Consider the following 72,089-nt stretch of genomic DNA (forward strand, 5'->3'; position numbering starts at 1 on the left):
AAGGGAACATGAATTAGTCTCCCGTGCAGCGGCACGGACCCGGCCTGGATGACCATCAGCAGGTCGGGGCCATCAGAGGGAGCAGGGTGCGGCGGTGGCATTCCATTGTAGGATGGTGACGGCTGCAAAGTCACGTCGCTAATTGCAGTGCGGGCAGGCACAGCAGGAGGGGCGAAGGAGCGGCAATAGATTATAGAAGGCCGTGACCGGGGCCCAGGAGAGGCATGAGTCTGGGGCCCAGAAGGGGCAAGGGCCTAGGGGCAGCATGGGCCAGCCCAAACTGGTATATGTGTGCGCTCAGTCCGTGCAGCACAGCTGGTCTCCAGTCGTCTGGGATAATCCTTGCCACTGGACCAAGACCGAGCTCTGCCAAGCCAGTGTGGTGACTGGTGTGCAAAATCCAAACACAGGCAGGTTCCACCCTTCAAGATGTAGCTCGGGATCTGGAATACTCGGTCCTTCATTAAAACACCTGTGAACTCATTCCTTTTTGGCGTGGAAGCAAATCATCCTCGCTTCCAGGGACTGCCTGTGATGATGATGATGGTTGTGGAGAAATGAAATATTGGACACCCGGTGTTTGAAACAATACTGAGACAGAACACTAATCTCCAGCTCAGGGACAGGGTTATTGGAGCAGCAGGAACAAAGTCTCAGTGCCAGAATGAACATGGTTCAGTGCCCAATGGGAGGCCAGTAGTTCCTGTCCCAGTCACTTAAGTAGTCTTGGGTATTTACCCAGCATTCCCCGCAATGGAGAATGTGCCGACCCCAGACTTCATGGGACCAGTGCGCACGCGCGAGAACTGGCTGTATTTGGAGCATGCGCGGTGCGTGTAATGGCGGAGCGGCTGTGGTGAAATGTGCTCCGTAAAACAGCTCACTTTTAGCGGGGCGGAGGTGAGTAATGGACCAGCGGGGAGTCGGGGAGGCTTCATAAACACCTGGTGCCTTCCGGAAGCCCGGAATAATAACCGGAATATCGGCGCCTGCAGCCTCGAGGCTTTCTCCCGGTCATAGGCCCCGGGTAACGGCGGCCATCTTTGTACAGGAAGGCAGAGTCTGTTCTCCGCCATCTTTGTTCAGTGAGCAGCAAAGCGCATGCGCGGCCATCTTGGTAAAGTAACAGCTGAGTTATATTCTGACACCTCGGATTTCTCACCATCTCCTAAAGGCGCTGCTCAGTGCTCAGCTTCTGGTTACATCCCAGACAATTGTAACAGGAAAGCCCCAGAGCTGTTCACTCCCAGGGTTAGAGTCCCCAGGTACAGTCCCAGGGTTAGAGTCCCCAGGTACAGTCCCAGGGTTAGAGTCCCCATGTTCAGTCCCAGGGTTAGAGTCCCCAGGTACAGTCCCAGGGTTAGAGTCCCCAGGTACAGTCCCAGGGTTAGAGTCCCCAGGTACAGTCCCAGGGTTAGAGTCCCCATGTACAGTCCCAGGGTTAGAGTCCCCAGGTACAGTCCCAGGGTTTGAGTCCCCAGGTACAGTCCCAGGGTTAGAGTCCCCAGGTACAGTCCCAGGGTTAGAGTCCCCAGGTACAGTCCCAGGGTTAGAGTCCCCATGTTCAGTCCCAGGGTTAGAGTCCCCAGGTACAGTCCCAGGGTTAGAGTCCCCAGGTACAGTCCCAGGGTTAGAGTCCCCATGTACAGTCCCAGGGTTAGAATCCCCATGTTCAGTCCCAGGGTTAGAGTCCCCGGGTACAGTCCCTGGGTTAGAGTCCCCATGTTCAGTCCCAGTGTTAGAATCCCATGTACAGTCCCAGGTTTAGAGTCCCCATGTACAGTCCCAGGGTTAGAGTCCCCATGTACAGTCCCAGGGTTAGAGTCCCCATGTACAGTCCCAGGGTTAGAGTCCCCATGTACAGTCCCAGGGTTAGAGTCCCCATGTACAGTCCCAGGGTTAGAGTCCCCATGTACAGTCCCAGGGTTAGAGTCCCCATATACAGTCACAGGGTTATTATCTCATAAGAACATAATAACCTAAGAAATAGGAGCAGGAGTGGATCATTTGGCCCCTGGATCCTGCTCTGCCATTCAATAAGATGATGGCTGATCTGATCATGGACTCAACTCCACTTCCCTGCCCGCTCCCCATCACCCTTTAATCCCTTATCGCTCAAAAACCTGTCTATCTCTGCCTTAATTACATTCAATGACCAAGCGTCCACAGCTCTCGGGCAGAGAATTCCACAGATTTACAACTATCTGAGCGAATAAATTTCTCCTCATCTCAGTTTTAAATGGGTGGCCCCTTATTCTGAGACTATGCACCCTAGTTTTAGTTTACCCTGAGTGGAAATATCCTCTCTGGATCCACCTTGTCCAGTCCCCTCGTTATATGTTTCAATAAGATCACCTCTCATTCTTTTGAACTCCAATGTGTATCGGCCCACCCTAATCAACCTATCCTCATAAGACAATCCCCTCATCGCCAGAATTAACCTCTGAACAGCCTCCAATTCAAGTATATCCTTCCTTAAATACAGAGACCAAACTGCATGCAGTATTCTGGGTGTGGTCTCACCAAAACCCTGTACAATTGTAGCAGGACTTCTCTGCTTTATCCCCCTTGCAATAAAGGCCAATGTTCCATTCGCCTTCCTGATTACTTGCCGTACCTGCGCATTAACTTTTTGTGTTTTATGCACAAACATCCTCAGGTCTCTCTGTCCTGTAGCACTTTGCAATTTTTCTCCATTTAAATTATAATTTGCTTTTCTATTATTTCTGCCAAAGTGGATAACCTCACATTTTCCCATATTATACTACATCTGACAAATCTTTGCCCACTCATTTCGCCTGTCTATATCCCTTTGCAGATTTTTCGTGTTCTCGATTTGCTTTCCCCCCCATCTTTGTATCATCGGCAAACTTGGCTCTATTACACTCGGTGCCTTCTTCCAAGTCATTAATATAGATTGTAAATAGTTGAGGAACGAGCACCGATACCTGAGGCACCCCACTAGTCACCATTTGCCAACCGGAAAAAGACCCATTTATCCTGACTCTCTGTTTTCTGTTAGTTAACCTATCCTCTATCCATGCTAATATACTGCCCCCAACACCATGAGGTTTATCTTGTGCAGTAATCTCTTATATGGCACCTTATCAAATGCCTTCTGGAAATCCAAATACACCACATCCACTGGTTCCGCCTTATCTATTCTGCTTCTTACATCATCAAAGGACTCCAGCAAATTTGTCAAACATGATTTCCCTTTCATAAAGCGATACTGACTCTGCTGGATTGAATCATGCTTTTCCAAATGTTTCGCGACTGCTTCCTTAATAATGGTCTCCAGCATTTTTTCAATGACAGATGTTAGGCCAACTGGTCTATAGTTTCCTGCTTTTTGTCTGCCTCCTTTTTTAAATAGAGGCATTACATTTTTGGTTTCCAATCTGTTGGGACCAACCCAGAATCCAGGGAATTTTGGTAGATTACAACTAATGTGTCCACCATCTTTGCAGCCACTTCTCTTAAGACCTTACGATGTAAGCCATCAGGGCAAGGTGACTTGTCTGCCTTTAGTCCCATTATTTTACCGAGTTCTACTTCATAATGAATAGTGATTGTATTAAGTTCCTGCCTCATGAAAGCCCCTTGATTATCCACTTCGGTATTACTCTCAGTGACCGAGTGTTTTACTCTAATTAAACTGATCTCAGTTTGTTTCTGTTAGATATTAACTCCTGCACGGTCCCAGCAAACACTCCCACTCCCTCATCCCTCCGATGTTGCTGCAGGATAGCTTTGTGAAGATGGGCTCATGGAGAGAAACACCCTGCACGGAATGATCTCAAATTGAGCATCTCCAAGGGACAAAGCTCCCAGCTTTAATCATTCTCTGTCCTTTCCCCCCAAGCCCAGTTCCTTTGCTCAGATTCTGATAAAAGTAAATTGGGAAAAGTGCACTTTGATTTTAACAGGCTGAATTATTGCAGAGAGCTGCGCATGCGCGGTTCAGCCCCACCCCCTGTGTCAATTCCCAGTGAGCAGAAGAGCACATGCACCCTCCCCTCCCCCAGCACTGCCTGCAATCACCATTCACTCAGTGAGCGGAAGAAGATGGTTTAAAACAGCCAGGAATGGTGACACAGTAGCCCCGGGGTAAGGCAGCGAGCAGCAGCCTCCTGACAGCAGCACAACGCATTGGGAGCGTGTCCGCAGATGGGCTCAGAGATCGGCATTGAGTCCGGGGGAAACAGCCTGACAGTGAGGATGTGGGGAGTTTCACAAGGTCATCTATTGCAGGCAACAGGAGAGGAGTGTGGGAGAAGATATTTTAAAGACGGGTTATATTGTTTCGGTGAGCTGAGTTCACCAAAACCGTGTTGCTGGTGATTGAGAGCTACATTGTTGCTCCCTCAGGTACATCATATTCTCTCCTGCATCCATATCTTAGAACTAATAATGTTCTCGTATTATTATTCTCACAGCAAAATTATTCAACCAGCCAGAACAAATGTGATCTTTCCTCCACCCAGAACACAAGGAACAGTGCAGGCAGCTCCTTCTCACACACAGTAAGTAGATTATCACTCACAGAGCACAGACACACAGAACTGGCCTCAAGTCTATTGTCACAGACAGCAGAAGCTGTCAGTCCCACAGTGATCCGAAGTGGCAGAGATACATTGTGAATCTTACAGCCACATGGAGCAGTAGAATCAGATGCTGTTTCACCATTGAAACAGATCACCCTGACATTAAACACCCACACTCACTTGCCAGAAACTGGCAGGTAGAGAATAAAAGACAATCATCTATCAGAAAAAATGTCAAACAGATAGTATAAACCACATTAGCATATCAGAAGCTGATGGGTACAGAGCAAAAGCCATATTCATGTTTCAGAATCTGACAGATTCAGTATTTAAACCCACCGAACATACCAGAAGATGACAGGTGCAGAATAAACCCCACATTCCCGTACCACAGACTGACAGATACAGTTTACAACACACACCCACATATATGAAAGTGACAGTAACAGAATAAAATCCCCACTTGCATACCAGAGAGTGACAGGTAAAGAGCTCTCTTTCATTCCAGAAACTGACAGGTACAAACGAAAGCCCACTCGCAATTAAACAGAAACTGGCAGTTATAGAGTAAGGCCCACAATCACATATCAGAACTTGACGGGTACAGAATAAAACCTAGACTCCCATAACAGAAATGGAGATACAGAGAAAGGCCCACACTCACATCGCAGACACAGATAGAAACAGAGTGAAACTCAGACTCATTTACCAGAGACCGACAGATTCAGCATAAACACTCACCTCCATAACACAAATTGACAGTTAGAAAGTAAAACCAATACTATAAGAGATTGGGGGTACACAGTAAAACAATACTAACATACTGGAGAATGACGGGTATGCAGTAGAGCTCACATTCACATCACAGAGATGGACAGATACAGCACAAAATACACACTCACTCACCAAAAATGGAAAGATACATTGAAACATTGAAAATAGGTGCAGGAGCAGGCCATTCGGCCCTTCTAGCCTGCACCACCATTCTATATGATCATGGCTCATCATGCAACTTCAGTACCCCACTCCCGCTTTCTCTCCATACCCCCTGAGCCCCTTAGCCGTAAGGGCCACATCTAACTCCCTCTTGAATAAATCCAACAAACAGTACTCCACAACTTTCTGTGGTAGAGAACTTCACAGGTTTACCACTCTGGGTGAAAAAGTTTCTCCTCATTTCAGTCCGATAAGGCTTACCCCTTATCCTTAGACTGTGACCCCTGATTCTGGACTTCCCCAACATCAGGAACATTCTTCCTGCCTCTAACCTGTCCAGTTCCGTCATAATTTTATATGTTGCTATGAGATCCCCTCTCATTCTTCTAAATTCCAGTGAGTGTAAGCCTAGCCGATCCAGTCTTTCTTCATATGTCAGTACTGCCATCCCGGGAATTAGTCTGGTGAACCTTCGCTGCAGTCCCTCAATAGCAAGCACGTTCTTCCTCAGATTAAGAGACCAAAACTGCACACAATACTCAAGGTGTGGTCTCAGCAAGGCCCTGTACAATTGCAGTAAGACTTCCCTGCTCGTATACTCAAATCGCCTTGCTATGAAGGCCAGCATGCCAGTTGCTTTCTTTACTGCCTGCTGGACCTGCATGTCTACCTTCAGTGACTGATGTACCATGACACCCAGGTCTCTTTGCACCTCCCATTTTACTAATCTGTCACCATTCAGATAATCTGCCTTCCTGTTTTTGCACCCAAAGTGAATAATCTCACATTTATCCACATTATACTGCATCTGCCATGCAATTGCCCATTCACCTAACCTGTCCAAGTCACCCTGCAGCCTTTTAGCATCCGACTCACAGCTCACACTGCCACCCAGCTTAGTATCATCTGCAAATTTGTAGATATTACGTTAAATTCCCTCATCTAAATAATTAATGGATGTTGTAAATTACTGAGATCCCAGCACTGAACCTTCCGGCACCCCACTAGTCAATGCCTGCCATTCTGAAAAGGACACGTTTATTCCCACTCTTTGCTTCCTGTCTGCCAAGCAGTTCTCCCTCCACATCAATACATTACCCCCAATACTATGTACCTTAATTTTGCACACCAATCTCTTGTGTGGGACGTTGTCAAAAGCCTTTTTTAATTCCAAATGCACCACATCCACTGGTTCTCCCTTATCCACTCTACTAGTTACATCCACAAAAAACTCAAGAAGATTTGTCAAGCATGATTTCCCTTTCATAAATCCATGCTGACTTGGACCGATCCTGTCACTGCTTTCCAAATGCTATGCTATTACATCTTTAATAATTGATTCCAGCATTTTCCCCACCACCGATGTCAGGCTAACCGGTCTATAATTCCCTGTTTTCTCTCTCCCTCATTTTTTAAAAAGTGGGTTTACATTAGCTACCCTCCAATCCATAGGTACTGATCCAGAATCTATCGAATGTTGGAAAATGACCACCAATGCATCTACTATTTCTAGGGCCACTTCTTTAACTACTCTGGGACGCAGACTATCAGACCCTGGGGATTTATCGGCCTTCAGTCCCATCAGTTTCCCTACAACCATTTCCTGACTAATAAGGATTTCCCTCAGTTCATCTTTCCCGTTAGACCCTCGGTCCCCTAGTATTTTCGGCAGGTTATTCGTGTCTTCCTTAGTGAAGACAGAACCAAAGCATTTGTTCAATTGGTCTGCCATTTACTTGTTCCCCATTATAAATTCACCTGATTCTGACTGCAAGGGGCCGACATTAGATTTCACTAATCTTTTTCTCTTCACATATCTATAGAAGCTTTTGCAGTCAGTTTTTTATGTTCCCTGCAAGCTTATTCTCATATTCTATTTTCCCCCTCCTTATTACACCCTTAGTCCTCCTCTGCTGAATTCTAAATTGCTCCCAGTCCTCAGGTTTGCTGCTTTTTCAGGCCAATTTATGTGCCACTGCCCCTAATTTCCTTGGTTAGCCACGGTTGAGCCACCTTTCATGTTTTATTTTTACGCCAGACAGGGATGTATAATAGTTTTAATTCATCCATGTGATCTTTAAATGTCTGCCATTGCCTATCCACCATCAACCCTTTAAGTATTATTCGCCTGTTTATCCCAGCCAAATCACGTCTCATACCATCGAAGTTTCCTTCAAGTTCAGGACCCTAGTCTCTGAGTTAACTGTGTCGCTCTCCATCTTAATGAAGAATTCTACCATATTATGGTCACTCTTCCCTATGGGGCCACGCACGACTAATTGCTAATTAATCCTCTCTCGTTACACAAGACCCAGTCTAGGATGGCCGGCTCTCTAGTTGGTTCCTCGACATATTGGTCTAGAAAACCATCCCTTATACACTCCAGGAAATCCTCCTCTACAATATTGCTACCGGTTTGGTTCGCCCAATCAATATGTAGGTAAAAGTCACCTATGGTAACTGCTGTACTCTTATTGCACGCCTCCCTAATTTCCTTTTTGATGCCATCCCCAACCTCCCTACTACTGTTAGTTGGGTTTGTTTACAGACCACCAAACGTTTTCTGCCCTTTGTTGTTTCGCAGCTCGACCCATACAGATTCCACATTATCCCAGCCAATGTCCTTCCTTACTATTGCATTAACCTCCTCTTTAACCATTAACTCTACCCCACCTCCTTTTCTTTCTTCAATATTGAATACCCCTGCATATTATGTTCCCAGCCTTGGTTACCCTGGAGCCATGTCTCTGTAATCCCAATTACATCATATCCATTAACAGCTATATGTGCAGTTAATTTGTCCACCTTATTACCAATGATCCTCACTTTGAGACTCAGAGCCTTCAGGCTTGTTTTTTTAACACTCTTTATCCTTTTAGAATTATGTAGTAATGTGGCCCTTTTTGATACAGAATGAAACCCACAGGCAATTACCAGAAATTGACAGGAACAGGATAAAATCCACGCTCTCGTATCAGAAACTAACATACAGAGTAAAATCCTCATCCACATACCAGAGATGGACAGATATGAGTAAAATCCACACTCCCATACGAGACTACATTAAAAAATAAGAACATAAAAAATAGGAGCAAGAGCAGGCCATACGGCCCCTCGAGCCTGCTCCACCATTTAATACGATCATGGCTGATCCGATCATGGACTCGGGTCCACTTTCCTGCCCACTCCCCATAACCCCTTATTCCCTTATCGGTTAAGACACTGTCTATCTCTGTCTTAAATATATTCCATGTCCCAGATTCCACAGCTCTCTTGAGGCAGCGAATTCCACAGATTTACAACTCTCAGAGAAGAAATTCCTCCTCATCTCAGTTTTAAATGGAGGGCCCCTTATTCTAAGATTATGGCCCCTATTTCTCGTCTCCCCGATCAGTGAAAACATCCTCTCTGCTACCACCTTGTCAAACCCCCTAATTATCTTATACGTTTCGATAAATCACCTCTCATTCGTTCTTCTGAATTCAATGAGTAGAGGCCCAACCTCCTCAACCTTTTCTCATAAGTCAACCCCCTCATCTCCGGAAACAACTCAGTGGACTTTCTCTCAACTTCCTGCAAACAAGTGTATCCTTTCATAAATATGGAAACCAAAACTGCATGCAGTATTCCAGGTGTGGCCTCACCAATACCCTGTGTAACTGTAGCAAGACTTCCCTGCTTTTATACTCCAGCCCCTTTGCAATAAAGGCCAAGATTGCATTGGCCTTCCTGATCACTTGCTGCACCTGCATACTAACCTTTTGTGTTTCATGCACAAGTACCCCCAGGTCCCGCTGTACTGCGGCACTTTGCAATCTCTCTCCATTTAAATAATAACTTGCTCTTTGATTTTTTTCTGCCATAATGCATGACCTCACACTTTCCAACATTATACTCCATCTGCCAAATTTTTGCCCACTCACTTAGCCTGTCTATGTCCTTTTACAGATTATTTGTGTCCTCCTCACACGTTGCTTTTCCTCCCATCTTCATATCGTCAGCAAACTTGGCTACGTTAAAGTCGGTCCCTTCTTCCAAGTCGTTAATATAGATTGTTAATAGCTGGGGTCCCAGCACTGATCCCTGCGGCACCCCACTAGTCACTGATTGCCAACCCAAGAATGAACCATTTACCCCAACTCTCTGTTGTCTGTTAGTTAGCCAATCCTCTATCCATGCTAATATATTACCCCCAGCCCCGTGAACTTTTATCTTGTGCAGTAACCTTTTATGTGGCATATTGTCAAATGTCTTCTGGGAATCCAAATACAAAAGACCCACTTTATCCACCCTGTTCATTACATGCTCAAAGAATTCCAGCAAATTTGTCAAACTTAACTTCCCCTTCATAAATCCATGCTGACTCTGCCTGACCGAATTATGCTTTTCCAAATGTCGTGCTATTGATTCTTTAAAAATGAACTCTTCAACATTTTCCCAACCACAGATGTTAGGCTAACTGGTCTATAGTTTCCTGCTTTTTGTCTGCCTCCTTTTTAACCGAGTGCGGCTCTCAGTCCCCAGGCAACACCGAGTGCGGCTCCCGGGCCCCGGGCAAAACTGAGTGCGGCTCTCTGGCCCCGGGCAGCACCGAGTGCGGCTCTCAGTCACCGGGCAACACCAAGTGCGGCTCCCGGGCCCCGGGCAACACCGAATGCGGCTCTCAGTCCCCGGGCAACACCGAGTGTGGCTCTCAGTCCCCGGGCAACACCGAGTGCGGCTCTCAGTCCCCGGACAACACCGAGTGTGGCTCTCAGTCCCCGGGCAACACCGAGTGCGCCTCCCGAGCCCCGGGCAACACTGAGTGCGGCTCTCGGGCCCCGGGCAGCACCGAGTTCGGCTCTCAGTCACCGGGCAACACCGAGTGCGGCTCCCGGGCCCCGGGCAACACCGAATGCGGCTCTCAGTCCCCGGGCAACACCGAGTGTGGCTCTCATTCCCCGGGCAACACCGAGTGCGGCTCTCAGTCCCCGGACAACACCGAGTGTGGCTCTCGGTCCCCGGGCAACACCGAGTGTGGCTCTCAGTCCCCGGGCAACACCGAATGCGGCTCTCAGTCCCCGGACAACACCGAGTGTGGCTCTCAGTCCCCGGGCAACACCGAGTGCGGCTCTCAGTCCCCGGGCAACACCGAGTGCGGCTCCCGGGCCCCGGGCAACACCGAGTGTGGCTCTCATTCCTCGGGCAACACCGAGTGTGGCTCTCAGTCCCCGGACAACACCGAGTGTGGCTCTCAGTCCCCGGGCAACACCGAGTGTGGCTCTCAGTCCCCGGACAACACCGAGTGTGGCTCTCAGTCCCCGGGCAACACCGAGTGAGGCTCTCGGTCCCTGGACAACACCGAGTGCGGCTCTCGGTCCCCGGGCAATGCCAAGCGCGGCTCTCGGGCCCCGAGTCAGAGCCACCGGGCCCGGCCCCAGCAACCCCCGGGGGCAGCACCTCCCCCACACCAGGCAAACAACAACATACAGCAGGCCCAGCAATTCCCAGCCGCTCTGTATCAGGGTGGGCGCTGGATGTGGAAGTCATTCACTGGCCTCCTGTGTGGGTCTATTTGTTACATCAGTTTGAGCTGGATGGAGAGCGGGGAGAAGCTGCTGGGTATCACCCCCAGTAATTCTGGGCCCAGTGGGAACAACAATTTCCCATGTGGGCCTGTCGAGGGAGTGTGTTCCCTTCCCTGAATGACAACAGTGACCCAGATGTGTTTTTACGACAATCCGGCAGCTTTCATGGTCACTTTTTTCTAGTGCCGGCCCCACAAATGAACAGATTCATTAAGCTCAATTTCACAACCTGCCTTTGTGTTTTTGTGGGTTCTCTCTCACACTCACTTTTTCCTGTTTAAAATTCACTTTACAGGGTGTTAAAAGGGAAGGATTTGTAGACTGGAAGCTCAAACCAAACATCACCTCAAGATCTGACGGTCACTCAATATATCGGGACTGGAATATCATCAGCTTTTGACCATGGAAGCAGAAGGCACCGTTCACAGTGGGGAGAAACGGTACACGTGCTCTGTGTGTGGACAAGGCTTCAGTCAATCATCCAAACTGGAGAGACACAAGTGCAGTCACACTGGGGAGAAACCAATTAAATGTGGGGATTGTGGGAAACGTTTCAACTGCCCGTCCCAGCTGGAAACACATCGACGAGTTCACACTGGGGAGAGGCCGTTCACCTGCTCCGACTGTGGGAAGGGATTCATTCAGTCATCCGACCTGCTGAAACACCAGCGAGTTCACACTGGGGAGAGGCCGTTCACCTGCTCCGACTGTGGGAAGGGATTCACTGCATCATCCCACCTGCTGATACACCAGCGAGTTCACACTGGGGAGAGGCCGTTCACCTGCTCCGAGTGTGGGAAGAGATTCACTGCATCATCCAGCCTGCTGATACACCAGGGAGTTCACACTGGGGAGAGGCCATTCACCTGCTCCGAGTGTGGGAAGAGATTCACTGCATCATCCAGCCTGCTGATACACCAGGGAGTTCACACTGGGGAGAGGCCGTTCACCTGCTCTGACTGTGGGAAGGAATTCGCTGTATCATCCAGCCTGCTGATACACCAGGGAGTTCACACTGGGGAGAGGCCATTCACCTGCTCTGACTGTGGGAAGGAATTCGCTGTATCATCCAGCCTGCTGATACACCAGGGAGTTCACACTGGGGAGAGGCCATTCACCTGCTCCGAGTGTGGGAAGAGATTCACTGCATCATCCAGCCTGCTGATACACCAGCGAGTTCACACTGGGGAGAGGCCGTTCACCTGCTCTGACTGTGGGAAGGAATTCACTGCATCATCCCACCTGCTGAAACACCAGCGACTTCACACTGGGGAGAGACCTTTTAAATGTTCTGAGTGTGGGAAGGGATTTACTCGGTTATCCCACCTGCTGATACACCAGCGAGTTCACTCTGGGGAGAGGCCGTTCACCTGCTCTGAGTGTGGGAAGGGATTCTCTCTGTCAGGCAACCTGCTGAGACACCAGCGAGTTCACAAGTGACTGCAGGGGTTGGATTCTGTTGTTATTGCGGCTGGTAATCACATCCTGGACTAAATTGTGTTAATTCTGATAGTTGGGGTTTATAAATCCTGTAACGCTGATGTTAATAACTCCTGTAACTGGATTGGAGTTTAATATTTGGGATATAGACACACAAATTAGTGTTGCTTTCAACACATTGCTGTGGATTTTTGTCTTTACCACCTGAGTGTTTCGCATCACCTGATTGGAGCTGAGAAAGGACATTCTGTGGAGAGGATTTTACAGGGGGAACAGAACTTCAGCCTGGACACAGTCCTTCAGGGCCACACAGAGATCACCTCATTCTTTTGAACTCCAATGTGTCTAGGTCCAACCTAATCAATCTATCGTCATAAGTCAACCCCCTCATCTCTGGAATCAACTCTGGAATCTGCAGCAGACATGAGCAAGGACTTGAGGCTTATTAAATGACACATATTTCATTACAGACAAGGTTAGACTGGGAAAAATGTTCAGTTAGAACATGAGAACATAATAAATAGGAGCTGGAGTAGGCCATTTGACCCCTCGGGTCTGCTCCGCAATTCAATAAGATCATGGCTTATCTGATCATGGACTCAGTTCCACTTCCCTGCCCACTCCCCATAATCCTGTACTCCCTTAATCGCTCAAAGATCTGTCTATGTTTCCGCCTGAAATATATTCAAAGACCCAGCCTCCACAGCTCACCTGGGCAGAGAATTCCACAGATTTACAACCCGCAGAGAAGAAATTCCTCATCTCAGTTTTAATTGGGTGGTCCCTTATTCTAAGACTATGTCTCCTTCTTTTAGTTTCCCCTATGAGGGGAAATATCCTCTCAGCATCCACCTTGTCGAACCCCCTTATTATCTTATGTTTCGATAAAATCATCTCTCATTCTTCTGCACTCCAATGTGTTTAGGCCCAATCTACTCAACCTATTTTCATAAGTCAATCCCCTCATCTCCAGAATCAACCGAGTGAACCATATTCGAACAGCCTCCAATGCAGATATATCCTTTTTGTAAATATGGAGACCAAAATACAGAGTCTTTTACAGGCAAAATGCCAATCAAACCAGCAACACACTGGCACCTTAACAGTGTGTCATTGGCCTATAGGCGTTTCTTTAATAGATTTGCTGAGTGGATATAAAGTTAAACCAGGTTTGCAGGCGTGATGCTCTATTCACATATTGAAGGTAGAAGAGATGCTGTGGGGCACATGCTAAGTCCAGTAGCTGAAAGTGATTAACAGACTGGGTTTTGTGTTTAGTGATTCCAGGCGTGTTACCAATACCAGCAAAATCGAGGCCCATGGAATAACGGGGACAGTGGCAGCATGGATATGAAAGTGGGTAAGTGACACACACAGAGTCGTGGTGAATGGTTGTTTTTCAGACTGGAGGAAGTGGTGTTCCCCAGGGGTCGGTATTGGGTCCACTGCTTTTTTTGATCTATATTAATGACCTATGTACAGGGCACAATTTCCAAATCTACAGCTCACACAAAACTTGGAAGTACAGTGCACCGTGAGGAGGTAGTGACAGACTTCGAACCCCCTTATTATCTTATGTTTCGATAAAATCACCTCTCATTCTTCTGCACTCCAATGTGTTTAGGCCCACTAGCTTCCACTCTAAAAATGAGTCCTTTGGTGGCTGAACAGCCCACCCATTACACCAGCGTGTCTATGTGGCAGATGAAATTTAACGTAGAAATGTTCAAAAGTGATACATCTTTGTCGGAAGAAAGAGGAGAGAAAATATAAGCTAAAGGGTACAATTGTAAAGGGGTGCGTGAACAGAGAGACCCAGGAGTATGTGTGCACCAATCACTGAGGGTGGCAGTGCTGGTTGAGAAAGTGGTTACAAAGACTTACGGGATCCTATTTTTCATGAATAGAGGTATAGAGTACAGAAGTGTGGATATTATGTTGAACCTGCATAAAACTCTGGTTCGGCCTCAACTGGAGTATTGTGTGCAGTTCTGGGTCGTCATCATCATCATAGGCAGTCCCTCGAATTGAGGAAGACATGCTTCCACTCTAAAAATGAGTCCTTTGGTGGCTGAACAGTCCAATACGAGAGCCACAGTCCCTGTCACAGGTGGGAGAGATAGTCGTTGAGGGAAGGGGTGGGTGGGACAGGTTTGCCGCATGCCCTTTTTGATGCCACGGTTGATTTCTGCATGCTCTCGGCGATGAGACTCGAGGTGCTCAGCGCCCTCCCGGATGCTCTTCCTCCACTTAGGGCGGTCTTTAGCCAGGGACTCCCAGGTGTATCAGGGAGGCTTTGATGGTGTCCTTGTAACATTTCATCAGCCACACCTTTGGCTCGTTTGCTGTGAAGGAGTTCTGAGTAGAGTGCTTGCTTTGGGAGTCTCGTGTCTGGCATGCGAACAGTGTGGCCTGCCCAGCGGAGCTGATCAAATGTGGTCAGTGCTTCAATGCTGCAGATGTTGGCCTGGTCGATGACGCTAACGTTTGTGTGTCTGTCCTCCCAGGTAATTTGTATGATCTTGCGGAGACATCGTTATTGGTATTTCTCCAGCAACTTGAGGTGTCTACTGTACATAGTCCATGTCTCTCAGCCATACAGGAGGGTGGGTATTACAACAGCCCTGTAGACCATGTGCTTGGTTGTAGATTTGAGGACGTGGTCTTCAAAGACACTTTTCCTCAAGCGGCCGAAGGCTGCACTGGAGGCGGTGTTGAATCCTGTCGTCAATGTCTGCTCTTGCTGACAAGAGGTTCCTGAGGTATGGGAAATGGTTCACACTGTCCAGGGCCGTGCCATGGATTTTGATGACTACGGGGGGTGGGTGAAGTGGGGAGTGCTATGTGGCGAGGACAGGCTGGTGGAGGACCTTTCTCTTATGGATGTTTAGTGTAAAGCCTATGCTTTCGTAACGTCAGTAAATACGTCGACTATGATTTGAAGTTCAGCCTCTATATGTGCGCAGACACAGGTATTATCCGCGTACGGTAGCTCAACGACAGAGATTGAGGTGGTCTTGGACCTGGCCTGGAGACGACGAAGGTTGAACAGGTTCCCACTGGTTCTGCAGTATAGTTCCACTCCAGCGGGGAGCTTGTTGACTGAACTGGAGCAATTCTGGCTACCACATTTTAGTAAGCATGCGAAGGCCTTTTAAGAGATTGCAGAAAAGATTTACGAGAATGAATCCAGGGATGAGGGACTTCAATTACGTGGATAGTCTGGAGAAGTTGAGGTTGTTCTCAGAACAGAGAAGATTGAGAGGAGATTTGACAGAGGTGTTCAAAATCATTAGAGGTCTGGTCAGAGTAGCTGGAGTGGGATTAGCAGAAGCTCTTGCAGATAGCCAACATAGGCTCGACGGGCAAATGGCCTCCTTCCATTTTGTAACCAGTCTCTGATTCTATGAAGAAGAAAAATGTGTTGCCCAGGATGCTCCATCTCCCGGGCACTGGGACCCAGTTGGGAACAGAGACTCTGAAGCCCCGCCCACTCTCTGATCCTGAACGAAGATGGCCACGCATGCGCCCTGATCCCGCCCTGTGCAAGATGGCGGCCAGTGACACCGCTCACCCGGGGCCTGTCACCACGGGGCCTGTGGGCTCTAATTCGGGGCCTGAGATTTATTCTGTATCTAAGCCGTGCTGTACCTGCTCTGGTAGTGTTAAATAGGACAGTGTAGATGAAGCATTTTAATACATACGTAAAATGACGGACAGGTAAAGACCATCTGGTCCATCAAGCCTGTCCCACACAATTGCGATATATCACAGCGTATACACTCCACTCCACCCGAATCCATGTGATCTCCTGGGAGAGGCAAAAATACAGATTTAAAATAAACCTAGGACAATTTGGGAAAATAAAATCTGGGAAATTCCTCTCCAACCCAAGTGATGGAAACTAGTCCAGGAGATCACTCTGGCCATGAAACTCCCTGCAGTACCTGCCTTCTGTAAGTGTTAATCTCCGCCGCAGCCAGAAACAAATCCAGCTTTTACTTGAAGGAATTCAATGAGTCTGTATCCACCACATGAGAGGGCAGCTTGTTCCAGAGGTCTACTGTTCTCTGGGAAAAGAACCACCTCCTGATGTCTAACCTAGATCTAGCCTTGTACAACTGAAATTTGTGTCCCCTGGTCCTGCCTAACCTATTTAATTGACATAAACAGTCAGCTGGAACACTCTCTTTCACTTTCATTATCTTATAAACCGCAATCATATCGCCCTAAGTCTACGCTGCTCTAAGGTAAAGAGTCCCAACTCTTTTAACCCATCTTGATAACTAAGATCCTTTAGACTTGGAATTAGTCGAGTGACCCTTTCCAGAACCTCAATATCACCCAGCATGCGAGGAGACTAAAACTGGACAGAGTATTCCAAGTGTGGCCTGACTAAGGTCTTGTACTCGGACAAAACAGTACTCCTCGTCTTATACTGAATTGTCCTATGGATACACCCCAGCACCCTATTTGCTCTAACTGTCGCTGCACTGCATTGCTCGTGTACCTTTAAGGGTGTATTCACTAGAATGTCTAAATCTCTTTCTATCTCCACCATCTTTAATGCCTTTCCCTGGAGGGTGTATGAATGTTGAGCATTTGCCCTGCCCACATGCATAACACTGAACTTATCTAAGTTATACATCATTTTCCAGTTGTTAGTGTTAGTTTTTATCAGAAGAATCACTCAACACTCAGAGTCGGTTCCAACGCCAGTGCGGCCTTTAATTACGCCAGCGGGGAGGAAATCACAAGACTGAGTCCAGGCTTCTCTCCGCTGAACAAAGGGTTTCATGGATCTTTATAGGTTTTACAACAGTTTACTACAGTTACATACAACAGTTTACTACAGTTACATTAGACCAATAGCGTTAGTCTCTAAACGTAAAGTGGCTCATGTGTTGCGAAGGGGTGTGTTGCTAGGGATGACTCATGTGTCTTGTAACATGGCCTGGGCTTCTCTTATCTTACTGTCCTTGGATGCTGGAATTGGGTAGCCTCCTTATCCCCATCCAGCTACAGAGCCGTATTGTTACTAGAACATTTGGTCCTGAGGTATGCTGATTAGAGACACCTGCAGAGCTTGCATGCTGGTCCTGTGTGTGGGAAACAACAAGTATCAGTCTCCAGGAATGCAGTCTATTTCAGCTAACAGAAATCCCTTGAGGCTTCACTGGTTACCATTTTATGGTACAAGTTACATGTTACATATTTAATTCTAACCTTATCCTACAGGTGCTGTTGCCCGAGGGTGCCTAATACCTACAACACAGTCATGAGGCCAGTGTCCCAACACTTCAACATCTGCCTGCATCAGACGAGCCACTTCTACAGTTCGAGCACTCGCACAGATCTTGGTATCATTTCAAAATTGTGCCCCAACCCCAAAATCCAGATCATTAATAAAAATAGGGAAAAGCAATGGTCCCAACACTGATCCCTGCAGGACACCACTGGTGACTGGTCTCCAAACAGATCCAAATCCATCAAAAACTGCTCTTTACCTACATCCTGCCGGCCAGTTCTGTATCCACTTCAATATATTTCACTAATACCAGAGACTCCGATCTTCGAGAAGCCTCTTGTGCGATACCTTATCAAAAGGTTTTTGGAAATCTATGCAGACAATGTCTACTGGGCTTCCCTCATCCACCAACATTGTAACTTCTTCAAAAAATACAATTAGAGTTGTGAGACATGAACTCTTTATGAAGCCATGTTGGCTTTCCCTAATATGTCCCTCCCTATCCAAGTATTCATACATTGCATCCCTTATGATTCTTTCAAGCATCTTACCTATTACTGATATTAAACTGATGGGCCTATAGTTACCCAGGTCTGCCTTGTCACATTGTTTTAAAAATGGGGACTACTTTAGCCTCCTTCCTATCTGTAAGGCCCATTCCAGAGTGCAGTGAGCTATTAAACATACAGGCCAGGGGCTCACACAGCACATGTCCCATCTCCCGGAGGGGCTCACACAGCACATATCCCATCTCCCGGAGGACCCTCACACAGCACATGTCCCATCTCCCAGAGGACCCTCACACAGCACATGTCCCATCTCCCGGAGGGGCTCACACAGCACATGTCCCATCTCCCGGAGGACCCTCACACAGCACATGTTCCATCTCCCGGAGGGGCTCACACAGCACATGTCCCATCTCCCAGAGGACCCTCACACATCACATGTCCCATCTCCCGGAGGGGCTCACACAGCACATGTCCCATCTCCCGGAGGGGCTCACACAGCACATGTCCCATCTCCCGGAGGACCCTCACACAGCACATGTCCCACCTCCCGGAGGACCCTCACACAGCACATGTCCCATCTCCCGGAGGGGCTCACACAGCACATGTCCCATCTCCCGGAGGACCCTCACACAGCACATGTCCCATCTCCCGGAGGACCCTCACACAGCACATGTCCATCTCCCGGAGGACCCTCACACAGCACATGTTCCATCTCCCGGAGGACCCTCACACAACACATGTCCCATCTCCCGGAGGACCCTCACACAACACATGTCCATCTCCCGGAGGGGCTCACACAGCACATGTCAAATCTCCTGGAGGGGCTCACACAGCACATGTCCCATCTCCCGGAGGGGCTCACACAGCACATGTCCCATCTCCTGGAGGGGCTCACACAGCACATGTCCATCTCCCGGAGAACCCTCACACAGCACATGTCCCATCTCCCGGAGGACCCTCACTCAGCACATGTCCTATCTCCCTAAGGACCCTCAGACAGCACATGTCCCATCTCCCGGAGGACCCTCACACAGCACATGTCCCATCTCCCGGAGGGGCTTACACAGCACATGTCCCATCTCCCGGAGGGGCTCACACAGCACATGTCCCATCTTCCGGAGGACCCTCACACAGCACATCTCCCATCTCCCGGAGGATCCTCACACAGCACATGTCCCATCTCCCGGAGGGTTTCACAGAGCACATGTCCCATCTCCCGGAGGGGCTCACACAGCACATGTCCCATCTCCCGGAGGACCCTCACACAGCACATGACCCATCTCCCGGAGGGGCTCACACAGCACATGTCTCATCTCCCGGAGAACCCTCACACAGCACACGTCCCATCTCCCGGAGGATCCTCACACAGCACATGTCCCATCTCCCGGAGGACCCTCACACAGCACACGTCACATCTCCCGGAGGACCCTCACACAGCACATGTCCCATCTCCCGGTGGACCCTCACACAGCACATGTCCCATCTCCCGGAGGGGCTCACACAGCACATGTCCCATTTCCCGGAGGATCCTCACACAGCACATGTCCCATCTCCCGGAGGACCCTCACACAACACAAGTCCCATCTCCCGGAGGACCCTCACACAGCACATGTCCCATCTCCCGGAGGATCCTCACACAGCACATGTCCTATCTCCCGGAGGACCCTCACACAGCACATGTCCCATCTCCCGGAGGATCCTCACACAGCACATGTCCTATCTCCCGGAGGATCCTCACACAGCACATGTCCCATCTCCCGGAGGATCCTCACACAGCACATGTCCTATCTCCCGGAGGGGCTCACACAGCACATGTCCTATCTCCCGGAGGATCCTCACACAGCACATGTCCTATCTCCCGGAGGACCCTCACACAGCACATGTCCTATCTCCCGGATGATCCTCATACAGCACATGTCCCATCTCCTGGAGGACCCTCACACAGCACATGTCCCATCTCCCGGAGGATCCTCACACAGCACATGTCCCATCTCCCGGAGGACCCTCACACAGCACATGTCCTATCTCCCGGAGGATCCTCACACAGCACATGTCCTATCTCCCGGAGGACCCTCACACAGCACATGTCCCATCTCCCGGATGATCCTCATACAGCACATGTCCCATCTCCTGGAGGACCCTCACACAGCACATGTCCCATCTCCCGGAGGATCCTCACACAGCACATGTCCCATCTCCCGGAGGACCCTCACACAACACAAGTCCCATCTCCCGGAGGAGCTCACACAGCACATGTCCCATCTCCCGGAGGACCCTCACACAGCACATGTCCCATCTCCCGGAGGACCCTCGCACAGCACATGTCCCATCTCTCGGAGGGGCTCACACAGCACCTGTCCCATCTCCCGGAGAACCCTCACACAGCACATGTCCCATGTCCCGGAGGCCTTCGGCTGGCTACTCTATGTATTTTTAAGTTCTTACTTTTTTTCTAAAGCAATATTCTTATCTATGTTAATGTTACTGAGGAAAACTAGTGTTATTAAATTCTAATATTTTTGCATGATCTTCAAGGGTGAAGACTCATCAAAGTGCTGGTTAATATTTCCGCCATACTCAGTGAGTCCTTTGTAACCGGTCCTTGAACACCCTTCAGTGGCCCAACACAGTCTTTGATAGTTCTCTGACTCTTTACATAAATAAAAAAGGCTCTTCCCATGACTGCCACAGTTGCCTACAATTCTTTTTTCCAAATAACCTTTTTGCTGATCGAATAGCCGCTTCCGTTTTCATTGTATTCAACGCTATTTATTTGTGTGTTAAATTTCTTTAATTTATAGAGACATTTCTGTTTACATGTTATTTGTCTTTGTACAGAGCCAGTCAGCCACCTTGGCTTTTACTTACCACATTTCCATCTTTAGATTTTGGCTTTTCCACATTTTAATTCTGAAATACGTTCCATTTGTATTCAACATCGGTCACATCACCACCAAGTCGGGTTGGCCAATTTACCTGTTGCAAGTCCTCTGCCATTTTGGAGAAGTTTGCCCTTCTGAAATGCGGTGCGAGTTGCAGGTTCTCAGTCACTTTGGTTCTCCTGGCCAATTGGGACCCTACAATGTGATTACTGTTGCCCAGATGTTCCCCCACACGGAGACCTGATAGGAGGTCAGGCTCACTACTAAACACCACATCCAATATATAATTTTCCCAAGTTACTTCATTAACATGTTGAGTCAGGAAACATTCCTGTATATTTTCAATAAATAAGAACAGAAGAAATAGGAGCAGGAGTAGGCCATAAGGCCTCTTGAACCTGCTCCTCCGTTCAATAAGATCATGGCTGATCCGATCATGGACTCAGCTCCACTTCCCTGCCCGCTCCCCATAACCCCTTAACCCCTTATCGTTTAAATAAATTTAAGACAGAAATAGACAGTTTCTTAATGTCCTAACTTCCACAGCTCTCTGAGGCAACGAATTCCACAGATTCACAACCCTTTGAGAGCAGAAATTTCTCGTCATCTCAGTTCTAAATGGGCGGCCCCTTATTCTAAGATCAAGCCATCTAGTTATAGTCTCCCCCATCAGTGGAAACATCTTCTCTGCATCCACCTTGTCCAGTCCTGTCATAATCTTATATGTTTCTACAAGATCAAATCTCATTCATAGAACCATAGAAAATCGGTGCAGGAGTAGGCGATTCGGTCCTTCGAGACTGCACTACCATTCAGTCAGATCATGGCTGATCACTCCCTCAGTACCCCTTTCCTGCTTTCTCTCCATACCCCTTGATCCCTTTAGCCGTAAGGGCCATATCTAACTCCCTCTTGAATATATCCAATGAACTGGCATCAATAACTGTCTGTGGCAGGGAATTCCACAGGTTAACAACTCACTGAGTGAAGAAGTTTCTCCTCATCTCAGTCCTAAATGGCCTACCCCTTATCCTAAGACTTTGTCCCCTGGTTCTGGACTTCCCCAATATAGTGAACATTCTATCCTGTCCTGTCAGAATCTTTTATGTTTCTATGAGATCCCCTCTCATCCTTCTAAATTCCAATTTATAAAGGCCCAGGTTATCCAGTCTCTCCTCATATGTCAGTCCTGCCATCCCGGCAATCAGTCTGGTGAATCTTCGTTGCACTCCCACAATAGCAAGCACACCCTTCCTCAGATTAGGAGACCAAAGCTGAACACAATATTCCAGGTGAGACCTCACCACGAGCCTGTATAACTGCAGTAAGACCTCCCTGCTCCTATACTCAAATCCCCTAGCTATGAAGGCCAACATACCATTTGCCTCCTTCACCGCCTGCTGAACCTGCATGCCAACTTTCAATGACTGATGAAACATGACACCCAGGTCTCGTTGCACCTCCCCTTTTGCTAATCTGCCACCATTCAAATAATATTCTGTCTTCGCGTTTTTGCCCCCAAAGTGGATAACCTCACATTTATCCACATTATAATGCATCTGCCATGCATTTGCCCACTCACCTAACCTGTTCAAGTCAACCTGCAGTCTTTTAGCGTCCCCCTCACCGCTCACACTGCCACCCACTTTAGTGTCATCTGCAAACTTGGAGATATTACACTCAATTCCTTCATCCAAATCATTGATGTATGTTGTAAAGAGCTGGGGTCCCAGCACGGAGCCCTGCGGCACTCCACAGGTCACTGCCTTCCATTTAGAAAAGGACCCATTTATCCCGACTCTCTGCTTCCTGTCTGCCAACCAGTTCTCTATCCACGTCAGTATATTACCCCCAATACTATGTGCTTTGATTTTGCACACCAATCTCTTGTGTGGGACCTTGTCAAAAGCCTTTTGAAAGTCCAAATACATGACTTCCACTGATTCTCCCTTGTCCACTCTACTAGTTACATCCTCAACAAATTGCAGAAGATTTGTCAAGCATGATTTCCCCTTCATAAATCCATGGTAACTTGGACTGATCCTGTCACTGCGTTCCACATGCGCTGCTATTTCATCTTTAATAATTGATTCCAGCAATTTCCCCACTACTGATGTCAGGCTAACCAGTCTATAATTACCCACTTTCCCTCTCACTCCCTTTTTAAAAAGTGGTGTTACATTAGCTACCCTCCAGTCCATAGGAACTGATCCAGAGTCGATAGACTGTTGGAAAATGATCACCAATGAATCTACTATTTCTAGGGCCACTTCCTTACACTCTGGGTTGCAGACTATCAGGCCCCGGGGATTTATCGGACTTCAATCCCATCAATTTCCCTAACACAATGTCCAACCTAATATGGATATCCTTCAGTTCCTCCTTCTCACTCGGCACTCTGTCCCCTAGTACTTCCAGAAGGTTATTTGTGTCTTCCTTCGTGAAGACAGAACCGAAGTGTTTGTTCAATTGGTTTGCCATTTCTTTCTTCCTCATTATAAATTCACCTGAGTCCGACTGCAAGGGACCGACGTGTGTCTTCACTAATCTTTTTCTCTTCACATATCTATATAAGCTTTTGCAGTCAGTTTTTATGTTCCCGGCAAGATTCTTCTCATACTCAATTTCCCCCCTCTTAATAATACCCTTTGTCCTCCTCTGCTGAATTCAAAATTTCTCCCAGTCCTCAGGTTTGCTGCTTTTTCTGGCCAATTTATAAGCCGCTTTCTTAGATTTAACACTATCCTTAATTTCCTTTGTTAGCCACGGTTGAGCCACCTTCCCAGTTTTATTTTTACTCCAGACAGGGATGTACAATTGCTGAAGTTCATCCAGTGATCTTCAAATGTTTGCCATTGCCTATCCACCGTCAAACCTTTAAGTAACATTTGCCAGTGTATTTGAGCCAATTCACGCATCAAACCATCGAAGTTACCTTTCCTTAAGTTCAGGACCTTAGGTTCTGAATTAAGTGTGTCACTCTCCATCATAATAAAGAATTCTACCATGTTATGTTCACTCTTCCCCAAGGGGCCTCGCCCAACAAGATTGCTAATTAGTCCCTTCTCATTACAAATCACCCAGTCGAGGATGGTCAGCTCCCGAGTTGGTTCCTCGACATATTGGTCTAGAAAACTATCCCTAATACACTCCAGGATATCCTCCTCCACCGCATTACTACCAGTTTGGTTAGCCCAATCTATATGTAGATTAATGTCGCCCATGATAACTGCTGTACCTTTATTGCATGCATCCCTAATTTCTTGTTTGATGCTGTCCCCAACCTCACTACTATGGTTTGGTGGTCTGTACACAACTCCCTGTACCATTTCCTGCCTTTTGGTATTCCGTAGCTCCACCCATACCGATTCCACATCATCGAAGCAAATGTCCTTTCTTACGATTGCATTAATTTCCTCTTTACCTAACAATGCCACCCTGCCTCCTTTTCCTTTCTGTCTACCCTTCCTAAATGTTGAATGCCCCTGGATGTTGAGTTCCAAGCCTTGGTCACCCTGGAGCCATGTCTCCGTGATGCCAATTACATCATACCAGTTAGTTGCTATCTGCATAGTTAATTCGTCCCCCTTATTCCGAATACTCCTCGCATTGAGGCACAGAGCCTTCAGGCTTGTCTTTCTTACACACTTTGCCCCTTAGAATTTTGCTGTATTGTGGCCCTTTTTTCCTTAGGTTTCTCTGCCCTCCACTTTTACTTTTCTTCTTTCTATCTATTTTTTGCATCTGCCCCCATTCTACTTCTCTCTGTCTCCCTGCATAGGTTCCCATCCCCCTGCCATAGTAGTTTACCTCCACCCCAACAGCACGAGCAAACACTTCCCCTATGACATTGGTTTCAGCCCTGCCCAGGTAAAAACCGTCCAGTTTGCACTGGTCCCACCTCCTCCAGAACCGGTTCCAATGAACCAGGAATTTGAATCCCTCCCTTTTGTACCACTCCTCAAGCCACGTATTCATCTGAGCTATCTTGAGAATCCTACTCTGACTAGCACATGGCACTGGTAGCAATCCTGAGATTACTACTTTTGAGGGAGCATTATTCTGTATTTAATCCATGTTGTACCTGCCCTGGGAGTGTTTGATGGGACAGTGTAGAGGGAGCTTTATTCTGTATCTAACCCGTGCTGTACCTGCCTGGGAGTGTTTGATGGGACAGTGTAGAGGGAGCATTATTCTGTATCCAACACGTGCTGTATCTGCCCTGGGAATGTTTGATGGGACAGTGTAGAGGGAGCTTTATTCTGTATCTAACCCATGTTGTATCTGTACTGGGAGTATTTGATGGGTTAGTGTAGAGGGAGCCTTACTATGTTTGTAAACCATGTGGTAAGTGTCCTGAGATTGTTTAATGGGACATTGTAGAGGGAGCTTCACTCAGCATGTAACCTCTGCTGTATGTGTTTGGGAATGTTTGATGGGACAGTGTAGAGGAAGCTTTACTCTGTATCTAACCCTTGCTGTACCTGTCCTGGGAATTGGACAGTGCAGAGGGAGCTTTACTCTGTATCCAACCCATGCTGTGTTGCCCCTGTGAGTGTTTAGTGGGAGAGTGCAGAAGGAGCTTTCCTCTTAGTCCAATGCATGACTTACCTGCCTGAGTGTTTGATGGGGCAGTATAGAGGGAGCTTTACTCTGTATCTAACCCAGGCAGCAACTACCCTGGAGTTGATTGGTTTGACAGCATTGAGTGAGCTTTACCCTATATCTAACCCGTTCTGTACCTGCCTGGGAGTGTTTGATGGGACATTGTAGAGGGAGCTTTACTCTGTATCTAACCCTTGCTGTACCTGCTCTGGGAGTGTTTGATGGGACAGTGAGAGGGAGCTTTACTCTGTATCTAACCCGTGCTGTACTTGCTCTGGGAGTGTTTCATGGGACAGTTTAGAGGGAGTTTTACTCCATATATAACCCGTGCTGTACCTTCTCTGGGAGTGGTGAAGTGAACCGAGCTGTGTCCATTCTCATTCTTGTTGAAGATGTTGGATCTTTCCCCTGTTTGGACCTTCAGCCATGGCGGTGACAGGCATTCCCAGGTTCTGATGCTCTATAATAAATATATTAATAGGAGGGTTAGAGGGAAATATTAAAATGGGAAGGAGGACATTGCCATGATACCCAGTCCCTCCTCCCCCACCGGTACAACAGCGGTTAGCTCTGGGATCGAGCATTTCCCAGTGTTACAATCAACTCTTCACATCAGGTGTGACACAGAAAGCTGCCCAGTAAAACCAGTGAGTCCCACTGATCTCCACAACCCAGTTCCAGACGGGCTCCCGTCGGCCGAGAGTCCGCACTGGGAGCACCCATTGGTGAGATTTACTCACAGTGTAGGCCCAAACCATTATTCCCAAGGTAGGGAATATTCAGCAGGGAAATGTGGAGCGGGTGATAATTGATGAATTAAATGCTCCTACATTCAGTTTTACTTGGTCTGGCATAAGAACATAAAAAATAGGAGGAGTAGGTCATCTGGCCCTCAAGCCTGCTCCGCCATTTAATGGTGGTATTGTATTATTTTTATTCACAGATGTGTGTTTAATATTTTTGAGTTGGGATATTAAATTATGCCATTTTATGACTATTATATCTATCCACGTACACAACATATAGCTGGGTGTAATTCCTCTGGTCTCGATGGGCAGTGATATTGTCCGTGTGTTCAGGGAGATGTGAACTGGTTGCTGCTTCTATTTGAATATATTGACCATATCTCATGGTGTCAGCATCTGACTAATGAACTCCACTGGGCAAGCCACATTGTTCACATGCCTGACACAAGACTCCCAAAGCAAGTGCTCTACTCGGAACTCCTTCACGGCAAACAAGCCCAAGGTGGACGGAGGAAACGTTTCAAGGACACCCTCAAAGTGTCCTTGATGAAATGCAACATTACCATCGACACCTGGGAGTCCCTGGCCAAAGACCACCCTAAGTGGAGGAAGTGCATCCGGGAGGTCGTTGAGCACCTCGAGTCTCGTTGCTAAGAGCATGCAGAAATCAAGCTCAGGTAGCAGAAGGAGCGTGCGGCAAACCAGCGCCACCCACCCCCTTCCCTCAACCACTGTCTGTCCCACCTGTGACAGAGATTGTGGTTCTCGTATTGGACTCACTGTTAGAGTGAAGCAAGTTTTCCTCGATTCTGACGGACTACCTGCGATGATGAAGAATGAGCACTTTAGGGGGTGAGGACATTTCCCTCTGTCCCACTGATAACATAATGTAGAATGAATTGTGTACCTTCAGTCAGGGGATATATAACATCGATTTGTTTCATTATCTTTAAGTGTTTTACAATCTCAAAACACCATAAATATATCATTGGTAGAGTTAGCTGATGTTTTACAATCACAATTCTCTACTTGTGCTTGTGCAGACACACGCTCATGCACGTTAACTCTCAGCATCCTTTCCTTTCCCCACTGTGGAAATGCAAGCGATTCAGTCTCGGATCAGGAATTTCTCCAAACAGGTGTTGAAGTTATTCTCTGGCATTAATTTGTGAGGAGTTAGGAAATTAGCAACAGGGTTTTGGATGAGTGCAAGTTTACGGGGGGTGTAAGAAGGGAGGCCGGCCAGGAGAATGATGGAATATTCAAGTCTAGAGGTAGCAAAGGATGAGATAAGGTTTTCAGCAATAGATGGTTCACCTGCTGTTGTTCCTCAGTCTGGAACCCCTGTTCACATCCAGCTGCAGACCTTTTTTTTATCACTCCATCATTTACCCGAGATCTAACTATGCGAGACAGAAAATTAGATAAATATTGATAAAGTGACGTGGATTGGGACTCCCTCTGACCTTTTTCCCCAGTCCATCCCCAGGACCAGTGTGTATCTGAGTCAATGGGACTCTCTCTGACCTTTCTCCCCAGTCTATCCCCAGGACCAGTGTGTATCTGAGACAATAGGACTCTCTCTGACATTTCTCCCCAGTCTATTCCCAGGACCAGTGTTTATCTGAGTCAATGGGACTCTCTCTGACCTTTCTCCCCAGTCTATCCCCCGGACCAATGTGTATCAGAGTCAATGAGACTCTCTCTGATCTTTCTCCCCAGACTCCCAGGACCAGTGTGTATCTGAGTCAATGGGACTCTCTCTGACCTTTCTCCCCAGTCTATCCCCAGGACCAGTGTTTATCTGAGTCAATGGGACTCTCTCTGTCCTTTCTCCCCAGTCTATCCCCAGGACCAGTGTTTATCTGAGTCAATGGGACTCTCTCTGACCTTTCTCCCCAGACCCCCAGGACCAGAATGTATCTGAGTCAATGGGACTCTCTCTGACCTTTCTCCCCAGACCCCCAGGACCAGAGTCTTTCTGAGTCAATGGGACTCTCTCTGACCTTTCTCCCCAGTCTATCCCCCGGACCAATGTGTATCAGAGTCAATGAGACTCTCTCTGATCTTTCTCCCCAGACTCCCAGGACCAGTGTGTATCTGAGTCAATGGGACTCTCTCTGATCTTTCTTCCCAGTCTATCCCCAGGACCAGTGTGTATCGGTGTCAATGCGACTCTCTGACCTTTCTCCCCAGTCTATCCCCAGGACCAGTGTTTATCTGAGTCAATGGGACTCATTCTGAACTTACTCCCCAGTCTATCCCCAGGATCAGTGTTTATCTGAGTCAATGGGACTCTCTCTGATCTTTCTCCCCAGTCTATCCCCAGGACCAGTGTGTATCTGAGTCAATGGGACTCTCTCTGACCTTTCTCCCCAGTCCCCCAGTACCAGTGTGTATCTGAGTCAATGGGACTCATTCTGACCTTTCTCCCCATTCTATCCCCAGGACCAGTGTTTATCTGAGTCAATGGGACTCATTCTGACCTTTCTCCCCAGTCTATCCCCAGGACTAGTGTTTATCTGAGTCAATGGGACTCATTCTGACCTTTCTCCCCATTCTATCCCCAGGACCAGTGTGTATCTGAGTCAATGGTACTCTCTGAACTTTCTCCCCAGTCCCCCAGGACCAGTGTGTATCTGAGTCAATGGGACTCTCTCTGACCTTTCTCCCCAGTCTATCCCCAGGACCAGTGTTTATCTGAGTCAATGGGACTCTCTCTGACCTTTCGCCATTGTCCATCCCCAGGACCAGTCTGTATCTGAATCCATGGGACTCTCTCTTACCTTTCGCCCGTATCGATGGATGAAAGTTCTTTGAATCGATAGTTTTCTCTGTTTCGTGCTTGCACAATCCTGGGCTGGTTCACCTGGTGTTGTTCCTCAGTCTACAATCCCTGTTAGGTCCACAGCTGGAATTTTCTCAAGCACTCCTACATTCACCGGGATATCTAATCAGGACAGAAAATGAGAACAATATTATCGGGGTGAAATAGAGTGCGATGTTAACCTACCTTGTAGTTACTGGTCGAAACAAAACATTCAAGTAAAAATAATTCCATATTCCGCGATTAGAGACTCCTCATATACTGGACGTGCATTTTCCAGGAGTAGGTCACATATTGAAGTTGGAAACATAGAAAATAGGTGCAGGAGCAGGCCATTCAGCCGTACTAGCCTGCACCGCCATTCAATAAGATCATGGCTGATCATTCAACCTCAGTATCCCATTCCTGCCTTCTCTCCATACCCCTTGATCCCTTGAGCCCTAAAGGCCACATCTAATTCCCTTTTGAATATATTTAGTGAACTGGCCTCAACAACTTTCTGTGGTAGAGAATTCCACAGGTTCACCACTCTCTGAGTGAAGATGTTTCTCTTCATCTCGGTCCTAACTGGCTTACCCCTTATCCTTAGACTATGTCCCCTGGTTCTGGACTTCCCCAACATCGGGAACATTCTTCTTGAATCTACCCTGTCCAATCCCATCAGAATTGTTTATGTTTCTATGAGATCGCCTCTCATTCTTCAAAATTCCAGTGAGGATAAGCCTAGCCGATCCAGTCTTTCATTCATATTTCAATCCTGCCATCCCCGGACTCAGTTTGATGAACCTTCGTTGCACTCCCTCAATAGCAAGAATGTCCTTCCTCAGATTAGGAGAGTAAAATTGCACACAATATTCCAGGTGTGGCTTCACCAAGGCCCTGTACAACTGCAGTAAGACTGTCCTGCTCCTATACTCAAATCCTCTCGCTATCAAGGCCAGCATGCTTTCTCCGCTATCTACAATCACTGCCCATTCCTTTATATTCCTGGCTGAAGCCCATCCAGGACACACCCGCCCCGTCTCCACCTGTCTGTCTGTCCCTCGTGTTTTGCTTTCTCTCAGTGACACCTCAGGCAAAGAGAGAGCTGAGAGACTATATATTCAGCTCAGACACTCAGCAACTTCCCTGGAGCGTTGGCCAGCTTTAATGACATTGATTAACATTGGCTTTCTCCCTCCCACTGTCTGGGGCTCTCTCTGTGTCCGGAGAGACAACAATGGACATCCAATTCGCTCTCAATTCCTGTCTGAGAGAGGGACAGCCCACCGTGTGTGAGGTCAGGGCCCCGCCCACCGTGTGTGAGGTAAGGGCCCCACCCACACAGCCCCTGAGCCCAGCAGCGGGAATGCTGCAATGTGAGAGAATAAAGAGAGAAGGTGCTGGGAACAGTCAGCCTGAGAGCTCAGGTAGTGTGTGTGGGGGGAGAGAGAGAGAATGGAGGTGAGGAAAGATCATTGTCATTGGCCTGACATTCAGGGTCACGGGGCTTTACCTGCTGCTGGGGACAGTGCAGCTGAAAGATTGAGTGACAATATACAGCAGTGTTTCCAGCCACAACATGTTAATGCAGTAACTGGGGAAAACCAGAGATTGGATCTGGTGTTTAATAGTGAGCCTGACCTCGGATCAGGCCTCCGTGTGGGGAACATCTGGGCAACACTGATCACATTATACCTTCCCGATTGGCCGGGAGAACCAAAGGGACTGAGAACCTGCGACACGGACCGCATTTCAGGGCAAACTTCTCCAAACTGGCAGAGGATTGTAACAGGTAAATTGGTCAACCCTCCTCGGTGGTGATGTGACCGATGTTGGATATCAATGGAAAGGTTTTAAAAACAAGTTTAAAAATGTGGTAAACAAACGTGGTCAAAATTAAAAGACAGAAATATGGTAAGAAAAAGCCGAGGTGGCCGACTGGCTCTGTACAAAGATGTAAACAGAAAAGTTTCCATAAATTAAATAATTTTACCGTAAATAAATAGGGTGAATACAAGGAACAACTAAAGAAAACGAAGGCTGCTATTTGATCAGCAAAAAGGCTCTGGGAATAAAAGGATTGTATTCAACTGGCCGTCATGGGCAGAGCTTTTTCAGTTATGTGGAGAGTCCGAGAACTATCAAAGTCTATATTGGGCCACTGAAGGGTATTCAAGGACAGGTTACACAGGACTCACTGAGTATGGCGGGAATATTAGTGAGTACTCTGCATCAGTCTTCACCCTTTAACATCATGCTCAAATATTAGAATTTAATAATAATACTAGTTTTTTCAGTAACATTAACTTAGATAAACATGTTGTTTTAGAAAACATTCAGAACTTAAAAAGAGATAGAGCAGCAGGGCCGGAGTATATACATCTGAGGGTCCTCCGGGAGATGGGACATGTGCTGTGTGAGGGTCCTCCGGGAGATGGGACATGTGCTGTGTGAGGGTCCACGGGGAGATGGGACATGTGCTGTGTGAGCCCCTCCGGGAGATGGGACATGTGCTGTGTGAACCCCTCTGGGAGATGGAAGATGGGACATGTGCTGTGTGATGGTCCTCCGGGAGATGGGGACATGTGCTGTGTGAGGGTTATCCGCGAGATGGGACATGTGCTGTGAAAACCCCTCCGGGAGATGGGACTTGTGTTGTGCGAGCCCCTGACATGTATGTTTAATAGCTCATTCTGAAATAGTTCCGACAGATTGGAAGGAGTCTAATGAAGTCCCCATTTTAATAAAAATGTGACAAGGCAGACCCGGGTTACCAGAGGCCCATAAGGTTAACATCAGTAATAGGTAAGATGCTTGAAAGAATCATAACGGATGCAATATATGAATACTTGGATAGGGAGGGACATATTAGGAACTACACAACCCATTATAAAGAGTTCATGTCTCCATACTCTAATTGTACTTTTTGAAGAAGTTACAAAGTTGGTGGATGAGGGAAGCCCAGTAGACATTGTCTGCTTCGATTTCCAAAACCGTTTTGACAAGGTGCCACACAAGAGGCTTCTCTATAAGATAGGAGCCTCTGGTGGTGATAATATATTGAGCTGCATACAGAACTGGCCGGCAGGATGTAGGTAAAGAGCAGTTATAGATGGATTTGGATCTGTTTGGTACCGGTCACCAGTGGTGTCCTGCAGGGATCAGTGTTGGGACCATTTCATTTTACTATTTTTATTAATGATCTGGATTTTGGGGTTGGGGGCACAATTTGCAAATTTTGAAATTATACCAAGATCTGTGCGAGTGCTCGAACTGTAGAAGAGGCTTGTCTGATTCAGGCAGATCTTAATGTGTTGGGACACTGGCCTCATGACTGGAAAATGATGTATAACTAAGATAAGTTCAGTGTTATGCATGTGGGCAGGGCAAATGCTCAACATTCATACACCCTCCAGGGAAAGGCATTAAAGATGGTGGAGAGAGAACGAGATTTAGACATTCTAGTGAATACATCCTTAAAGGTACACGAGCAATGCAGTGTAGTGACAGTTAGAGCAAATAAGGTGTTGGGGTGTATCCATAGGACAATTCAGTATAAGACGAGGAGTACTGTTTTGTCCTTATACAAGACCTTAGTCAGGCCACACTTGGAATACTGTGTCCAGTTTTGGTCTCCTATCATGGTGGGTGATATTGAGGTTCTGGAAAGGGCCACTAGACTAATTCCAAGTCTAAAGCATCTTAGTAACCAAGATAGGTTAAAAGAGTTGGGACTCTTTACCTTAGAGTAGTGCAGAATTAGGGCAATATGACTGAGGTTTATAAGATAATGAAGGTGAAAGAGATTGTTCCAGCTGACTGTTTGTTTATGTCAATTAAATAGGTTAGGCAGGACCAGGGGACACAAATTTCAGTTGTACAAGGCTAGATCTAGGTTAGACATCAGGAGGTGGTTCTTTTCCCAGAGAACAGTAGACCTCTGGAACAAGCTGCCCTCTCATGTGGTGGATGCAGACTCACTGAATTCCTTCAAGTAAAAGCTGGATTTGTTTCTGGCTGCGGCGGAGATTAACACTTACAGAAGGTAGGTACTGCAGGGAGTTTAATGGCCAGAGTGATCTCCTGGACTAGTTTCCATCACTTAGATGCCTTGGAGAGGAATTTCCCAGATTTATTTTCCCAAATTGTCCTCGTTTTTTTTTAAATCTGTATTTTTGCCTCTCCCAGGAGATCACATGGATTCGGGTGGAGTGGAGTGTATACGCTGTGACATATCGCAATTGTGTGGGACAGGCTTGATGGACCGATGGTCTTTACCTGTCCGTCATTTTTCGTATGTATTAAAATGCTTCCTCTACACTGTCCCATTTAACCCTACCTCGGGAACCTGTTATCAACAAGACCAGACATTGATGACAAGATTCAACACCGCCTCCAGTGCAGCCTTCGGCCGTTTGAGGAAAAGAGTGTTTGAAGACCACGCCCTCAAATCTACCACTAAGCTCATGGTCTACAGGCTGTAGTAGTACCCACCCTCAGAGACATGGACTATGTACAGTAGACACCTCAAATTGCTGGAGAAATAACACCAACGAGGTCTCCGCAAGATCCTACAAATTCCCTGGGAGGACAGATGCACCAACGTTGGCGTCGTCGGCCAGGCCAACATCCCCAGCATTGAAGCACGGACCACATTTGATCATCTCCACTGCACAGGCCACATTGTTCACATGCCAGACACGAGATACCCAAAGCAAGCACTCTACTCAGAACTTCTTCACAGCAAGCGAGCCAAAGGTGTGGCAGAGGAAATGTTACAGGGACACCCTCAAAACCTCCCTGATAAAGTACAACATCCCCACTGACACCTGGATGTCCCTGGCTAAAAATCGCCCTAAGTGGAGGAAGTTCTTCTGGGAGGGCGCTGAGCACCTCGAGTCTCATCGCCGAGAGCATGCAGAAATCAACCGTAGGCATCAGAAAGAGCGTGCGGCAAACCTGTCCCACCCATCCCTTCCCTCAACGACTATCTATCCCACCTGTGACCGGGACTGTAGCTTCGTATTGGACTGTTCAGCCACCTAAGGATTCATTTTTAGAGTGGAAGCAAGTCTTCCGCAATCTGAGGGACTGCCTATGATGATGATGAACCAGAATTGGACACAACAGTCCAGTTGAGGCCGAACCAGAGTTTTACGTGGGTTCAACATAATATCCACACTCCTGTACTCTATACCTCTATTCATGAAGCCTAGGATCCCGTAAGTCGTTGTAACCACTTTCTCAACCTGTGCTGCCACCTTCAGTGATTGGTGCATACATACTCCTGGGTCTCTCTGTTCACGCCCCCCTTTACAATTGTACCCTTTAGTTTATATTTCCTCTCCTCTTTCTTCCTACCAAAATGTATCATTTTTGAACTTTTCCACGTTAAGTTTGATCTGCCACGTTTGCCCATTCCACCAGCCTGTCTGTGTCTTTCTGAAGTCTATCACTACCTCCTCACTGTTCACTGTACTTCCAAGTTTTGTGTGAGCTGTAGATTTGGAAATTGTGCCCTGTACACCCAAGTCTAGGTCATTAATATAGATCAAAAAAAGCAGTGGCCCCAATACCGACCCCTGGGGAACACCACTTCCTCCAGTCTGAAAAACAACCATTCACCACTACTCTGTTTGTGTCACTTAGCCACATTCAATCCATGCTCCCACTGTCCCCGTTATTCCATGGGCTTCGATTTTGCTGGTATTGGTAACACGCCTGGAATCACTAAACACAAAACCCAGTCTGTTAATCACTTTCAGCTACTGGACTTAGCATGTGTCTCACAGCATCTCTTCTACCTTCAATATGTGAATAGAGCATCACGCCTGCAAACCTGGTTTAAGTTCATATCCACTCAGCAAATCTATTTAAGAAATGCCTGTAGGCCAATGAGACACTGTTAAGGTGCCAGTGTGCTGCTGATTTGATTGGCATTTTGCCTGTAATGGACTCTGTATTTTCGTCTCCGTATTTAAGGAAGGATATATCTGCATTGGTGGTAGTTCAGAGAAGGTTCACTCGGTTGATTCCGGAGATTAGGGGGTTGACTTATGAAGATAGCTTGAGTAGGTTGGGCCGAAACACATTGGAGTTCAGAAGAATGAGATGTGATCTTATTAAAATATAAGATAATGAGGGGGCTTGATAGGTGGATGTAGAAAGGATATTTCCAGTTAAACGGGAAACTAAAACTTGGGGACATCGTCTTAGAATAAGGGGCCACCCAATTAAAACTGAGAAGAGAAATTTCTTCTCTGAGGGTTATTAATCTCTGGAATTCTCTGCCAAGGAGAGCTGTGGAGGCTGGGTCTTTGAATATATTTAAGGTGGAAATAGACAGATTTTGAGCGATAAGTGAGTAAAGGATTATGGGGAGTGGGCAGGGAAGTGGAACGGAGTCCATGATCAGATGAGACATGATCTTATTGAATGGTGGAGCAGGCCCGAGGGGCCAAATGGCCTACTCCGGCTCCTTTTTCTTATGTTCTAACTGAACATTTCTCCCAGCGTAACCTTGTCTGTAATTAAATATGTGTCTTTTAATAAGCCTCAGGTCCTTGCTCATGTCTGCTGCAGATTCCAGAGTTGATTCCCGAGTTGAGGGGTTTGACTTATGGTTGAGTAGGTTGAGGAGGTTGGATTAAACATATTGGAGTTCAGAAGAATGAGATCTAAGTGTGGCCCTGAAGGTCAGTGTCCAGGCTGAAATTCTGATCCCCCTGTAAGATCCTCCCCACAGAATGTCCTTTCTCAGCTCCAGTCAGGTGATGCTAAACACTCAGGTGAGAAAGACAAAAATCCACAGCAATGTGTTGAAAGCAAAACTAATGTATGTGTCTATATCCCAAATATTAAACTCCAGTCGATTTCAGGAGTTATTAACATCAGCGTTACAGGATTTATAAACCCCAACTGTCAGAATGAACACGATTCAGTCCGGGATGTGAATAATAGCAGAATCCAACCCCTGCGGTCACTTGTGAACTCGCTGATGTCTCAGCAGGTTGCCTGACAGAGAGAATCCCTCGTCACACTCAGAGCAGGTGAATGGCCTCTCCCCACTGTGAACTAGCTGGTGTGTTAGCAGGTTGGTTGAGGTAATGTATCCCTTCCCGCATTCAGAGCAGCTGAACGGCCTCTCCCCGGTGTGAACTCGCTGGTGTCTCATCAGTTGCTCTTTGCTTTTAAAACTCTTCTCACAGTCAGAACATTTACAAGGTCTCTACTCATTATGAACTCGCTGGTGTCTCAGCAGGTGGGATGATGCAGTGAATCTCTTCCCACAGTCAGAGCAGGTGAACGGTCTCCCCCCACTGTGAACTCGCTGGTGTTTCAGCAGGTGGGATGATAGAAGGAATCCCTTCCCACAGTCGGAGCAGGTGAACGGCCTCTCCCCAGTGTGAACTCGCTGGTGTGTCAGCAAGTGGGATGATAGAAGGAATCCCTTCCCACAGTCGGAGCAGGTGAACGGCCTCTCCCCAGTGTGAACTCGCTGGCGTGTCATCAGTTGCTCTTTGTTTTTAAAACTCTTCTCACATTCAGAACATTTACAAGGTCTGTCCTCATTATGAACTCCCTGGTGTGTCAGCCGGTTGGATGATGTAGTGAATCCCTTCCCAGTCGGAGCAGGTGAACGGCCTCTCCCCAGTGTGAACTCGCTGGTGTGTCAGAAGGTGGGATAATTGAGGGAATCCCTTCTCACAGTCGGAGCAGGTGAACGGTCTCTCCCCAGTGTGAACTCGCTGGTGTGTCAGAAGGTGGGATAATTGAGGGAATCCCTTCCCACAGTCGGAGCAGGTGAACGGCCTCTCCCCAGTGTGAACTCGCTGGTGTATCAGCAGGTTGGATGATGTAGTGAATCCCTTCCCACAGTCGGAGCAGGTGAACGGCCTCTCCCCAGTGTGAACTCACTGGTGTATCAGCAGGTCAGATGATGTAGTGAATCCCTTCCCACAGTCGGAGCAGGTGAATGACCTCTCCCCAGTGTGAACTCGCTGGTGTGTCAGCATGTTGGATAATTGAGTGAATCCCTTCCCACACTCGGAGCAGGTGAATGGACTCTCCCCAGTGTGAACTCGCCGATGTGTTTCCAGCTGGGATGGGTAGTTGAAAAGTTTCCCACAATCCCCACATTTACACGGTTTCTCCCCAGTGTGACTGCACTTGTGTCTCTCCAGTTTGGATGATCGGCTGAAGCCTTGTCCACACACAGAGCACGTGTACCGTTTCTCCCCACTGTGAACGGTGCCTTCTGCTTCCATGGGCAGAATACCAAAGGGCAATAAACGTTAGTGGGAGTTGTGTACAGACCTCCAAACAGTAGTAGTGATGTTGGGGAGGGCATCAAACATGAAATTAGGGGTGCGTGCAATAAAGGTGCAGCAGTTATAATGGGTGACTTTAATATGCACATAGATTGGGTTAACCAAACTGGAAGCAATACGGTAGAGGAGGATTTCCTGGAGTGCATAAGGGATGGTTTTTTAGACCAATATGTCGAGGAACCAATTAGGGGGGAGACCATCTTAGACTGGGTGTTGTGTAATGAGAGAGGATTAATTAGCAATCTCATTGTGCGAGGCCCCTTGGGGAAGAGTGACCATAATATGGTGGAATTCTGCATTAGGATGGAGAATGAAACAGTTAATTCAGAGACCATGGTCCAGAACTTAAAGAAGGGTAACTTTGAAGGTATGAGGCGTGACTTGACAAGGATAGATTGGCGAATGATACTGAAGGGGTTGACTGTGGATGGGCAATGGCAGACATTTAGAGACCGCATGGATGAACTACAACAATTGCACATTCCTGTCTGTCGTAAAAATAAAAAAGGGAAGGTGGCTCAACCGTGGCTATCAAGGGAAATCAGACATAGCATTAAAGCCAAGGAAGTGGCATACAAATTGGCCAGAAATAGCAGCGAACACGGGGACTGGGAGAAATTTAGAACTCAGCAGAGCAGGACAAAGAGTTTGATTAGGGCAGGGAAAATGGAGTACGAGAAGAAGCTTGCAGGGAACAATAAGACGGATTGCAAAAGTTTCTATAGATATGTAAAGAGAAAAAGGTTAGTAAAGACAAACGTAGGTCCCCTGCAGTCAGAATCAGGGGAAGTCATAACGGGGAACAAAGAAATGGCGGACCAATTGAACAAGTACTTTGGTTCGGTATTCACTGAGGAGGACACAAACAACTTTCCGGATACAAAAGGGGTCAGAGGGTCTCGTAAGGAGGAGGAACTGAGGGAAATCCTTATTAGTCGGGAAATTGTGTTGGGGAAATTGATGGGATTGAAGGCCGATAAATCCCCAGGGCCTGATGGACTGCATCCCAGAGTACTTAAGGAGGTGGCCTTGGAAATAGTGGATGCATTGACAGTCATTTTCCAACATTCCATTGACTCTGGATCAGTTCCTATGGAGTGGAGGGTAGCCAATGTAATCCCACTTTTTAAAAAAGGAGGGAGATAGAAAACAGGGAATTACAGACCGGTCAGCCTGACATCGGTAGTGGGTAAAATGATGGAATCAATTATTAAGGATATCATAGCAGTGCATTTGGAAAGAGGTAATATGATAGGTCCAAGTCAGCATGGATTTGTGAAAGGGAAATCATACTTGACAAATCTTCTGGAATTTTTTGAGGATGTTTCCAGTAGAGTGGACAAGGGAGAACCAGTTGATGTGGTGTATTTGGACTTTCAGAAGGCTTTCGACAAGGTCCCACACAAGAGATTAATGTGCAAAGTTAAAGCACATGGGATTGGGGGTAGTGTGCTGACATGGATTGAGAACTGGTTGTCAGACAGGAAGCAAAGAGTAGGAGTAAATGGGGACTTTTCAGAATGGCAGGCAGTGACTAGTGGGGTACCGCAAGGTTCTGTGCTGGGGCCCCAGCTGTTTACACTGTACATTAATGATTTAGACGAGGGGATTAAATGTAGTATCTCCAAATTTGCGGATGACACTAAGTTGGGTGGCAGTGTGAGCTGCGAGGAGGATGCTGTGACGCTGCAGAGTGACTGGATAGGTTAGGTGAGTGGACAAATGCATGGCAGATGAAGTATAATGTGGATGAATGTGAGGTTATCCACTTTGGTGGTAAAAACAGAGAGACAGACTATTATCTGAATGGTGACAGATTAGGAAAAGGGGAGGTGCAAAGAGACCTGGGTGTCATGGTACATCAGTCATTGAAGGTTGGCATGCAGGTACAGCAGGCGGTTAAGAAAGCAAATGGCATGTTGGCCTTCATAGCGAGGGAATTTGAGTACAAGGGCAGGGAGGTGTTGCTACAATTGTACAGGGCCTTGGTGAGGCCACACCTGGAGTATTGTGTACAGTTTTGGTCTCCTAACCTGAGGAAGGACATTCTTGCTATTGAGGGAGTGCAGCGAAGGTTCACCAGACTGATTCCCGGGATGGCGGGACTGACCTATCAAGAAAGACTGGATCAACTGGGCTTGTATTCACTGGAGTTCAGAAGAATGAGAGGGGACATCATAGAAACGTTTAAAATTCTGACGGGGTTAGACAGGTTAGATGCAGGAAGAATTTTCCCAATGTTGGGGAAGTCCAGAACCAGGGGACACAGTCTAAGGATAAGGGATAAGCCATTTAGGACCGAGATGAGGAGGAACTTCTTCACCCAGAGAGTGGTGAACCTGTGGAATTCTCTACCACAGAAAGTTGTTGAGGCCAATTCACTAAATATATTCAAAAAGGAGTTCGATGAAGTCCTTACTACTAGGGAAATCAAGGGGTATGGTGAGAAAGCAGGAATGGGGTACTGAAGTTGCATGTTCAGCCATGAACTCATTGAATGGCGGTGCAGGCTAGAAGGGCCGAATGGCCTGCTCCTGCACCTATTTTCTATGTTTCTATGGTCAAAAGCTGATGATATTCCAGTCCCGATGTACCGAGTGACTGTCAGATCTTGAGGTGATGTTTGGTTTGAGCTTCCAGTCTACAAATCCTCCCCTTTTAACACCCTGTAAAGTGAATTTCAAACAGGAAAAGTGAGTGTGAGAGAGAACCCACAAAAACACAAAGGCAGGTTGTGAAATTGAGCTTAATGAGTCTGTTCATTTGTGGGGCCGGCACCAGAAAAAAGTGACCATGAAAGCTGCCGGATTGTCGTAAAAACACATCTGGGTCACTGTTGTCCTTCAGGGAATGGAACCCACCTCCCTCGACAGGCCCACATGGGAAATTGTTGTTCCCACTGGGCCCAGAATTACTGGGGGTGAAACCTAGCAGCTTCTCCACGCTCTCCATCTAGCTCAAACTGATGTAACAAACAGACCCACACAGGAGGCCAGTGATTGACTTCCACATCCAGCGCCCCCTGATACAGAGCGGCTGGGAATTGCTGGGCCTGCTGTCTAAATGTAAGTTGTTGTTTTCCTGTTGTGGTGGAGGTGCTGCCCCCGGGGTTGCTGCTGCTGGGGCCAGTGGCTCTGACTGAGGGCCTGAGAGACGCACTCGCTGTTGCCCGGGGACCGAGAGCCACACTCGGTGTTGCCCGGGGACCGAGAGCCACACTCGGTGTTGCCCGGGGACCGAGAGCCGCACTCGCTGTTGCCCGGGGACCGAGAGCCACACTCGGTGTTGTCCGGGGACTGGGAGCCACACTCGGTGTTGCCCGGGGGCTGAGAGCCACACTCGGTGTTGCCCGGGGACTGAGAGCCACACTCGGTGTTGCCCGGGGACTGAGAGCCGCACTCGGCGTTGCCCGGGGACCGAGAGCCACACGCGTTGTTGCCCAGGGATTGAGAGCCACACTCGGTGTTGCCCGGCGACTGAGAGCCAAACTCGGTGTTGCCCGGGGAAAATGAGCCACACTCGGTGTTGCCCGGGGACTGAGAGCCTCACTCGGTGTTGCCCGGGGACTGAGAGCCGCACTCGGTGTTGCCCGGGGACCGAGAGCCGCACTCGGTGTTGCCCGGGGACTGAGAGCCACACTCGGTGTTGCCCGGGGACTGAGAGCCACACTCGGTGTTGCCCGGGGAAAATGAGCCACACTCGGTGTTGCCCGGGGGCTGAGAGCCACACTCGGTGTTGCCCGGGGACTGAGAGCCACACTCGGTGTTGCCCAGGGATTGAGAGCCACACTCGGTGTTGCCCAGCGACTGAGAGCCAAACTCGGTGTTGCCCAGGGACTGAGAGCCACACTCGGTGTTGCCCGGGGACTGAGAGCCAAACTCGATGTTGCCCGGGGACTGAGAGCCACACTCGGTGTTGCCCGGGGTCTGAGAGCCACACTCGGTGTTGCCCGGGGACTGAGAGCCACACTCGGTGCTGCCCGGGGACTGAGAGCCACACTCGGTGTTGCCCGGGGTCTGAGAGCCACACTCGGTGTTGCCCGGGGACTGAGAGCCACACTCAGTTAAAAATGAGGCAGACAAAAAGCAGGAAACTATAGACCAGTTCGCCTAACATCTGTGGTTGGGAAAATGTTGAAGAGTTCATTCTTAAAGAAGCATTAGCACGACATTTGGAAAAGCATAATTCGGTCAGGCAGTCAGCATGGATTTATGAAGGGGAAGTTAAGTTTGACAAATTTGCTGGAAGTCTTTGAGCATGTAATGAACAGGGTGGATAAAGTGAGTGTGGTGTATATGGATTTCCGGAAGGCATTTGACAAGGTGCCACATAAAAGGTTACTGCACAAGATAAAAGTTCACGGGCTGGGGGTAATATATTAGCATGGATAGAGGATTGTCTAACTAACAGACAACAAAGATTCGGGATAAATGTTAATTCTTGGGTTGGCAATCAGTAACTAGTGGGGTGCCGCAGGGATCAGTGCTGGGACCCCAACTATTTACAATCTATATTAACGACTTGGAAGAAGGGACTGACTGTAACGTAGCCAAGTTTTCTGGCGATATAAAGATGGGAGGAAAAGCAATGTGTGAGGAGGACACAAATAATCTGTAAAAGGACACAGATAGACTAAGTGAGTGGGCAAAAATTTGGCAGATGGAGTATAATGTTGGGAAGTGTGAGGTCATGCACTATGGCAGAAAAAAAATCAAAGAGCAAGTTATTATTTAAATGGAGAAAGATTACAAAGTGCTGCAGTACGGCGGGACTTGGGGGTACTTGTGTATGAAACACAAAAGGATAGTATGCAGGTACAGCAAGTGATCAGGAAGGTCAACTGAATCTTGGCCTTTATTGCAAATGGAATGGAGTATAAAAGCAGGGAAGTCTTGCTACAGTTATACAAGTTATTGGTGAGGCCACACCTGGAGTACTGCGTGCAGTTTTGGTTTCTATATTTATGAAAGGATATACTTGCTTTGGAGGAAGTTGAGAGAAGGTTCACTCGGTTGATTCCGGAGATGAGGGGTTGACTTATGAGAAAAGGTTGAGGAGGTTGGGCCTCTACTCATTGAATTCAGAAGAATGAATGAGAGGTGATTTATCAAAACGTATAAGATAATGAGGCAGCTTGACAAGGTGGTAGCAGAGAGGATGTTTTCACTGATCGGGGAGAATAGAACTAGGGGGCATAATCTTGGAATAAGGGGCCCCCATTTAAAACTGAGGTGAGGAGGAATTTTTACTCAGAGGGTTGTAATGCTGTGGATTTCGCTGCCTCAGAGAGCTGTGGAAGCTGGGACATTGAATATATTTAAGACAGAGATAGACATTGTCTTCACCGATAAGGGAATAAGGGGTTATGGGGAGCGGGCAGGGAAGAGGACCTGGGTCCATGATTGGATCAGCCATGATCATATTAAATGGTGGAACAGGCTCGGGGGGCCGTATGGCTACTCCTGCCCCTATTTCTTATGTTCTTATTTTCTTATATAGTGGGTGCCTGGTGTGGGAGTGTGGATTTGACTCTGTATCTGTCCATCTCTGGTATGTGGATGAGGGTTTTACTCTGCATGTTAGTTTCTGATACGAGAGGTGGATTTTATCCTGTACCTGTCAATTTCTGGTAATTGCCTGTGGGTTTCATTCTGTATCAAAAAGGGCCACATTACAACATAATTCTTCAAGGACAAAGATTGTTAAAAAAACAAGCCTGAAGGCTCTGAGTCTCAAAGCGAGGATCATTCGTAATAAGGTGGACGAATTAAATGCACAGATAGCTGTTAACGGATATGATGTAATTGGGATTACTGAGACATGGCTCCAGGGTAACCAAGGCTGGGAACATAACATCCAGGGGAATTCAATATTCAGAAAGGATAGCCAGAAAGGAAAAGGAGGTGGGGTAGTGTTAATGGTTAAAGAGGAGGTTAATGCAATAGTAAGGAAGGACATTGGCTGGGATGATGTGGAACCTATATGGGTCGAGCTGCGAAACACCAAAGGGCAGAAAACGTTAGTTGGGGTTGTGTACAGACCACCAAACAGTCGTAGGGAGGTTGGGGATGGCATCAAACAGGAAATTAGGGATGCGTGCAATAAGGATAATGCAGTTATCATGGGTGACCTTAACCTAGATATTGATTGGGCTAACCAAACTTGTAGCAATACTGTGGAGGAGGATTTTCTGGAGTGTATAAGGGATGGTTTTCTAGACCAATATGTCGAGGAACCAACTGGAGAGCAGGCCATCCTAGACTGGGTCTTGTGTAACGTGAGAGGATTAATTAGCAATCTGGTCATGCGTGGCCCCTTGGGGAAGAATGACCATAATATGGTAGAATTCTTCATTATGCTGGAGAGTGACACTGTTAACTCAGAGACTAGGGTCCTGAACTTAAAGGAAACTTCAATGGTATGAGACGTGATTTGGCTAGGATTATCTGACGAATGATACTTAAAAGGTTGACGGTGGATAGGCAATGGCAGACATTTAAAGATCACATGGATGAATTACAACTATTGTACATCCCTGTCTGGCATAAAAATAAAACCGAAAAGGTGGCTCAACCGTGGCTAACAAGGAAAATTAGGGACAGTGTTCAATCCAAGGAAGAGGCATATAAATTGGCCAGAAAACACAGCAAACCTGAGGACTGGGAGAAATTTAGAATTCAGCAGAGGAGGACTAAGGGTCTAATTAGGAGGTGGAAAATAGACTATGAGAGTAAGCTTGCAGGGAACATTAAAAACTGACTGCAAAAGCTTCAAGAGGTATGTGAAGAGAAAAAGATTAACGAAGACAAACGTGGTCCCTTGCAGTCAGAATCAGGTGAATTCATAATAGGGAACAAGGAAATGGCAGACCAATTGAACAAATACTTTGGTTCTGTCTTCACTAAGGAAGACACGAATAACCTCCCGAGGATCTAGTGGGAAGGAGGAACTGAGGGAAATCCTTATTAGTCAGGAAATGTTTGCAGGGAAACTGATGGGACTGAAGGCCGATAAATCCCCAGGGTCTGATAGTCTGAGTAGTTAAAGAAGTGGCCCTAGAAATAGTAGATGCATTAGTGGTCATTTTCCAGAATTCCATGGACTATGGATCAGTATCTATAGATTGGAGGGTAGCAAATGTAACCCCACTTTTTAAACAAAAGGAGGGGGAGAGAAAACAGGGAATTATAGACCTGTTAGCCTGACATCGGTGGTGGGGAAAATGCTGAAATCAATTATTAAAGATGTAATAGCAGATCATTTGGAAAGCAGTGACAGGATTGGTCCATGTCAGCTTGGATTTATGAAAGGGAAATCATGCTTGACAAATCTTCTAGAGTTTTTTGAGGATGTAACTAGTAGAGTGGATAAGGGAGAATCAGTGGATGTGATGTATTTGGAATTTCAAAAAACTTTTGACAAGGTCCCACACAAGAGATTAGCGTGCAAAATTAAAGCACATGGTATTGGGGGTAATGTATTGACGTGGATAGAGAACCGGTTGGCAGACAGGAAGCAAAGAGTAGGAATAAACAGGTCTTTTTCAGAATGGCAGGCAGTGACTAGTGCGGTGCCGCAAGGTTCAGTGCTGGGATCCCATATATTTACAATATATATTAATGATTTAGATGATGGAATAGAAGGTAATATCTCCAAGTTTGCAGATGATACTAAGCTGGGTGGCAGTGTGAGCTGTGAGTAGGATGCTCAGAGGCTGCAGGGTGACTTGGACAGGTTAGGTGAATGGGCAAATGCATGGCAGATGCAGTATAATGTGGATAAATTGAGGTTATCCACTTTGGTGGCAAAAACAGGAAGGCAGATTATTATCTGAATGGTGACAGATTAGTAAAATGGGAGGTGCAAAGAGATCTGGGTGTCATGGTACATCAGTCACTGTAGGTAGGCATGCAGTAAAGAAAACAACTGGCATTCTGGCCTTCATAGCAAGAGGATTTGAGTATAGGAGTAGGGAAGTCTTACTACAGTTGTACAGGGCCTTGGTGAGACCACACCTTGAGTACTGTGTGCAGGTTTGATGTCTTAATCTGAGCAAGGACATTCTTGCTATTGAGGGAGTGCAGCGAAAGTTCACCAGACTGATTCCCGGGATGGCAGGTCTGACATATGATGAAAGACTGGATCGGCTAGGCTAACACTCACTGGAATTTAGAAGAATGAGAGGGGATCTCATAGAAACATATAAAACTGACAGGACTGGACAGGTTAGATGCAGGAGAATGTTCTCGATGTTGGGGAAGTCCAGAATCAGGGGTCACAGTCTCAGGATAAGGGGTAAGCCATATCGGACTGAAATGAGGAGAAACTTTTTCACCCAGAGAGTGGTAAACCTGTGCAATTCTCTACCACAGAAAGTTGTGGAGCCCAGTTCGTTGGATATATTCAAGAGGGAGTTAGATGAGGTCTTTACGGCTAAGGGGATCAGGGGGTATGGAAAGAAAGCGGGAGTGGGGTACTGAAGTTGCATGATCAGCCATGATCATATTGAATGGCAGTGCAGGCTCGAAGGGCTGAATGGCCTGCTCCTGCACCTATTTTCTATGTTTCTATATTTCTTTCCATTCCTGGTGTGTGAGTGTGTGTTCTGTGCTGTATCTGTCCATCTCTGTTATGTGAATGTGAGCTCTACTCCATACCCGGCATTCTCCAGTATGTTGGTATTGTTTTACTGTGTACCACCAATTCCTGATAGAGTATTGGTTTTACTTTCCAACTGTCAATTTGTGTTATGGAGGTGAGTTTTATGCTGAATCTGTCGGTCCTGGTAATTGAATCTGAGTTTTACTCTGTATCGAGCTGCCTCTGGTATGTGAGTGTGGGCCTTTCTCTGTATCTCTCCATTTCTGTTATAGGAGCCTGGGTTTTATTCTGTACCCGTCAAGCTCTGATATGTGATTGTGGGCCTTACTCTATAACTGCCTGTTTCTGTTTAATTATGAGTGGACTTTCCTTTGTACCTGTCAGTTTCTGGAATGAAAGAGAGTTATTTACCCTGTACCTGTCAATTCCTGGTTCCTGAGTATGGGCATGTCACTGTATGTAAATTTATGTTATGGGAATATGGATTTTAACATGTGAGCCTCTGATATGTGAGTGTGGGTTTTATACTGTATCTCTCAGTCTCTGATATGCAAGTGTGTGTATTTTTCTGTAACTGTCAGGTTTTGGTGTGTGTTGAGGTTTAATCTGTGCCTCTCAGTTTCTGCGATGGTAGTCTGGGTTTAATCTGTATTTGCCAGTCTCTGGTATGTGAACGTGATAATCAATTTAACTTTTTAAACCTGTATTTCTCTGATATGTTAGTGAAGATTTTGCCTTCCACGTGTCATTTTTCAGATGTGTGTGTGTGGGTTTTACTCTGCCCCGATCAGTTTCTGCGATGTAAGTAACAATTTTACTTACTGTCTTTCAGTTTTCCGACATGTGCACATGGGATTTACACTTTACCTGTCACTCTCTGGTATGTAAGTGGGGATTTTATTCTGTTACTGTCACTTTCATATATGTGGGTGTGTGTTGTATACTGTATCTGTCAGTCTGTGGTACGGGAATGTAGGTTTTATTCTGCACCTGTCATCTTCTGGTATGTTCGGCAGGTTAAATACTGAATTCATCAGATTCTGAAACATGAATATGGCTTTTGCTCTGTACCCGTCAGCTTCTGATATGCGAGTGTGGTTTATACTTTCTGTTTGACATTTTTTCTGATAGATGATTGTCTTTTATTCTCTACCTGCCAGTTTCTGGCAAGTGAGTGTGTGTGTTTAATGTACCTGTCAGTGTGATCTGTTTCAATGGTGAAACAGCATGTGATTCTACTGCTCCATGTGGCTGTAAGATTCACAATGTAACTCTGTCACTTCGGATCACTGTGGGATGGACAGCTTCTGCTGTCTGTGACAATAGGATTGAGGCCAGTTCTGTGTGTCTGCGCTCTGTGAGTGATAATCTACTTACTGTGTGTGAGAAGGAGCTGCCTGCACTGTTCCTTGTATTCTGGGTGGAGGAAAGATCTAATTTGTTCTGGCTGGTTGAAGAATTTTGCTGTGAGAATAATAATACGAAAACATTATTAGTTCTAAGATATGGATTCGGGGGACAATACGATGTAACTGAGGGAGTGACAATGTATCTCTCGATCATCAGCAACACGGTTTTGGGGAACTCAGTTCACCGAAATATAACGCGTCTTTAAAATATCTTCTCCCACTCTCCTCTCCTGGTACCTGCAATAGATGCACTTTGTGAAATTCCCCACATCCTCACTGTCAGACTGTGTTTCCACTGCTCACTGTCCAAGAACAGACACGGTGAGATTGGAACTGAATCAGGAACACTCACGACTGATTTGGGGAAAGAAAGCAGCAATGATTTGAAAGAGCGAGTGGTTTACTTTCTCTGTTACCTTACACTGTCCACACACAGCCCGAGAATGGCCTCCCCCTTCCCCCACTCACACCATGTCCCGGAACTAGTTCCTGCTCCACTCTGCCTCTTACACACAGCCCCCGAGGGAACTAAACCAGGAACGTTCACTCCTGGTTTGGAGAGAGAAAGCAGCAGATTGTAAATAGCGGATTCTGACCATTCTGTCTCCCTTACCCTGGACACACACTGTCCACACACAGCCCGAGAATGGCCTCTCGCTTCCCCCACTCACACCACGCACTGACACTGGCTCTTGGTCCACTCTGCCCCTTACACACAGCCCCCGACTCCCCCTGAACTCCCCCCGGACTCAATGCCGATCTCTGAGCCTTATCCCGGGGTCGTGGTGTCTCCAATCCCGGCTGTTTTAAACCATCTTGTTCCGCTCACTGAGTGAATGGTGATCCCAGGCAGGGCTGGGGCAGGGGAGGGTGCATGTGCTATTCTGCTCACTGGGAATGACACAGGGGGTGGGGTGAACCGCGCATGCGCAGCTCTCTGTATTAATTCAATCTGTAAAAATCCAAAGGAACTCAGCGGTTACTTTACCAAGATGGCCGCGCATGCGCTTTGCTGCTCACTGAACCAAGATGGCGGAGGACTGACCCTGCCTTCCTGTACACAGATGGCCGCCGTTACCCTGGGCCTGTGACCGGGAGAAAGCCTCGAGGCTGCAGCCGCCGATATTCCGGTTGTTACTCCGGGCTTCCGGCGGGCACCGGTTGTTTATGAAGCCTCCCCGGCTCCCCGCTGGTCCTTTACTCCCCTCCGCCCCGCGGAAAATGGACTGTTTTGCGGAACAGATGTTCACCATGTCCTTTCCGCCATTACACGCACCGCGCATGCTCCAAACACAGCTCGGTCTCGCACCTGCGCACTGGGCCCCTGTAGTCTGGGCTCGGCACGTCCTCTGTCGCGGGGATTGCTGGGTAAACAGGAATGGAACGTCATGACTGGGACAGGATTTCCTGGGCCCCCATTGGGCACTGAACATGTTCATTCTGGCCCTCAGTCATTGTTCCTGCTGCTCTGTATAACCCTGTCCCTGAGCTGGACAGTAATGTTCTGTCTCAGGATTGTTTCAAACACCCTGTGTCCAATATTGGATTTCTCCATAAAAATAGACTCATTAATGTTCCCTTCACTTCCATTTTGGTCCTTTTCTTACTCTAGTTTATTTCACTTCTCACGTAATTCATCTTTTGCCACATCAAATCCCAAACTTGTTTCATTTGAGTATACGGCTTGTGGGTGTCATGGACTGAATCGGCGTGTCTCACTTTACACTCATTTGACGTTCCTTTCAACCAACCCTTGAAAGAACTAAAGGCTTAAGACTGTAAATCTGTTATTTTCTGTATTGTTTAACGATTGTTGGATGCGGTTAATAGATCTCCACACATACTGCATGTGATCAACATTGAAATGTTCTAATCTTTGTAATTGTCTTTGCTAATTTTGATGGGTTAGTTGATTATAATTACTTGTTACTAACATACCTTGCAGTAATGTTTGCATCAACATAATTGTTTAAATACTTCCTTTATAAGCTCTTTATCTTCCCCACTGACCTTTGTTACCTCTTGTGGGGGAATCCAGAACTAGGTCGCATAGTCTGAGAATAAGAGGTCGCCCATTTAAAACCAAAATGAGGAGGAATTTCTTCTCTCAGAGAGTCGTGAATCTTTGAAATTCTCTGCCCCAGAGTGCAATGGAGGCTGGATATTGAATATATCTCATTTTGAGGGACCGCATATGAGGGATATTTAAGTTGCAGATGTACTAATTTTTGTAAGATAGGGGAGTCAAGGGTTATGGGGAGAGGGCAGGGAAGTGGAATTGAAGCCAAGATCATATAAGCCATGAACTTATTGAATTTTCTTATGTTCTTAGCCTTGGTTAGGGAATGGGTTTAGATGTAGGTTTAGCGGTTAGTGGGTGTGGTTTATGGTTATTTTTTAGGACTGGGATTAGTGATTGGGATAGTCAGTAGGATATTCGGCTTAGGATATAGTGATTAACTTAGAAAGCACTTTTGGCAATATAAGTGTCACTGGACGTGCCTTTTTCCATTTCATGTTTTTAACCTCACACAGACAAGTCACTAAACAGCCTCACAATGTGTTCACTCAAGGAATCTTCTTTCCTGTGCAAGCCTCATTTCCTCTGTTCTTTCACATCTCTACATTTCTCACGGAAAATTAATTAGTGACATTAGATTTGGGGATGTTGGACAAGAACAGATGGATATAGTTGTTGTGCTGGTTACATCTAATCATCCATCTGCCTGAAAAGGGCTTCTGACAATCTGTCACCAGACCCCACTGGTCACCGTCTGATTCCACCATCATATCTTCATTCATTACCCACCTTTCACCCTAACTAGAGCTGGTTTCACGTGCATGGCCATTCCCCATACTGATGCTCTCTAATTACCGAGCAGAGCAGAAACACCGGCATGCACTGGATAATGCGAATGGTCCGTTTCTGTGCCGTATATCCTATGTAATGTTGTAGTCTCAGTGTAAGTGCTCCCTGGATTTGATGTCTCAGTGTTATTGGTCCCTGGATTTGTTCTCACGGTATTAGTAATCCCTCAATTTGGTGTCACGATATAATTCATCCTGGATTTGATGTCTCATTGAAACTGGTCCCTCAGTGTAAGAAGTCCCTGGATTTGATGCATCAGTGTAAGTCGTCCCTGGATTTGGAGTCACAATGTGTGTAGTCCCTGCATTTGGAGTCACAGTGTAAGTCGTCGCTGGATTTGGAGTCACAATGTATGTAGTCCCTGGATTTGGAGTCAGAGTGTATATAGTCCCTGGGATTGGAGTCACAGTGTAAGTCGTCCCTGGATTTGGTGTCACAATGTATGTGGTCCCTGGATTTGGAGTCACAATGTATGTAGTCCCTGGATTTGGAGTCACAATGTATGTAGTCCCTGGATTTGGAGTCAGAGTGTATATAGTCCCTGGATTTGGAGTCACAGTGTAAGTCGTCCCTGGATTTGGTGTCACAATGTATGTGGTCCCTGGATTTGGAGTTACAATGTATGTAGTCCCTGGATTTGGAGTCACAATGTATGTAGTCCCTGGATTTGGAGTCACAGTGTATGTCGTCCCTGGATTTGGAGTCAAAGTCCATGTGGTCCCTGGATTTGGTATCACAATGTATGTGGTCCCTGGATTTGGAGTCACAATGTATGTGGTCCCTGGATGTGGAGTCACAGTGTATGTGGTCCCTGGAGGTGGAGTCACAGTGTAAGTCGTCCGTGGATTTGGATTCACAATGTATGTGGTCCCTGGATTTGGAGTCACAGTGTAAGTCGTCGCTGGATTTGGAGTCACAATGTGTGTAGTCCCTGCATTTGGAGTCACAGTGTAAGTCGTCGCTGGATTTGGAGTCACAATGTATGTAGTCCCTGGATTTGGAGTCAGAGTGTATATAGTCCCTGGGATTGGAGTCACAGTGTAAGTCGTCCCTGGATTTGGTGTCACAATGTATGTGGTCCCTGGATTTGGAGTCACAGTGCATGTGGTCCCTGGATTTGGAGTCACAATTTATGTGGTCCCTGGATTTGGAGTCACAGTGTATGTGGTCCCTGGATTTGGAGTCACAGTGTATGTGGTCCCTGGATTTGGAGTCACAATGTATGTGGTCCCTGGATTTGGAGTCACAGTGTATGTGGTCCCTGGATTTGGAGTCACAATGTATGTGGTCCCTGGATTTGGTGTCACAGTGTATGTAGTCCCTGGATTTGGAGTCACAGTGTATGTAGTCCCTGGATTTGGAGTCACAGTGTGTGTGGTCGCTGGATTTGGAGTCACAGTGTATGTGGTCCCTGGATTTGGAGTCACAATGTATGTGGTCCCTGGATTTGGAGTCACAATGTATGTGGTCCCTGGATTTGTTGTCAACAGCATCTCGTCACTGGGACTGATGGTAAACCCACAGCCCAGCATCTCATTCAGCACAGAATGATCCCACTCAAATCTATTCCCAATTAACACTACCCACATGAATTCACCAGAAACAGTTCAGTGCCTGCAAGGAACTGCAGCCCCACGTCTAACTTCAGTGAAACACACCATACAAGACATTTTAAAGGGAAGATTAACCCCATCATAGTGCAACAGAGGCAAGTAATGGGCAGTAAATCCCAATCACTCATACACCTTCTTTACCCCTACTCTCCAACTCCCCCTCCCCAACTACTCTATCACCTCTACTCCCCAAACATCCCTCACTCCAACTCCTCTTTAACACCTACTCTCCAAACATCCCTCACCCAACTCCTCTCTCACCCCTACTCTACAAACCCCTCACCCAACTTCTCTTTCACCCCTACTCTCCAAACCCCTCACCCAACTCCTCTATCACCCCTACTCCCCAAACATCCCTCACCCCAACTCCACTATCACCCCTACTTTATAAACTCCTCACCCAACTTCTCTTTCACCCCTACTCCCCAAACATCCCTCACTCCAACTCCTCTTTAACCCCTACTCTCCAAACATCCCTCACCCAACTCCTTTATCACCCCTACTCCCCAAAACCCTCACCCAACTCCTCTATCACCCCTACTCTCCAAACCCCTCACCCAACTCCTCTATCACCCCTACTCCCCAAACATCCCTCACCCAACTCCTCTTTCACCCCTACTCCCCAAACATCCCTCACCCCAACTCCTCTTTTACCCCTACAATTTAATTTTTAACATCACTTATACAAGTCATCCACACTGGAGGTAAATCTAGGATCTTCTGTGTGATGATGAGGTGATCACTGGACAATAAAGTGCAGAGACTGGTGGGTGGCTGCTCATTACCCTCGGTGAGATTTAATCCCATTTCCCACTGAATACTGCGCACAGACGGTCACCTTGGTAACGGAATGGTCAGTGTGACATCACTTTCTAAACAAGAGCACGCAGGTCATCAAATAATGGTAAAGGAATTAAACACTCTGCAATTACATTGTAAATAATAAGAAATAAAATGCTGGAAAATAACTGGCGAAGATAACAGCTTATCTCTGTGGAAGTCAATAGCAAACATTAGGAATGATGTGTTTTGTTTGCACACACACACACACACACATATATAGAGCAAAGACTTTGTGTGCACTTTTCAGTTGTTGTGGTTAACTTGATGCGATAAGGTTTCTTTGGATTTTAGGACCCTGTGAGAGCCCATCCGGCGGTGCTTGCTGTATGAGGATATAAAGAGACCGCGCGCTGTTCCTCCTCCGACTGCCTGGGGGAATGGGGCAGATATTTAAAGGGACAGGGACTCCCTTTTCTCTGCCTATTTATACTTAAAGGAACAGTCCAGTTTATCTCGGAGTGTCGGAGGACTTCACGAACCGAGCTCCCATTGACAGTCGCTCCCTTCTGTACTGTGCAGTGATTGTAAAGCTGTCTATTTCAGTCACTTGCGCCTTTCTAAAATGTCTCACTCTTTTTGATGATCCGTTTGACGAATTTGGAAAGACTTGACAATTGTGCAGTGTGATGAAGGTTTTGTTTAAAGCTGGAGTAAAATGTGTTTCTAACCCTCCCCCAACATGCCCCTCCCCCCAAAATTTTTAGAACACTGCAATCCTGACTGAGACGGTCCCATGTTCGATCCTTGATCGGGGCTGTTAGTTGATCTCAGCCAAGGCAGTAGTTCGAGGGTTATAATTGTCCTCAGTACCATTGGACGAAATATGAGCAAAAATTAGACAGGGGCCCTGCTCTTGTTACCGAAGCAATGACCTCAACTGGGAAAAGACCTCAACTGGGAGGTGTGTGGATGTGATTTGAGGGCAGGATTTGACCCGACTCTGATGCCTGCCACAGTGGTAATTTCTACCCTGCACTTAAAAGTAACAACTTTTGTGAGCTCCCTTTGCAGTGTATTAGAAGGGGAGGATCTGCAGCTGAGAAACTGAAACCAAGCATCACGTCAGGATTTGAGAGATTTACCGGATTCATCGGCATCACCTTATCATCAGCCTTTGGAAAAACACCAATCACAGCGGGGAGAAACAAGACACATGTTGTGTGTATGGATGCACCTCCAACCAATCGTCTAGCCTGAGACTCGTGTGCCCAGCTGGCTCAACACTGTAAATGTGGGGACAGTGGGAATGGATGCGGATGTGCGTCGGGTGGAAACACATCAGGGAGAGGCCGTTTACCAGCTGAGTGTTGAAAGAGATTCAGTCTCTCATCTCACCAACTGACATTCGAGGATTTAGATAACAGTCTTTCTCCTGTGAATATAGAGCTGGGTTATTGGGCCATGATGTTTTTACTTATTCATCTTGTTGACTGTAAACCTTTACCAATTACTTGATGTAATCGGTTTACCTGTACTTTTTAAAAAATACATTTACTGAGTGGATTCAAATTTAAATTGAAACCATATTTGCAGGATGCTCTATACACACATCGAAGGTGAGAGAGATGCTGCCAGGAACACGCAAAGTCCTGTAGCTGAAAGAGATTAACAGATTGGGGTTTGTGTTTAGTGATCCCAGGCGTGTTGGCTATTCCTACCCTGGACATCAAGGCAAAGAGAGGCATTCTGGAAGGTATGGGGAACTGGGACTTGTCCCTGAGAGTAACTGAAGGCATGAGAACTGAAACAATCTAGAGTTGGAAAGGAGAAAAGGCGCAAAATGTAACAGGACATCAATTAGTCTCCTCTTATCACGGAGAGATCAAATATCGACACATTGTATTATTTGAAACATCAAAATATTAAACTCCATTCCAGTTTTCGGGGTTATTAACATCAGCAGAAACAAATCCCAATTGACAGAATGAATACGATTCAGTCGGGATGTGATTAACAGCAGTAATAACAGTCGAACCCAAACGCTGTTGTCACTTGTGAACTCGCAATTCAGATAACTGAGTGAATCCCTTCCCACACTTCCCGAGTATTAACTCGCTGGAGTTTCAGCAGATCCGATGACTGAGTGAAACCCTGCCCGCACACAGAGCAGGTGACCAGCCTCTCCCCGGTGTGACTGCGACAATAAATGTCTAGATCAGAAGGGGAACTGTTTCCCTTCCCACAGTCTCCACATTTCGATGGTTTCGCCATGGTGTGGGTGTCCTTGTATCTCTCCAGGTTGGATGATTAGTTGACGTTTTGTCCACACACAGAACACGTGTATTTCTCCCCGATGTGAAAGGTGCGACGTTTTTCAGGCTGAGTAACTGGTTGAAACTTTTTCCACAGGCAGTGCACTGGGACACTCTCACTCGGATGTGTGTGTATCTCGGTGCTTCTCTAGTCACACTGATGTTTGAAATTTGTTCCCACAGACAGAAGAGACAAACATTTCTCCTTCTCCATTAAAAGGCTGATGATGTGCATTAATCCCAGCTTACATGGTTGGGTTCAGTTCTGCACCAGCTGTGCGCAGAGTGAGAATAAAATCAATGAGCTGCTGATTTTCTCTGCTGCTTACTGGGTCTTTTGTGCTGGCCCAAAATGCTGAGCCCGGGCTGGCCCAATAGGGTGAGCCCGGGCTGGCCCAATAGGGTGAGACCGGCTGGCCCAATAGGTTGAGCCTGGGCTGGCCCAATAGGGTGAGACCGGTTGGCCAATCGGGTGCACGTGGCCTGACCCAATAGCGTGAACCTAGGCTGGTTCAATCGGGTCATCCTGGGCTGGCCCAATAGGGTGAATCTGTACTGGCCAGATAAGGTGAACCTGGGCTGGCCCAATAGTGTGAGCCTGTGCTGGTCCGATAGGGTAAGCCTGGGCCTGGCCCAATAGGTTGAATCTGTACTAGCCCGATAGGGTGAACCTGGGCTGGCCCATTAGGGTGAATCTGTACTGGCCAGATAAGGTGAACCTGGGCTGGCCCAATAGTGTGAGCCTGTGCTGGTCCGATAGGGTAAGCCTGGGCTGGCCCAATAGGAGGAGCCCGGGCCCAGGGTCACCAGACAATAATCAGAACAACAAGGCTCCTTTTCAGGGGTCACTGACCCGGGCATAAACGTCTGTCCAATCAAACTGACATATACCCTGAAGCCCCGCCCACACTTTGTCCCTGCACAAAGGTCTGCTCATGCGCAGTGAGACCCGCCCTGACCAAGATTGCGGCCACTGAGCCTGCTTCCACCGGCGGGGTAAACAGGTTCCACTAAGGAAGGCACGAAGCAAGCCGTCACCAAAGTGCCAGCGAAGTGCCGCAAGAAGCGTAGAAAATCGAGGAAGGAGAGTTACTCGATCTACATCTACAAAGTGATGAAGCAGGTTCACCCCGACACCGGCATCTCCTCCAGGGCCATGGACATCATGAACTCGGTTGTGAAGGACATTTTGGAGCGCATCGCGGGTGAGGCTTCCCGCCTGGCCCATTACAACAAACGCCGCACCATCAGCTCCCGTGAGATCCAGACCACCGTGCGCCTGCTGCTGCCCGGGGAGCTGGCCAAGCACGCCGTGTCGGAAGGGATACAGGCTGTCACCAAGTTCACCAGCTCCAAGTAAAACTGCGCGCTGTTCTGTGAGGTCAAACCCAAACACAACGGCACTTTTAACAGTCACTCACAAGCATTCTGAAAGAGCTGCACAAACCCATCAACCTTTAAAAAATAGGAGCAGGATTAGGCCATTTGGCTTCACGAACATGCTCCGCCATTCAATAAGATCACAACTGATCTGTCAATGCGTTATTGCCTAAGTGCTTTGCTTTTGCGTTTCAGCTTTTCACCAGCCACAGTTAAACACAAAGTATATATCCTCCCAGAGTATGCAGACGTGTAGTTTGCTCTGTGCTGAAAACTACTTTTTGAGTCTGCAAGCGATTTGCCGAATTTCCAAGCACTGCACTGCAGCGTGCCCATGACCAGGATGGCCGAGATGTTAATGCGTTAGAATTAAAATCCAACTGATGTGTCTCTGCTACTGGTAAATATTCAAACAACTGGGTTGACAATTAAACTTAATGCTTGTTTGTTATTAAAGCGTGGAAGCGGTCCATAATCTCTGCAAATAATATATTTTAATTCACCCTTCAAGACAACGTTTCTTTATTTATAATAGGTGTTCTGCCAATTGACTGAACATAGAAACAGTATTAGGCCATTCCGCCCCTTGTGCCTATTCGCCATTCTGTTAATTCTGGGCTGAGCTCCATCGTAACTCCATCCACCTACATTGGCTCCACATCATTTCAACCTGTGTCTCGCAAAAACTATCAACCTAAAATTAACATTTTTAATTAAGCTAGTATATCCTGCCTTTTGTAGCAGATATATCCATCACACTTTGCGTGAACAAGATTTTCCTAACTACTCTGTCGAATGTCGAATTTTAACATTATGTCTCCTTGTCAAAACTCCCCCACGAATGGTGAAAAAATATTTATCTCTATCTATCTTATCAATTCGTTTCAAAATCTTAAAAACCTCAATCAAATCGACACGTAACCTTCTATATTCCAGGGAGTACAGGCCTAGTTTATGTAATCTCTCCTCATAATTTAACCCGTGGTATCCTGGTAACATTCTGGTGAGTATGAATAGTACACATTCCAATCCAGCCTATCATTTCTAAGGGGCCGTGCCCATAAGGGGACTAGATATAATGGATAGAAACGGCTTATTTCCCTTAGCAGAGTGCTCAACAACAAGCGGGCATACATTTATAGTAATTGGAGAAGGTTTACAGGAGATGTGATGGTAAATTTCCAAAAGCAGATAGTTGTGGTACTCTAAAACGCACTGCCTGAAAGAGTGGTGGAGGCAGAAATCTGTAGCACCTTTAAAACGTATTTGGATGTGCACCTGAAGGGCCGTAACGTGCAGGGTTATCGACCGAGAGCTGGAAAGTTGGATTAGGCTGGATAACCGTGGCACAGACAGGATGGGCCGAAATTGCCTCCTTTCATGCTGTAAACTTGTATGAATCTATTATATTCAATAACTTAGAGTACCACAGATATAGTCTAACTACATCTCTGTACAGTTGAAGAAAAACTTCCATTGCTTTATAGTCCAACCACTAGTTATAAAGCCTAACATGCCATTAGTTGTTTCGAATATATTTGTAACTTGCTACTACATTTTAGCGGTATGTGCACTTGGACGGTCAACCACTTTGGAACTCCATCCCTCCGAGCTGTGCTCCATTTAATTAATACTCGTATCTAAACTTTGTGATCTATAATGAATGACCACACAATTACCTGTTTAGAATCTATCTGGCACTGAATTGTCCGTTCATTTAATCTATCAATATATCTTTATAAGTATACGCTAACTTCTGCACTAATTACTATATCACCAATATTTGCATCATCGGCAAACTAGGATATATGGCTGCCTGTTGTGCCTTCTTAATCTTTAAGAAATATAGAATGAAACAATTTTTTTAACACTGACACTTTAAAACGTGCCATGCTTTGAAGCCCTGGTAGGGTCTGTCGGAAGAGGAAGGTAGGAGTAAGATTTGAGGTCGATGACACATGTGATCCTACAAATATACATCATGCAACTGTGCGCTGTTTTCAAACAGTAACAGCACGTGCTTGCATTCCTGTAGCATCTTTCACGAACATAGAATGACACAATTGCCCGCTGTTGCTCAGTTTGAGTTCCGACAGGACCCCCAGCCTCCAGACATCATTACAGCCTTGGTCCAAATATGGCCAAAAGTGACTAATTCTAAAATGAGGCGAGAGTGATTGTCCTTGACATCAAAGCAGTAGTTGACCGAATGTTTCATCAAGGAGGTTTCTAAAGTTGAAGTCATTGCTGGGTTAATCTCCACTGCTGGAGACATACTTAGCCTAAAAGAAGATGATTGTGGTTTTTCGACGCCAATCATCTCAGCCCAGGATATCGCTGCAGGAGTTCCTCATCACCTGCTTCATTAAAGACCTGCCCAGCATCATAAGGTCAGAAGTGGGCATGATCGCTGAAGATTGATTTTTCCAACTAGAGTATCAACTCCGCAAATAATGAAACAGGAAATATATCGCATTTCCATTATTGTACTGGGTGAAAATCTTGGAACTCCTTTAACACCAGCACATTGGTACTACCATTACCTCACTGAATCATAGAACTGTAGATATTTCCAGCAAAGAAGGAAACCATTTAGCCTATCGCGTTCTTGCTGGTGAACAAAGTACTCTCCTGCCAAATCCAATTTCTAGCTCTTGGACCATAGCCATCAAGTCCATATCCAAGTACTGCAGTGGTTCACGAAGTTTGTTCATCACTATCTTCTCAAACCCAATTAGGGTTGGGCAATGTATATAAGCCTTGCTAGCTACGCACACATCCACTGAATTAATATTTTACTAAAACTTGCTTTACAGAAGATGAAGTCGTTCTTGAAGTGTAGTCACTGGATGTACTGTTGCGCAATACGGCAGCCAATTACCACACAGCAAGATCCCATCGATGGTTGGATACAGATACGAGCAGGACACAAAAGAGCATTCCACGCCTCTTAGACTCATAGAATTGTAGAAGTTTCCCTCAGAGAAGGAGGGCATTCGGCCGATCCTCTCTCCGCCAATCGAAAGAGCTATTCAGCCTATTCCCACGTCCCAGCTCTTGATCTGTAGCGTTGCAGATTAGGGCAATTCAATCCCTATACAAGTACTGCTTATGATTGTGTCTCCACCAACTTTTCAGTCAATGAGCTCAAGACCCAAATTCACTCTGGGTGAAAAAATGTATCTCGACTCTCGTGTAATCCTTTTATAAATTACTTTAAATCAATGCCCCTTGGTTATTGACCTCTCTGTTCAGGGGTATAGATCTTTCTTATGCATACTATCTGGGCCCCGCATAAAGTTAAACACCTCAATTATGTCACCCATTATCCTCATCTGTTCCGACGAAAACAACTCCAATCTTTCCCCATAACCGAATCTATCCAGTCTTGGGAACATCCAGTGCACAACAAAGGAAACAGATGTAAGTGGAGGAGAATTGTTTGTTTTTAAGCTGTGAGTTGTTGTGATCTGTAATGCACTGCCTGAAAGGGTGGTGAAACATAGAGTCATCGATTCATGGAATTGTTACAGCACAGTAGAAGACAATTCGGCCCGTCGAGCCCGTGCTGACTCTCAGCCAGTCTCACCACCCTGTCATTTCCCCGTTGCACTACAGATTCAATTGTAAACCTCAAAATGGAATTGTATAAATGCTTGAAGAGGCACATTTTGCAGGCCGTTGTGGAAAGAGCTGGGACTAATTGGATAGCTCGTTCAAGAGTACGATGGACCAAGTACTCTCAATCGAAAATGTATGGTTTTATGAAATGTTTTATGTTAGTTTCATATAAATTACGCTGATCATTTGCCCGTTGCACTATCCCACTTTATGTTTGTGTATATGCGTCTGTGCTCAGACAATGAAATTTAAATGAATTGGGATTCGGTAGCAATGTGACGAAAATCACGCAGCGTATTATTGTGCAGTGGCCCAGTGGAAAGGTGTTGATATTGTAAATTGAAGATCATGGGTTCGACCCCCATCTGCACTTGTTTTATTTTTGTGTGTAATGCTTTGTTATTTCTAATGAATTTGGATGTCCGTGCGGGAAATTTAAACGATATCTGTGTATCTATCTGTGACATGTAAATAAAATTGTGTGGAACCTTGATAATCAAATTATTTGTGTTCATCTCTGCGTTATTATAAATATATTTGTTTTTATCTCTGTTTTCTTTCTGAATTTTTCTCTAAGTATCTCTGTGCTGCAATTGTCTTTACGTTTATTTGCGAGGTGTTTACAAGTAACATAGATACAAAGATAGACACAGAATATACATTTATATCGCACACAGATGATCCATAATTCAATTATAAATAATTTTGTTGCATTCAAATATATAAACACTAATACAGATATATAAAATATATTTATATCCCACAGAACAAATTGCAAATTAACACAGAGACATTAACATATATTTAGAACTATCACTAATCAAAGAACATTTTACTCTCGGCGGTCCTCAGCAAATTCTGCTGTGCCTGTTTTGCCTATGCTTGTGCTCGGTGTCAGGGAAGGTTTGTTCGGGCCGTGGTTTATCGTTTCCCATGGATGGGTTGCAATGCCCTGTCTGAGTCCACGTTCACTGCTATATTTGATATATAATAATCATCTGGACTTGGGTATACAGTGCAAAATTACAACATCTACAGATGTTTCATCCTGATAAACAAATCCACTGCCAAATGAGTTCAACCTCTCATCCAACCCACCAGTTAATCTTCCCGCAAGTACTTTGGTCCAAGCTCTGTTGATGTCCAACCCGACCTACAGTAACAGGTCCGTCCTGCGCCAGAACTGATCCCAATGTCCCAGGTTTCTGTAGCCCAACCTCGTGCACAGTTTATTCTAAACTCAATAGCGCGGGGCACTGAGAATAATCCATGGAATGCCTTTGTGGTCCTGCTCATTAATTTCCTCAATTACACCTGAAACTCTGACTGAAGGAATTCATCCCCTTATCTCCTTATGTCTTGGTTAGCACATAGATCACGGCTTATGCTGATCACGTTCACCCCTCAAAATGTTCCTCATCACTCAGTGATGCTCTTTACCTGGCAGCAGAGGGGATACACAGCACGCACGTCTCACGTTTGCCGTTGAATAAACGCCCTGACGTTCGAATCCTCAATGACGTCAAATTACATAACTTTTTAGTTTCAAAAGCAAAGTACTGCGAAGCCTGTAAATCTGAAATGACATCAGAAAATGTTGGATATACTCAGCCAGCAACTCTGGAAAGATTTATAATGACGAGATTGTGATTAAATGTCATTGACGGGAAGCGTCAATAATGCAATCAGATAATGTCTGAGGTAATCCCAGTGCACCAGTTTGCGGGTATTGAAACCAATCCGGATACCGCACATCAGTCTGGGAGCTAAATTGATGTTGCTGTTCTTGTAAAGTCGCAACAGCAGAGGACTGCAATAAAATATCCAATCTTTAAGATAAATCATATGTTTTACAGTTAACAAAACGAGCAGTTCCAAAAGACATTAAATCTTCAAATCGGTTAACTTGCGCCGTTTAATTTCCGCCATGTGTGCCAGGGCAAACCACAAGCTTTAGCTTTTTTTAAAAATTGCAGTTCAATGCTGTTGCGACTAGTTTACTTTGAATATTCTCCCTTTGAAGATTCTCACAGAGGCCGTCTGACTGGCTCACGAGTTCTTGGCATCTCACGTTTACTCAACCCTCTGACCGCCATCTAGTGGTTAGGATGCAGCACTCTATCCTCGTCGGCACAGGTTCGATGCCCGTTCCGGGATTTATTAAATTAAAATGAAGCTTATTAAATTAATTACATAACTCTCTGTGAAAGATTAATAATTATTTCAATCGTCATTGACAACTTGTCAGCCGCACGCGTCGAGTCCCCTCAAGTGCGCTTCTCAGAGCGCGATGTGCATGCGCTGAAAACCGGCACTGGAAAAGTCAAAATGGCTTTTGACAGATCCAACGGATCCCTGAGAGAAGGGTCTTTGTGGTCGGAGATTTGCGCTATTTTACAAACTCTTGCTTGGAAGATCTCCTTCAAAATCTTACGCCTGGTAAAGGTGACAGAGAGATGGACAGGCAGGGGGAGACAGTTATGTGCATGTCACAGAAAGAGACAGACAGACAGGTGGTTGTGATGGAGAGGAGACATTCCTGAGAGACAGAAAGCGAGACAGACATATTTTGAAAGAGAGAGAGCGACAGACTAGGGGGAGGGGAGAAAGAGTGAGTTAATTATGGTGGAGGATATAGAGAGTGACAATACTGAGGGGAGGGGGTGGCAAGACAGACCGACAGGGTGAGAAACGGATGGAGGCAAACTGGGGTGGCTGGGCGGTGGGAGATATGGTGGGAGACAAAGAGAGAGATAGACGTGGAAGGCAGAAGGGAGTAGTCAGATGTGGGAGAATAATGGAAGGGGGCAGTGCGTGACAGACAGGGGAGGCAGACAGGAAAAACTGACGGAACGCAGACATAGATCGACAGACAGGGGCAGATGGGGGTGAATGGTGGAAGGGGACAGTAATTGGCAGACAGGGGAGGCAGAAGTGTGTTAGCCAGAAAGATAACAGAGTGGGCTGAGATAGAGAGAGACAGACCGGTGGGGTGACGCAGTGAGTGAGAGAGAGGGGGTGAGACAGACTTGTAAGAGACAGAAAGATAGAGAATTGGTTGAAACAATCGGGTCAAACAGGGCGAGACGGCGAGAGATACAGATGGGGCAGACAGCAACGGTAGGTAGATGAGGAGACAGAGACAGAGACAGAGGCATACAGGAAAGACAGGACCAGAAAGACATAAGAGGAGGCAGAATGAGAGGGACATATGGGGGATCAGAGTTGGAGACAGATACAGGTAGGAGCGTGGGGAGAGAGAGAGAGTGACGGCGACAGGCGGTGGAAAAAGATAGATGGCAAGACAGAGAGAGGCAGGTGGGGGAGAAGGAAGGAGGGGACAGACCGGGAATACACAGAGTGAGAGAACGAGAGAAAACTTACGGTAGCAGAGTGGGAATATTGCTGAACTAATCCAGTGGCCTGGACTAAAGATCCCGAGATGTAAGTTCAAATCCTGCCACCATAGCTGAGAAATTTAGGTTCAGTTAATTACATTAATCTGGATTTAAAAAGCTAGTATCAAAAATGACCATGATACTACTGGATCGTCGTAACAATCCATCTGGTTCACTAATGCCTTTAAAGGATGAATTATGCCGTCCTTCCCTGGTCTAGGCTACACATGACTCCAAATGCATAGCAATGTGGTTGATACTTCAATGCCCTCTACAATGGCCCAGCGAGACACTCAGTTGAATCAAACCGCTGCGACAATGTCAGCATTGTGGGAGTACCTTCACCACACGGACTGCAGCGGTTCAAACAGTCAGCTCACCACCTTCTCCGGGGCAGTTTCAGAAGGGCAACAAAGGAAGGAAGGCCGTAGTAGCGACGCCCAAATTTCTGAATTAATGAAAAAAAACACGTTGGAGACAGGGAAAGAGAGAGATATATAGAAGGTGGGGTAATGGATGGGTCAAACAGAGTGAGAAATATAGGGAGACAGACGTGGGGAGAAAGAGGGAGAGAACGAGAAGGCGGAGGAAAAGAGAGAGACAGACAGACAGATCGACGGGGCAAAGAGAGATAAACATTTGGGGTTGACAGAGAGAGTGCGAGATGGGGAGACAGCTGTGGATAGACAGGGCAGATGGGTTTGATGCAGAAGTGAGTACACGTGAGCGGGTTAGAATGGGACAGACGTAGGAGAGAAATCGGCAGAAATCAGACCCAGGGAGAAACCGTCATGATAGACAAAGAAAAAGAGCTGGGGGAGCGAGAGACAGAGAGAGAGCAATATATTGGTGTGTTGGGATAGAGATTAACTGGAAGAATGGTGGATTGCGAAAGGCTGCGGTAGATAGATGATATGTTACAAAGACAAAGGCAGAGACGGTGCCAGACGGGAACATTCAAACTGGTGAGGGCCAACAGCGAGAGTGAGAGAAAGACAGGCGAGATCTCGGAAGGAGATAGAGAGGAGATGTGGTGGGGGACAGAGAGAGAGCGACACACACAGAAGGTGATAGAGAGAGAGCGACAGACCGTGTGGTGGAAATAGTCCGACTGGAAATGTAAAAGAAGGAGACAGAGTGGCCGAGACTGATGGTGGTAGACAGACGGGAGGATGTAGAAGGGGAGAGAGATACAGCAGAGGGAAACGGGGAAGACAGAAATAGAGCGGAGGGATCAAGCAGACACAGGAAAGCAGGAAAGTTAGGGACAGAGAGTCCAGACTGGGGAGAGGGAGAGGGTGCAAACGAGAAAGTTAAACAGGAGGGAGACAGGGAGGTAACGACATAGACAGACAGTGAGAGAGATAGGTGGACAGACTGCGGGCCAAACGGAGTGAGAAATGCAAGGGACAGACTCGATAGACAGACGGCAGAGGGATGGAGGCGGAGAGACATATGGGAACAGACGGGGAGTCAGAAATTGAGATAACAGCAGAGGAAAGAAAAAGACAGTGGCATTCAGAAGGAGAGACCGGCGAGAGGGGCACAGAGAAAGACAGACAACGGTTACACAAGTGGCGAAAAAGACGATGGAGTGAAACGTTGGGCGAGAGAGAGTTGGAAACAGATGGGGAGACAAAAAGAAAAAAGATGTGAGAAGACAGAGAAAGAAAAACAAACGGGGAGACTATTTCCAGTCCCGCTCTCTCATCCAATTTTAATGAATAACAATGTAACTGGCACTGCAAATATTGTCGTAGAACATGAAGTTGCAAAGAGACGTTTATTAAGTGTTTGCGAAAATAACTGTGTAGATATAGATCCCTGTGGCGAAGTGTAAATTCTTCCACATTGAACCTAAGAAAGATGGATCAGAGTAAATTGTATTTAGAAACTATACCTGACAATGATATTTAGGGGTGCAAGTACTGACATCTCTCCTAATCGCCCTGTTTTTGGTGGTCATAATTCACATGTCTTTTCAAAACCAAATGTCCCTGTTTGTGAAACTCCGGAAATCCCTGTAGCCGGGGCTCTGAATTCCCCATGTTTCAGGATCTCCTTTTCCCTCTGTTTCTGGAGCTCCTTATCCCTCTGTTTCTGGAGTTCCTTCTCCCTCTGTTTCAGGAGCTCCTTATCCCTCTGTTTCAGGAGCTTCCTATCCCTCTGTTTCAGGAGCTCCTTATCCCTCTGTTTCAGGAGCTCCATATCCCTCTTTTTCAGAAGCTTCAAATTCACCTGTTTCTGGAGCTCCTTATCCCTCTGTTTCATGAGCTTCTTATCCCTCTGTTTCAGGAGCTCCTTATCCCTCTGTTTCAGGAGCTCCTTATCCTCCTGTTTCTGGACCTCCTTATCCCTCTGTTTCAGGAGCTCCTTATCCCTGTGTTGCAGGAGCTCCTAATGACTCTGTTGCAGGAACTCCTTATCCATCTGTTTCAGGAGCTCCTAATTCCTCTGTTGCAGGAGATCCCTATCCCTCTGTTTCAGGAGCTCCAAATTCTCCTGTTTCAGGAGCTCCTTATCCCTCTCTTTCATGAGCTCCATATCCCTCTGTTTCAGGAGCTCCTTATCCCCCTGTTTCTGGAGCTCCTTATCCCTCTGTTTCAGGAGCTCCTTATCCCTGTGTTGCAGGAGCTCGTAATTCCTCTGTTTCAGGAGCTCCATATCCCTCTGTTTCAGGAGCTCCTTATCCCCCTGTTTCAGGAGCACCTTATCCCCCTGTTTCAGGAGCTCCTTACACCTCTGTTTCAGGATCTCCTTACCCCTCTGTTACAGGAGCTCCTAATTCCTCTGTTTCAGGAGCTCCTTATCCCCCTGTTTCAGGAGCTCCTTATTCCTCTGTTTCAGGAGCTCCTAATTCCTCTGTTTCAGGAGCTCCTTATTCCTCTGTTTCAGGAACTCCTTATCCCTTTTTTGCAGGAGCTCCTAATTCTTCTCTTCAGGAGATCCTTATCCCTCTGTTTCAAGAGCTCCTTATCCCTCTGATTCATGAGCTATTTATCCACCTGTTTCTGGAGCTCCTTATCCCTCTGTTTCAGGAGCTCATTATCCCTCTGTTTCAGGAGCTCCTTATCCCTCTGTTTATGGAGCTCCTTATCCCTCTGTTTCAGCAGCTCCTTATCCCCCTGTTTCTGGAGCTCCTTATCCTCTGTTTCAGGAGCTCCAAATTCCTCTGTTTCAGGAGCTCCTAATTCTTCTGTTTAAGGAGCTCCTTATCCCTCTGTTTCAGCAGCTCCTTACCCCCTGTTTCTGGAGCTCCTTATCGCTCTGTTTCAGGAGCTCCTTATCGCTCTGTTTCAGGAGCTCCTTATTCCTCTGTTTCAGGAGCTCCTTATCAGTCTGATTCAGGAGCTCCTTATCCCACTGTTTTTGGAGCTCCTTCTCATTCTGTTTCAGGAGCTCCTTATTGCTCTATTTCCGGAGCTTCTAATTTCCCTGTTTCTACAGCCCTATTCCAATTCCTCCTTTTTATGAATATCCTAACTCCGCTATTTTCGCAGCTCCTCCTTCTGCTGTATCTGGTGCACTTAATTCCACGTGTGTACAGCCACTCACCTGAAGTAATGGAAAGCTGATGGCACATTTTCAACATTGTACATCTGGTTGCATTGTCAGGACAAGTGGTGAAGTGGACATTCTTGCAGAATATTTCTGTTTGGATGCAAAAAGCAGTAAATTGAATGCCTAACGTTGCTGCAAACTGGAGAGTTGGTGGTGCAGAATTTAAAGCGAATAACTGCTAAATGATTGTGATCTGCATGAGTGGGTCCGGATCCCATAATCATCCTTAATGTGTTAAATGTAGGAATCCTCTTGTTGTTTTGTAAATGAGCTTAAACCTAATGGCCAAATTTGCCTCTTACTGTCAAAGATGCTGCACTTTGGTCATGTCATGTCTCAAATTAATATCGGGCCTGGATTTCTGGCTTCACTGGGTCTGTACGGAATATGTACACGACTGGCAAGGACCCACAAAAGCCCTTCTTTGGCGTACGGGATGCATGCACTGAAAATCAGCTTTTCCAATGTCAAATTCTTGCTTGACAGATCCAACGCTTCTTCAGGAAAAGGATATTCGCATGGGTGAGTATGCACTATTTGCCCATCTGTTGCCCAGCGAATGTCCTTCAATTTCTTGCGCCTGGGAAAAGCAGGTGTATCGACTTTTTTTTATCAGCATAAAAGTTTTAAAACATAAAAAATATAAAAACAAATACAAATAAAATGTAAGAACATTTTTATTTTAAAAACCCTGTCCGCTATGGTAGGTTTATTTTAAACTCTAAACACCAAACTTTTTTAAAAATCCGAAAAATATATTTTTTTCTAATATATTTAAAAACTTTAATTTAAATTAATATTAAATACGCGAGATGTTGTTTTTTAAATTTTTATGTGTATTTGGGTGATGGGTCGTTCTCATAATGAGAACCCCTACTTCTGGAGATGCTATTATTATGAATGATAATACTGCACCTTCATTGGCTGTCCAGCGCCACGTGAATCCAGCGTCTCTCTCCGCATCTCCAAGACCTGAATGCGCTGCGAAGGGCAGGAAGAGAAGGCCTCAGAAGCGGACGGCTGGAGGGAGCAGGAGCAAAAGGTAGTTGTGGAACATTATTCCTGTTTTCAGCCGAGCGCCTGGGGGAAGCCTACCACAGTGACTTCAGGCCCAATATATACATCAAAGGAAAAATCTATGTTTTTATTCGCAGGGCTATGGAGAGGGGGACTAATTTGATCGCTCTCTCAGAGTCACAGCACAGCCACGTTGGGCCGAATAGCTTTCTTCACTGCCGTTAGAATATGCCGCTTTAATAATAGAATGGGTTACGCACTTTACTGTCGGCGGCTCGTTGGTCTAGGTGTATGGTTCTCTCTTTGGGATTTTCACAGTGGCAATGCGAGAGGTCCCGGATCATTCTGTGTCGGTCTAAACCGATTTGCTGTCATTCCAGGATCATTCTGTGTCTGTTTCCAAAGGGATTTTCTCTCAGTCCCGGGTCATTCTGGGCCTGTTTAAAATTCAATAACTCTCAGTCCAAGATCATTCTATATCTGCTTCAGAGGGATTTGCATTCAGTCTCGGAAATGTCTGTGTCTGTTTAAAAGGGATAGGCTATCAGTCCCAGATCATTCTGTGTCTGTTTAAAAGTGATGTGCTGTCATTGCCAGATTTCAAATTTCAAATTTCAAAAACTGCCTTTGGAGTGTGTAGAAATGTAAGCTTGTTGCTGAGTTTGTGTAAGGGAGGGAGAGAGTGCAAACGTGTTGTGCGATCTTGCTGGACAATTAATATCATGTGTGAAAAAAGGCATTACGTGGTAGTGAAGCCATGCCGATTTGATTGAATACTCCTTCGAGGAATATCTTACAGAAGAACAATCTACTGTAGGATCTTGCCATTCCACATCTGAAAAATTGCTAAATTCCCAAGTTAGAAACATACGGATTTCAGCCAGGGCTTGCGTGTGAGCTGTGAGACATGATGACCATAACCACCTTATTTTCAAATTCAAATCAAAACAGGACAAAACAAGACAGGACTCACTGACTGACTTTGTTTATATATATATGTGTGTGTGTGTGTGTGAGTGTATAGCTATATGCAATGTATACATCCCCGCTTTTAAATTTCACAATAAATGTGCTTTTTCTGTTCTACCTGCACTGGAATCTATTGCTTTTGTCCACTTTCACAGCACAAGCAGCTGCTGTCGGATCCTGACATTCCACAACTGAAAAACAGCAGTCAGACACACGTCACTTTAAAAGATCACCATTGCATCCCACATCTTCCCTCGTGGCTTGTCTTCCACCATGGGCTGACTGTGTCTGTCGGTATTTACTGCGTGCACAACCTTATTTGCAATGCTAGTCATCCAGAAACACAGCCTTCGTTCAATCAAAAAATAAATAGATTATTAATTAATTATATATTTATTTAAAACAAATCACATTAAATTTTTGTTAAATAAAATTCATATGTATTAATTTTTTTTAAATTATGTATATATATTTTAATAAATTAGCTTTGCGTCTGGATTGCAATTACGTCCCTGCCTCCTTCCTGCCTGTCTATCACCTGTGTCTTCAATCAGCGTCCCAGCCCCGCGTGGTCCTGAGCACCTCGCTCACTCACGCACTGCACAATTGTCTTCAGCGATGACAGAAATCTCACTTAATTCTTTTAAAAGGAAACTGCTGTCAATAAGCGTCATTCTGCATCTGGGTAAAAGGGACGTGCTTGCAGTCGCGGCTCATTCTGTGTCTGTTTAAACGGGATGGTTGTCCGTTCCGGTTAATAATCTGTCCCTTTAAGACGGATTTTCTCATAATCCCGGATCATGTTGTATAGTTTAGAAGGAGTGTGATTTCAGCTGCAATGACCGAATTGTTAAACTGTTGTGTTCCAAATGGGGTTGCCTGCGCCGGTGCGCACCCAGATCGCAGTGCATCTGTTCATTTACTCGTAATATGCTGACCTTTTTCGAAATCCACTCCTTAATATAAGAGTTGGCCCGAATTTGCTCCCAATGTACACAACAACACATTTGGCGCAAATAGCAGAGACCGCGTGGCCTAATCGCGAAGTTATCAGAAGATTGCAGGTTTGAGTCCTACCACGGTCAATTAGACCGCTCTGTGAAATTTGATATTGTTTGCTGGGATTCTGCCGAAAAACCAAGCATCTCGGACAGTCACTCACCAGAAGTAAAGGAAGGCTGTTTGCTTTAATAATCTAATCGCACGTTTTCTTCATTGTCGATCCGGTTTCACGGGCAGAGCAAGCATTGAAGTGGATTTTCTTGCAGTTTATTTCTGTTTGCATGCAATAAGCGGGAAATTGTTTGTCTGACGCTTCGGTGAGTAAGAGATGAGGTTACCGAGAGCTTAATGCGATCGACTGCTAATCCGTTGTGTTCTGCACGCATGAGTTCGTAATCCCATCCTCGTCGTTATTGTGTTACAAATTTGAGCCCCCGGTCGTTTGTCAATCACATTTAACCTCATCTCTAAATTCCCCTTTCGCTAACAAGAATGCTGCACGTTGCTAATGTCATGTCTCAAATTAATAATATATTCGTGAAAGGGATGACATTTGTAGGACGATGGAGAGTGGGACTGATCAGATAGATCTCGAGGGACAGTACATGCACGGCACGCCGAATATCTTTTCTCTCTACCGTCAGAAGCTGAGAGTTACGCTCCTAACTCTCAGCGGCTCGTTGGTCTAGGGGTACGATTCTCGCTCAGCGATGATCACATTTGAAATGCGAGAGGTACCGGGTCCAATCCTGGACCAGCCCCGCCAGTTTTTACTCAAAGTTCCGCTTCTCACAGCCGGTCGACATGTGAAAAAACAGAAATAATTCACATTAAAACATGTGATTTTGCGCCGATGATCCCACAGTGTCCAGATCCCAGAGCAAAGTGAACCTCACCCAACTGAGTAAAGTTAAAATATCTCAGAGGTACTCGGCTCTGTGTCTAGTTGGATAACTGAAACCCGTGTTTGGTTCCGCCCAATACTTGATCAGTATACATTGCTGTCTGTTCGCATAACCTCACCTCAATTGGGATAAGCATACATTCAGCGTCAATCTCCAACTCTGCCCTGAATATGAGTGCGTCCTGTTTCTCTAGAGCTGAAAAGATGTGAGAAGCTGGCTTTTGAATTAATCACTTGGCTACCGAATTCAAACCGGACAGGAAATCAATCCGGGCTGGCCAAGCTGCCTGGTCTGATTAAATGGCGTTGAACCCTATATTGCAGGCATCTCATAATGTTCTGGCCTCAACATTCGGTTCAACGTATCGGATCATAAGCACCGTTCCTTTTGTCTGGTAATGGTTCTGCTATTCACACTAACACCTCCTGTGGACCATCCTTTGTTACGTTATTGCCCGATTACCACCCACTTTGCCTTTCTCCATTGTGCCATGTATTATTTAATCACTCATGCGTTCCACTGTATCACAAACGTTTCCTTTTGACCTTTGTCGCTGTGTATTTTTTCCAGGCGCTATTTTTGTTGAAAAAATCTGTAATCTTTAAATTTTCCTACAATATTGGAATGATTATCCGGGTTCTTCATCCACAGAACCTGCACGACCTGCTACGTTTTACACAATTATCTGTTTTAATTCATTCTGTTTCCGTATCCCATTTAAAAGGATGTGCTGTCCGTCTGGGATCATTCTCTGTCTATTTAAAACGGTGTGCTATCAGTCCCGGATGATTCTGTGCCTGCTTAAAAGGGATGTGCTGTCTGTCCCGGATTTCAAATTTCAAATTTCATAAACTGCCTTTGGAGGGTGCAGGAATTATAATTTGTTTGTTTGTGTAAGCCAGAGTGTGTGCAAACATGTGTGCGTTCTTACTGTGCATTTCATGTCATGTGAGAAAAAAGCTGTACATGCAACTTGAAGCCATACTGATTTGATTGAACACTCCTTCGTGGACGCTCTGACGGTGGAAGA

The 72,089-nt window shown here is 46.4% G+C and overlaps 1 protein-coding gene, 1 long non-coding RNA gene and 1 pseudogene across 7 annotated transcripts; 1 reads left to right on the forward strand and 2 right to left on the reverse strand.

The window, feature by feature from the left end:
* The first annotated feature begins 829 nt into the window (after positions 1 to 829).
* LOC139250760 (zinc finger protein ZFP2-like) lies at positions 830 to 18,607 on the forward strand. 4 transcript variants are annotated; one of them, XR_011591359.1, is made up of 5 exons: positions 830 to 900; positions 4,440 to 4,526; positions 11,346 to 12,965; positions 13,769 to 13,850; positions 17,729 to 18,607. XR_011591359.1 is itself a non-coding variant. In XM_070873122.1 (3 exons), the coding sequence occupies exon 3, from the start codon at positions 11,453 to 11,455 to the stop codon at positions 12,488 to 12,490; it is 1,038 nt and encodes a 345-aa protein (XP_070729223.1). In that variant the 5' UTR covers positions 830 to 900; positions 4,440 to 4,526; positions 11,346 to 11,452; the 3' UTR covers positions 12,491 to 13,750. The 4 variants fall into 4 exon arrangements, 1 of the variants encoding a protein (XP_070729223.1); XR_011591360.1 differs by having other exon boundaries at positions 11,346 to 12,524; XR_011591361.1 differs by lacking the exon at positions 11,346 to 12,965 and having other exon boundaries at positions 17,729 to 18,600.
* On the reverse strand, positions 17,194 to 48,916 carry LOC139250761 (uncharacterized). Of its 3 annotated transcripts, none has more exons than XR_011591364.1 (5): positions 48,880 to 48,916; positions 47,598 to 47,684; positions 29,267 to 29,430; positions 26,071 to 26,194; positions 17,194 to 17,589 (listed from the first exon to the last, which is right to left on the reverse strand). It is a non-coding gene; the product is annotated as an uncharacterized lncRNA (long non-coding RNA). The 3 variants fall into 3 exon arrangements; XR_011591362.1 differs by lacking the exon at positions 48,880 to 48,916 and adding an exon at positions 48,675 to 48,870; XR_011591363.1 differs by lacking the exon at positions 48,880 to 48,916 and adding an exon at positions 48,618 to 48,638.
* On the reverse strand, positions 34,945 to 37,379 carry LOC139250768 (zinc finger protein 432-like; annotated as a pseudogene).
* Positions 48,917 to 72,089: the final 23,173 nt, after the last annotated feature.

The sequence above is a fragment of the Pristiophorus japonicus genome, unplaced genomic scaffold (assembly GCF_044704955.1).
Source record: "Pristiophorus japonicus isolate sPriJap1 unplaced genomic scaffold, sPriJap1.hap1 HAP1_SCAFFOLD_42, whole genome shotgun sequence".
In the NCBI taxonomy this organism is placed as follows: Eukaryota; Metazoa; Chordata; class Chondrichthyes; family Pristiophoridae; genus Pristiophorus; species Pristiophorus japonicus.

Coding starts and splice junctions, on each gene's coding strand:
- LOC139250760 (XM_070873122.1), top strand. CDS start 11,453: ATGGAAGCAGAAGGCACCGTTCACAGTGGGGAGAAACGGTACACGTGC.